Below are 69,335 nucleotides of genomic sequence, written 5' to 3'. Positions count from 1 at the left end.
GGGGCGGCGGCTTCAGTCCCAGCCAGTGAGAGAGAGCAGGTCTCCATCCCTTCCCCAGCTGCTCAGTTCTAGGTCAAGTTGCAGACAGATCCCTCCTTGTGGAAGCTAAGGGACCTGGCCGACCTCAGTGCGGTACAGTCCATGAGGAGAGGTTGCAAGGAGAGGTTCCTGTGGGAGAAGGGGTTCCTGTACCGAGAATGGATTCCCCCCGGGGAAGTGGAGTAGTGGGGGATCCGGAGGCAGCCAGTGGTCCCCCAGAAGTTTCGCCACAAGCTGCTGTACCTGGCCCATGACATCCCTCTCACAGGGCACCAGGGAATTCGGTGCACCAGGCAGAGGCTGCTACAGAACTTTTACTGGCCTGGGGTCTTTCGTACTGTCCAACAGTACTGCCGATTCTGTGACCCCTGTCAGAGGGTGGGGAAGGCCCGGGACAAGGGGAAAGCGGCTTTGAGACCCTTGCCTATTATAGAGGAGCTTTTCCAGAAGGTGGCTGTGGACATAGTGGGGGCTCTCAGCAAGACGATCCGGACGGGGAAGAAATACATTTTGGTGGTGGTAGATTTCGCTGCCCGCTACCCTAAGGCAATGGCCTTAGCTTCCACTGAAGCAGACACCGTGGCGGATGTGCTGCTGACCATTTTCAGCCGAGTGGGGTTCCCCAAGGAAGTCTTGACAGACCAAGGATCCAACTTCATGTCAGCCCTGCTCTGGTGCTTGTGGGAGAAATGTGGGGTCTGGCACACCTGGGCCTCAGCGTATCACCCCCAGTCCAACAGGCTGGTGGAGACGTTCAATGGGACGCTAAAGATGATGCTAAAAACCTTTATGAACCAGCTTCGGCAGGACTGGACCAAGTACTTACCTCACCTGCATACAGGGAAGTGCCCCAGGCGTCTATCGGGTTTTCACCTTTTGAACAGTTATATGGAAGGAGGGTAAGGGGGCCCCTGGACCTGATGAGAGACGTATGGGAGGGGAAGGCCACTCCCGATGGAGAATCAGTGGTGGAGTATGTCCTGAACTCCTGACCTTCCGAGAAAGACTTGCTGAGCTCATGTGCTTGGCCAAGGAGAATCTAGCCAGAGCCCAGAGGAAGCAGAAGGTCTGGTATGACCACACGGCACGCGCCCTTGCCTATGCCATCAGGTGATGGTTCTCATCTCCGTGAGAAGAAACAAACTACAGGCTGCCTGGAAAGGTCCCTTCAAGGCTGTCAGGCAACTAAATGAGGTAAACTATGTGGTGGAACTAACGGAGCGCACCGCCACTGGGCGTACCATGTTAATATGATGAAGTCATATTATGAAACGGGGAATGCGGTGTTGGCCGTGTGTGGACATTGGGAGGAGCAGGGAGATGACCCTTTAGTAGATCTATTCCCTGAGACAGGAGATGGCTCCTCCCTGGAATCCTCCCCTCTCTGATTGGCTGACCCCTGCCCAGCAAGCTGAGATCAGAGGGGTGCTGCATTTGTACTGACAGCTGTTTGCCAACCAGCCTGGACTCACTAATCTGACTGTCCACCGGGTGGAGACAGGATTGCACCCACTTATAAGATGCTCCCCTTCTGAGGGTATGTCTACATCTACAATTTTGTAGCGCTGGTTGTTACAGCTGTATTAGTACAGCTGTATAGGGCCAGCGCTGCAGAGTGGCCACACTTAAAGCAACCAGCGCTGCAAGTGGTGTTAGATGTGGCCACACTGCAGCGCTGTTGGGCGGCTTCAAGGGGGGTTCGGGGAACGCAAGAGCAAACCGCGGGAAAGCAGGTCTCCTTCCCCGGTTTTGCTCCAGTGTTCCCCGAACCCCCGAGCAAGCAGGTCTCCTTCCCAGCGGTTTGCTCTCGCGTTCCCCGAACCCCCGAGCAAGCAGATCTCCTTCCCCGCGGTTTGCTCTCGCTTTCCCCGAACCCCCCTGCAAACGGCGGGGAAGGAGACCTGCTTGCTCGGGGGTGCGGGGAAGGAAACCTACTTGCACGGGGGTTCAGGGAACGCGAGAGCAAACCGGGGAAGGAGACCTGCTTCCTCGCGGTTTGCTCTCGCGTTCCCCGAACCCCCCTGCAAACCGCTGGGAAGGAGACCCGCTTGGGGGGGGATTCGGAGAACACCGGAGCAAACCGCGGGGAAGGATACCTGCTTGATTACCAGAGAGGCTTCCTCAGGTATGCTGGGATACCTGCTTATTCCACGGAGGTCAAGAAAAGCACTGGTAAGTGTCTACACTTGATTACCAGCGCTGGATCACCAGCGCTGGATCCTCTACACCCGAGACAAAACGGGAGTACGGCCAGCGCTGCAAACAGGGAGTTGCAGTGCTGGTGATGCCCTGCAGATGTGTACACCTCCTAAGTTGCAGCGCTGTAACCCCCTCACCAGCGCTGCAACTTTGTGATGTAGACAAGCCCTCAGTCACAGAGAAAACTGCTCAGGACCTGAAAAGAGAGGTCAGGGACATGCTGGCTTTGGGGGTGATCCAGCCATCTTCCAGCCCTGTGGCCTCACCAGTGATGCTGGTCCCCAAAAAGGACGAGTTGATCCAGTTCTGTGTGGAGTATCAGAAGCTCAATGCCATCACCATGTCTGATGCCTAACCCATGCCCAGACCTGACGAGCTCCTAGACAAGCTGGGGGGAGCTCGCTACCTTACCACCATGGATCTTACAAAGGGCTACGGGCAAGTGCCACTGGATGCAGATGCCAGGCTGGAATCGGCCTTTATCACCTCTCTGGGGCTGTATGAGTTCTTGGCCCTGCCTTTTGGCCTCAAGGGGGTGCTGGCCACCTTCCGGCACCTGGTGGATCAGCTACTGTGGGGGAAGGAGAATTTTGCTGTGACATATATTGATGACATCTGCGTCTTCAGCCAGACCTGTGAGGACCATGTGTCCCAGGTTAGACAAGTGCTGGACAGACTCTGGGAGGCTGGGCTGACTATAAAGGCTGAGAAGTGCAAGGTGGGGATGGCTGAAGTATCTTATCTGGGCCATTGGGTGGGGAGCGGCTGCCTAAAGCCAGAACCAACCAAGGTGGAGGTGATCAGAGACTGGCCCGCTCCCCAAACCAAAACGCAGGTCCAGGCCTTTATTGGGATGGCGGGGTACTATCAAAGATTTGTGCCCCACTTTAGCGCCATAGCTGGCCGTATCACTGAGCTATGCAGGAAGGGGAAGCCAGACAAGGTGATCTGGACCAAGCAGTGCCAGCAGGCTCTCCAGGTTCTGAGGAGGCTCTGGTCAGTGGCCCAGTTCTGGTAACCTCAGATTTTGACAAGCCCTTTATGGTGTTCACCGACACCTCAGACACGGGACTGGGGGCGGTGTTAATGCAGGTGGATGAAAAGGGGAAGAGATGTCCCATTGTGTACATGAGCAAGAAGTTGCTACCCCGGGAGCAGAACTATGCGGCCATCTAGAAGGAATGTCTGGCCATGGTGTGGGCCCTTAAGAAACTGGAGCCATATCTCTTTGGGCGACACTTCACTGTGTGCACCGACCACTCTCCCCTGACCTGGCTGCACCAGATGAAAGGAGCCAACGGCAAGCTCCTGAGGTGGAGCCTGCTCCTGCAGGATTATCGCATGGAGGTGGTCCATGTGAAGGGGAGTGCCAATGGGCTAGCTGATGCGTTGTCCCAGAGAGGGGGCCCTGAATTTCCCCAGGTCACTGGTTAGAGTGACCCTGCTGAGTTCAATCTCGAAGGGGGGAGAGATGTGACGGAGTAGGGAGTGGGGAGTATTGACCTGGGAATGTTGCATAGTTTACTTTCTGCACTGGTGCTGGATGGTGGTGGGAACCTGGATCTGGACTCCCCACCACCTGACTGAGGGGTCCTGTTCTCTGTACCTACAAGCTCTGTTTTGGACTGTGTTCCTGTCGTCTAATAAACCTTCTGTTTTACTGGCTGGCTGAGAGTCATGGTGAATCGCAGGAAGTGAGGGGTGCAGGGCCCTGACTCTCCCACACTCTGTGACGCCTGGAAAGAAATAACTTTCATAGTTAAGCTGGTTGCTTCTCTCTCTCTCCCTCCCCCATTTGTGGGTGTTTTTTGGTTTCCTCATTTGCTCTGCAGCAGCGCACCTCGTACCTAAGCTAAAAGTTCCCTGCAGCGCCCAAACATCCTGTGGGGTTTGCTCATCAGGTGGGTTACTATGTGAAAGTGGGGCTAGAGATGTGGTGACCCTGGGACATATGAGGGTGGCAGCGTGGAAGTGCTGCTCAACCCAGCCTGCTCAGGCGAGCTCTGCTCCGGTGCGGGGCCCATGGCGTATGAGGGGGATGGCTTGGAAGTGCTGCTCGACCCAGCCTGCTGAGTCCAGGGACATATGAGGGGTTAGCGTGGGAGTGCTGATTAACTCGGTCCTCTCAGACGCGCTCTGTTAATGTGTGTGTTCATCTGATTCTGGGGCTGGAGGAACCCAGCCTTAGGGAACTGAGATCCTGCAGGATGGCTCCATTGGGAGGGAACCGAGGTCCTGCAGGGTAGCTCCATTGGGAGGGAACTTGCAGCAAGGAGTAGAGTACAGAAGTACAGAACCCCCCACCCCCCAGAAGAGTAACCCTAATAAATGAGCAAACCCCAAAGTAACAGGCAAATCTGGTTACAAGTGGAGGGGGCAGTGAAGGGGGTTGGGGGGGGCAGAGAGGGGCAGTGGAGGGTGGAGATGGGGCTAACCCTAGCACTGTCACTCCTCTAAGCAATCACCAAACAGTTGGACTCCAGAGTCCCTAAGCCAGCACATCCCAGCCTCTGAGTGGGGTGGGGGGCTGGATGGAGCACTCTGGCCACTGGGTGGGGGGGCTGGGTGTGTGGGGGACACTCTGGCCACGGGGTGGGGGAGGTGGGCAAGGGGGCATTCCAGCCATGGGATGGGAGGTTAGGAGGGGGGACATTACAGCCATGGGGTGGGGGCTGGGTGGGGGAACACTCTGTCCATGGGATGGGGGATGGGGGACACTCTGGCCACGGGGTGGGGGAGGTGGGCGAGGGGGCATTCTAGCCATGGGATGGGGGTTAGGAGGGGGGACATTACAGTCATGGGGTGGGGGCTGGGTGGGGGAACACTCTGGCCATGGGATGGGGGATGGGGGGCACTCTGGCCACGAGGTGGGGACTGGGCAGAGAGAACTCTGGCCGTGGGGGGGGGGACACTCCAGCCATAGGGTGTGGGTAGGAGGTGGGCAGGGGAATCTACTCACAGCAGATGAGGAAGAGGATGAACGCCTGGTCCATGGCTTCGGGGCCCATGGCAGCAACTGGGCACTGACGCTGCAGCCAGCACTGGGCAGGAAATGTCAGTAGAACAGGAAACCAGAGACTCGTTCAGCATGGCCCATGTGTCCCCTTGTGCTGGGCGCTGCCATGACACAGAGTCACTGAGATTGGGGCCCTGCTGCGCCAGGCGCTGCCCAGACATAGAGTCACCGAGATCGGGGCCCCGTCAGGCTGGGCGATGCCCAGACACAGAGTCACTGAGATCGGGGCCCCGTTGGGCTGGGCACTGCCCAGACACGCTCACTAAGATGGGGGGCCACATTGCATTAAGCGCTGTGTTACCACAGTCCATTCACTTCATTCAGCTTCACCTCACAGTCAATGAGCCTCTGCTCTAAGTACCCCCACAGATTTGTGCTCACAAGGACAGAAAAGCAAATCTCTAGATGGGGAACCCACAAATTAGCCCAACTTCCTCTTCTCTCCTCCGCAAATCTCTATCCTCTCCCTCATTTCCAGCCCTCCTATCCCCTGCTCTACTCATTTCATTACCCAACCAAACGACATTGCTTGTACTCTCGGGGTGACCTCTCAGCCAGGTGGCTTCATGCCCCAGCCCCCTGCCCCATCTTGAGTCCAGCGAGGATAATAATCTATTGTCACATTTACACACTGAAGCCTGAGAACTTGCCAGGTAGCACAGCCAAACTCAACAGGTGGGACTATGGGTAAACAGCATGTAAATCAGGCTAGATAGAGTAGGCGTTGCCTCTTCTCCCATTTAGAGGGAACAGAGAGCCCCAGCCCCTAGCCCAGGGGTCAGCAACCTTTCAGAAGTGCTGTGCTGAGTCTTTGTTTATTCACTCTGATTTAAGGTTTTGTTTGCCAGTAACACATGTTAACGTTTTTAGCAGGTCTCTTTCTATAAGTCTATTATATATAACTAAACGATTGTTGTCTGTAAAGTAAATACGTTTTTTAAAATGTTTAAGAAGCTTCATTTAAAATTAAATTTTAATGCAGAGCGCCCCGGAGTGGTGGCCAGGACCCAGGCAGTGTGAGTGCCACTGAAAATCAGTTCGCATGCCAGCTTCGGCACCCGTGCCTTAGGTTGCCTATCCCTGCCCTAGATGATAATTGGTCATTGGTTTATGGACCACAATCTTGGTGATTTTGAGTCTGGGCCGCGCCTGACGTGATGGTGCCCTGATCACAAAGATGCAAAAGCCACTGGAAGTCAGAAGGAAGCAAAAGGAGATAGCTGGGAGGAAATTCTCCGCTCTCATTTTGGATCTTCCCAAATGTTTTTCTGATGGAGCTTGCATGGACGTTGACGCCTTGCAGGAGAAATGTTTCTCGGGAGCCTGGTGCCTGGGACTGGCCCCTTTCGTCCCCTGCTCCTGCTCTTGCTGGGTCACTTGCTCAGGTCACAGAGCCCCTGAGGGGGGCAGAGAAACTCAAAGCCGCACCCTCACCAGTCCCAAGCTTGGCCTGTCCCTCACGGTGCCCCTTTCTTGGGGCTGCATTCTGCTGTGAAAGAGCTAGAGAGGGAATGGGGAGAGAGGGCAGAGGGGCTTGAGTGCCTCAGTGAGGTTCTAGCAAAGGGATGAGGCAGGGGATGGGTCCTTGTCTCTAGGGCTAGGACCCCCCCCCCCGGTTTCTCTAGGAGGGATGGGGCTCGAGGGGATGGTCTCACTCTCCAGCCAGGGTCACAGGGCTCCTAATGGCTCTAGCACTGGACTGGGATGAAGGACACCTGGGATCTATCCCTGGCTATGCCACTCAGTGACCATGGGCAAGTCACTACCCTGCTCCATGCCTCAGTTTCCCATTTATGAGGGGAAGGGGTAGAGAGGGGGCAGGGCTTGGGATGGATTGTGGGGGGTCAAGAACCCCTCAGGAAATCATAAAGTTGGTGCCTCTGTGCATGGCTGGCACGATTCATGGTTGCCCAACATCTGCCCCCCTATGTCAAGGATCCAGGCCCAGGTCCTCTGGAAGATCTAGCAGGTCCCTGTGTTTCCTGGCCTGCTGCTTTTCCCAGGTGCCTGGTGTGATGAAGTGGGAATTTTCTGTTGCAATTGTCTGAAGGGGAGGGATAGCTCAGTGGTTTGAGTATTAACCTGCTAAACCCAGGGTTGCGACTTCAATCCTTAAAGGGGGCCATTTAGAAATCTGGGGCAAAAAATCTGTCGGGGATGGTACGTGGTCCTCAGTCCTGCTGTGAAAACAAGGGGACTGGACTCCATGACCTTTTAAGGTCCCTTCCAGCCCTATGAGATAGGTATACCTCCATATATTAAAATCCGAGAACCTGAAATGAACAGCTGGGAAATTGGGCCAACTCCCCACTCACTCCCTGCTGCAGAGTGGCCACTAGAGGGAGATGAAGTCGCACGTTTCACTAGTGAGCTTTCTATTCACAAGGCCAATTCTCCCCACACAGACAGGCTGGCACCAGCACCCATCTCAGCTCCAGTGACACCCAACTTGGAGGTGGTGGGGATGCCTGGGGCTGGCTCCTACCCCTCTGCCCTGGAGCAGATGTCACATGGACCCTGGATTCTCAGATCCTGGCAAGTTTCAGTTAGATCTGGGTGAAATCATGCAGCCTAAACTTGTTTTGGATTAAATGTTCAGATGTGACAACTTGGAGACGGTTAGTAAATCTGGGTCAATGTGGCCAAATTATTTCAGTTGTGGGGAAAAAAAAATTCAGGCAACATCCAAACGTTGGTTTGCACATTTTTGAACAGCAACGGTTTGGTTTTATGATGGAAAACAATTGGAAAGTTCCTTTTGCTTTATTCTCACATCACAGAGAGCTCAGCAGTGAACGGACACAGATGTTTTTATTTTGGTTTGTTTTATGGTGACCTGATAGCCAGGGTGAAAAATTGGGACAACAGGCAACAGGGTCCTTGAGAAGACAGAGCCCCTAATATTGGGACAGTCCCAGGACATCTCATCACTCTATTTCAGTGGTCCTCAAACTGTGGGGTGTGCCCCCCCCCGGGGTGTGTGAAGGATCACCTGGGGGCCCTGGAGACCCTCCCCATGGGGGTGAGGACGGAGCACCACCCAGCCCCCAGCTCTGCTCTGGCCCTGCCACTCACCCCAGCCCCCCTCCAGCTCTGCCCTGGCTGCAACCCCAGCCTCTGGTTCTGGTCACAGCTCTACTCCCAGCCCCTGGCCCTGGCTGCAGCTTCGCTCCCAGTCGGGGTGTGGGGTGGGGACGCGGACACGTTCCATTCCTGTTAATGGGGAGAAAAGTTTGGGCACCACCGCCCTATTTTATTTTTACTTTTCCATTCATTGACAAGTTCAAAAAAATCCCCTTTCTGGATGGACCCACCATGAATCCGCCCTCTCCTCCCTGCTGATTTTTTGGAATTGCCAGAGAACCAAAAATCTTGGTGTCCCTGAGGCTAGTTCTCTGCAAACTCAATCTGCAGCAGCGATCAAACAGGCCAGCTGTATGCTAGGGACTGACCGGACAGGAATAGGATAAATAAGACAGAAAATATTGCAATGCTGCTATCTGAACCTATGGTGCACCCACACCTTGAATACCACGTCCGGTTCTGGCTGCCCCAACTCAGAAAGGACATCGCTAGCTGGAAAAGGTTCAGAGAAGGGCAACAAAGATGATGACCAAAGTTATGGAACAGCTTCCATATGAGGAGAGACCAAAACTATTAGAGGTGTTCATCGGTGAAAACAGATGACTAAGAGGGGATAGGACAGAGGTTGATAACATCATGCTGGTGTGGAGAAAGCAAATAAGGAATTACTTACCACTTCACATAACACAAAAGCCAGGGGCCAGCCAATGAAATCCATAACACAAACAAGAGGAAGTCCTTTCTCACAAAGTGCAATGTTAACCTGTGGACCTCACTGCAGGTGGATGTTGTGGAGGCCAAAAGCACAACTGGGACCAAAAAAGCACCAGAGAAGATACTGGAGGCTAGGTCCATCGACGGCTATTAGCCAAGAGAGTCAGGGACACAACCCCATGCTCAGGGTGACGCTAAACCTCTGGCTACCAGTAGCAGGGTACATCACTGCATAATCACCCTGTTCTGTAGGTTCCCCTGAAGCTCTGGTATGGGCCACTGTCATAGACAGGATACTGGACAAGATGGACCATGGTCTCACCCAGTGGGGTCATTCTTAATCTGTGATTTTCCCGGCTCTAATTCTGGTTCCCACCGTAGGCTCAGAGAGGCTGAAAATCCTGCAGGTTCCATGGGATGAGCACCCACAGGAGACTGTCTATGAGCCAGACAAGGCTCGTTAATTGCCACCAGGAATGGAGTGGTCCCAGTGGAGCTGGTCCTCCGCCCCAGGCAATCAGAGAGATCTGTGCTGGGGGGAACACGCCACGGGCCTTCCAGTGCCCCTCTGGGTTGTAGCCCATGTCCTTTGTGCTGCAGAGGTTTTATGGGTCTGATTTAGTGTCTCTTCTGGTGCTGACGGCTTCGCTAACAACCACAGCCAGGTGACGGCTTTGAGTGTGGAAGCGAGGATATCTCGTGTATTGATTCAGGAGACGGATGAAAAACGCACTCTCTGGAGGGTGAGGTGGGGATCTTCCCACACCCAGGACGTCAGTTATGTACCAATCTTCGATAAGAGGGTGAGCAAAACAATTTGGCAAGTCCCTGTCTAGCAGCCCTCTCTGCTCTGTGTCTCCATGGCTGGTTGACCTGAAAGTCAACTTCTGCATGAGCAGTTGACACAGCCTATTCTGGGTGGTGGAGCCTGACCCCAGAGCTCCGTCTGTGTCTGAGCCTCTCGTCTTTGCCACAGAGCTGCTTTCTATGTGAAGCCCCTGCTGCACCATGGGGCTGGGAGCTCCTCAGCCTTTCCAGGCGTTTGCAAACTCGGTAGAGAAGAATGAAGGTGAGACATTTCTCAATTTGTATTCACTTCCCTCTTGCAGAGGGTGCAATGGTTATTACAGCGGGTGAAACGGTTTCCAACAGGCATTTCCCTTCTCCCCTTGGAAAATGCTGTTCTGTCTCAGTCAAAACTTTCCGCGGGAACCTATTGCTTTCAATGGTATTTCATGACCGGGGGGTGGAGGGAAGTGGGGGAAGGAATCGGCCACTTTTTCAGTTTGTCATTTTGAGACAGCTTTTTCTTTCAATTTGTGTTTGGTTTCCTAGATGACAAAACAGAACGGAAGGGGATTTTTGTTTTCAACACCGAAAGGGGAAGACCTTTGTGGTTTTACCACAACAAAACTTGGCGAAAATTTTGTTGCGCAGGAAATTTAGAGATTCGCCTTTTCGCAATGAAAACCAATTTCAAAGGGTTGGACTCTCCCAAGAAATAGATGTTCTAGTCTCCGTTCCCAGGTCCGTGCTAGAGGGGATATCAGATTAGATGGTCACGACGGGTCTGGTCTGAGGCTTTGGTGACCTTGAGGTAGAACAGAGATAATATTGTGTTGGAAGCAGCAAAGAATCCTGTGGCACCTTATAGACTAACAGAAGTTTTGGAGCATGAGCTTTCGTAGGTGAATACCTACTTTGTCAGATGCATGTTGTGTTGGAAGAGGATAATGTAAGGGCCAGATCAGATGATAAACATTCACATAAAAAAGAATCTGACACATCAGAAAAGGGCAGACAGATAAACAGGGACAAGTTTTTAAAGTGCCTGTACACAAATGCTAGAAGTCTAAATAATAAGATGGGTGAACTAGAGTGCCATGTGATAAAAGAGGATATTGATATAATAGGCATCACAGAAACCTGGTGGACTGACAGCAATCAACGGGACGCAATCATTCCGTGTACAAAATATATCGGAAGGAGAAAACAGGTCATGCAGGGAGGGGAGTGGCACTATATGTGAAAGAAAATGTAGAATCAAATGAAGTACAAATCTTAAGTGAATCCACATGTTCCATAGAATCTCTATGGATAGTAATTTCATGCTCTAATAAGAATATAACATTAGGGATCTATTATCAGCCACCTGACTAGGACAGTGATAGTGATGATGAAATGCTAAGGGAAATTAGAGAGGCTATCAAAATTAAGAACCCAATAATAGTGGAGGATTTCAATTATCTCCATACTGACTGGGAACATTTCACTTCAGGACAAAATGCAGAGATAAAATTTCTCGATACTTTAAATGACTGCTTCATGGAGCAGCTGGTACGGGAACCCACCAGGGGAGAGGCAACTCTAGATTTAATCCTAAGTGGAGTGCAGGAGCTGGTCCAGGAGGTAACTATAGCAGGACTGCTTGGAAATAGTCACCATAATACAATACCATTCAACATCCCTGTGGGGGGAAGAACACCTCAACAGCCCAACACTGTGGTATTTAATTTCAAAAGGGGGAACTAAGCAAAAATGAGGGAGTTAGTTAAACAGAAGTTAAAAGATACAGTGACTAAAGTGAAATCCCTGCAAACTGCATGGGCGCTTTTTAAAGACAGCATAATAGAGGCCCAACTTCAATGTATACCCCAAATTAAGAAATACAGTAAAAGGACTAAAAAAGAACCACCGTGGCTTAACAACCATGTAAAAGAAGCAGTGAGAGATAAAAAGACTTCCTTTAAAAAGTGGAAGTCAAATCCTAGTGAGGCAAATAGAAAGGAGCATAAACACTGCCAAATTAAGTGCAAGAGTGTAATAAGAAAAGCCAAAGAGGAGTTTGAAGAATGGCTAGCCAAAAACTCCAAAGGTAATAACAAAATGTTTTTTAAGTACATCAGAAGCAGGAAGTCTGCTAAATAACCAGTGGGGCCCCTTGATGATCGAGATACAAAAGGAGCGCTTAAAGATGATAAAGTCATTGCGGAGAAACTAAATGGATTCTTTGTTTCAGTCTTCACGGCTGAGGATGTTAGGAAGATTCCCAACCCTGATCCGGCTTTTGTAGGTGACAAATCTGAGGAGCTGTCACAGATTGAAGTGTCACTAGAGGAGGTTTTGGAATGAATTGATAAACTCAACATTAACATGTCACCAGGACCAGATGGCATTCACCCAAGAGTTCTGAAAGAACTCAAATGTGAAGTTGCGGAACTATTAACTAAGGTAAGAATTAATGGTAAATTCTCAGAATGGAGAGGGGTAACTAGTGGTGTTCACCAAGGGTCAGTACTAGGACCAATCCTATTCAACTCATTCATAAATGATCTGGAGAAAGGGGTAAACAGGTGGCAAAGTTTGCAGATGATACTAAACTGCTCAAGATAGTTAAGACCAAAGCAGACTGTGAAGAACTTCAAAAAGATCTCACAAAACTAAGTGATTGGGCAACAAAATAGCAAATGAAATTTAATGTGGATAAATGTAAAGTAACGCACATTGGAAAAAATAACCCCAACTATATATACAATATGATGGGGCTAATTTAGCTACAACGAGTCAGGAAAACAATCTTGGAGTCTTCGTGGATAGTTCTCTGAAGACGTCCACGCAGTGTGCAGAGGCAGTCAACAAAGCAAACAGGATGTTAGGAATCATTAAAAAGGGGATAGAGAATAAGACTGAGAATATATTATTGCCCTTATATAAATCCATGGTACGCCCACATCTCGAATACTGCGTGCAGATGTGGTCTCCTCATCTCAAAAAAGAGATTCTAGCACTAGAAAAGGTTCAGAAAAGAGCAACAAAAATGATTAGGGGTTTGGAGAGGGTCCCATGTGAGGAAGGATTTAAAGACGCTAGGACTCTTCAGCTTGGAAAAGAGGAGACTAAGGGGGGATATGATAGAGGTATATAAAATCATGAGTGGTCAGGGCTGATGCTTCCATTTAGGTGACCTAGGCAGTTGCCTAGGGTGCCAGGATTTGGAGGGGCGGCATTTTGCCACTCTCGGAGGCAATTCGGCGGCGGGGGGTCCTTCCATGCTCCGGGTCTTTGGCGGGAATTCTGCGGCAGGTCCTTCACTCGCTCCGGGACCCGCCGCTTAAGTGCCCTGAAGACTTGGAGCGCGGAAGGACCCCCCCGCTGCAGATTTGCCGCCGACCGGGAGCGCGGAAGGACCCCTGCCTAGGGTGCCAAAAACCCTGGAGCCGCTCCTGTGAGGGGTTTGGAGAAAGTGAATAAGGAAAAGTTATTTACTTATTCCCATAATATAAGAGCTAGGGGTCACCAAATAAAATTAATGGGCAGCAGGTTTAAAATAAATAAAAGGAAGTTCTTCTTCACGCAGCGCACAGTCAACTTGTGTAACTCGCCTGAGGAGGTTGTGAAGGCTAGGACTATAACAGCATTTAAAAGGGAACTGGACAAATTCATAGTGATTAAGTCTATAAATGGCTATTAGCCAGGATGGGTAAGGAATGGTATCCCTAGCCTCTGTTTGTCAGAGGATGGAGATGGATGGCAGGAGAGAGATCACTTGATCATTGTCTGTTAGGTTCACTCCCTCTGGGGCACCTGGCATTGGCCACTGCCGGTAGACAGGATACTGGGCTAGATGGACCTTTGGTCTGACCCAGTATAGTCGTTCTTATGTTCTTCTTATGTTCTCATCCCATGGCATTCTGAGAGGATTCATAGACCCCATGGCCAGAAGGGACTGTTGTGATCCTCTAGTCTGATCCCCTGGATGGCACAGGCTGGAGAACAACCCTGAATTAATTCCTGTCTGAACCAGAGGTGAGCTTTTAGAAAAACAGCCCATCCACTACACCTTCTTACAATATACTGGAGTGTGGTCAGAGAAAAGCCATGTGAATGGTGAAAGGATTTGAGAACGTGAGACTCCAGGAGCTCAGCGTAGTTAGCTGAACAAAGAGACGCTTTGGGGTGACTTGATCCGAGTCTGTAAGTATCTCCATGGGGAACAAATATTCAGGAATGGGCTCGTCAACCTAGCAGAGGAAGGGCTAACACTGTCCAATGGCTGGAAGTGGAAGATAGACAGAAGGTGCAAATTTTTAACCGCGAGGGGAACTCACCATCGCAACCAGTTCCCAAGGTTTGGTAGTGGATTCTCCATCACTGACAATTTTTTAATCGAGACGGGCTCTTCTTCTAAATGATCAGGCCTGGGAATTATTTTGCGGGCTGTTTTCCAATCCATGCTAGAAGGGAGATCAGATTCGATGGTCACAACGGGTCTGATCTAGCCTTGGAGTCTATGGACGGAGACCGAAAGAGCTTGGTAAAATGCAGGCTGGGAGGGGACATGGGAGTGAACGGCAGGAAGGGAGAAGAGCTATTGGCCCACAGACAAATGGGGATGAGCTGGCCAGGAATAAACAGAGGCTGGAAATGAGAAGGCTGGAGAACCTCCATCAGAGGGAGGTTCTGGGATAGGAGAAGTTGGGGGCAAACAACCAAACTGGTTTGAAGGTGGAGCGTGATAAATTCACCAAACAGGACACTAGGACTGTCGGCTATTGCAGGGGCTTGACTCGCCTCAGGAGCTCCTGTCCTACATAAGCCATGCTGCTGAGCCTCCTGCTGTCTGGTGTTTCTCTCAAAGGCCCAGCCACTGGGGTCAGGCAGTCACGGGAAACGCTTGGCTTATGTTTAAATAAAAGAGTTGGCTTCGGACCCTCCTAGTTGAGGAGTGAAGCTGGGAATCGTGGCCTGAGCACAAACCTTGCAGGCAAAGAAACGACTGGCCGGTGGTTCCTTTGATAAAACCAATCTCCTGGGTTGAAAGTTGACCAGGGGATCGTTCTGAGGTCTGGCTCGTGAGTTTTGCCTGCCTGGCGTGCGTGAAACTAAGGAGACACAATAAAAGGTGTGTTCATAACCTGAGTTACATAGAAATGCAGCCAGGACACCGGGCTAAACAGGGTGCTTGGTCCTGCTATGAGTGCAGAGGACTGGACTTGATGACCTCTCGAGGTCCCTTCCAGTCCAATGATTCTATATGGGTGTATGAGGGAGGGATAGCTCAGTGGTTTGAGCATTGGTCTACTAAACCCAAGGTTGTGAGTTCAGCCCTTGAGGGGGGTCATTTAGGGATCTGGGACAAAAATCTGTCTGGGGATTAGCCCTGCTTTGAGCAGAGGGTTAAACTAGAACCTCCTAAGGTCCCTTCCAACCCTGAGATTCTATGATTATTGTCACTATCAAAAAAAGCTCATGCTCCTAGTATTTTACCCTCAGGGACCATAGGCATGAACTCCTGTCATGCCTGCCCTGTCTTCACTAGCATTTCAGGCTAGCCCACTCTAGGAACACCCCTGCAGTGTAGCTGTATCTTAGGGTGGCTGGAGTTTGATCAGAGCTACTAACCTCCATTAAAAGCCAAGCTCCTGCATCTTCATCATTATTTTAACCTGAGTAAAGTTTGTGGGGCAGAAAATCATCAAGCTCTGGTTTGTTGTCTTGCCTTCACCTCTTCCTCTTGCGAGGCTGCTCCAGAACCTGCCCTGCGTCTGGTTTCCAGCCTCACATGGCTCCCGGTCAGCATATCCCCTTTTGCCCTTGGGCCACATCGTCCTTCACAGATTCATAGACTTTAAGGTCAAAAGGGACCGTTATAATCATCTAGTCTGACCTCCTGCACAATGCAGGCCACAGAATCTCACCCATCCACTCCTGTAACAAACCCCTCACCTATGTCTGAGTTACTGAAGACCTCAAATTGTGGTTTGAAGACCTCAAGGTGCAGAGAATCCTCCAGCAAGTGACCTGTGCCCCACGCTGCAGAGGAAGGCGAAAAACCTCCAGGACCTCTGCCAATCTGCCCTGGAGGAAAATTCCTTCCCCACCCCAAATATGGCTAAACCCTGAGCATGTGGGCAAGACTCACCAGCCAGCACCCAGGAAAGAATTCTCTGCAGTAACTCAGATCCCATCCCATCTAACATCCCATCACAGACCACTGGGCATATTTACCTGCTGATAATCAAAGATCAGTTGCCAAATTAATTGCCAAAATTAGGCTATACCATCATACCATCCCCTCCATAAACTTATCAAGCTTAGTCTTGAAGCCAGATAGGTCTTTTTCTCCCACTATTCCCCTTGGAAGGCTGTTCCAGAACTTCTCTCCTCTAATGGTTAGAAACCTTCCTCTAATTTCAAGTCTAAACTTCCTAGATTCATAGATCCCAAGGCCAGAAGGGACCAATGTGATCATCTAGTCTGACCCCCTGTATAACTCAGGCCAGAGAACAGCCCCCAAAGAATTTCAGGGAAACATCCAGTTTGAAAATTGCTAGTGATGGAGAATCCACCACACCCATGGCGAGTTGTTCCGATGGTTAATTACTCTCCCTATTCCAAATGGACGTCTTGTTTCAAGTCTGAATTTGTCTAGCTTCAACTTAAAGCCATTGGACGGGGTTAGACCATTGTCTGCTAGATTGAAGAGCCCGTTATGAAATATTTGTTCTCTGTAGACACTTATAGACTGGGATCAAGACCCCCCTGGATCTTCTCTTTGAGTTCCTGGAGTTTATCACTCTCAGGCAGGTTTTCTAATCCTTGAATCATTCTCCTGGCTCTTCTCTGACCCCCTCTCTGATTTATCAGCCTCCTTCTTGAATGGTGGGCACCAGAACTGGACACCGGATCCCAGTGGTGATGGCCCCAGGTCCAGATCCAGGGGTAAAATAACCTCTCTGTGCCTACTTGAGATTGCTCTTTGCACACCCCAGGATTGCACTGGCTCCTCTGGCCATACTGGGAGCTCGTGTTCAGCTGATTAGGTGCCATGACCCCCTGAATCTTTGTCAGCGTCCCTGCTCCCCAGGAGAGAGCCCCCCACCTGGTCCGTACAACACAGCCTCGTTTCTTTGTTCCTGGACATCTGCGTTCACGTTTAGCAGTATGAAAAATTCTGCTTCAGTCGCTTGTCCCCCCATTTGTTCACCTTGCAAATGGATTGATAGACCTATCGGTGCCCCTCTCAGCCTGCATTCCAGCCTAAACGGGCCCAGTTCTGTCAGTTCGTTCTTGGGAGATCAGGGCATCGTCTCCTGCTCATCCCAGCTCCTGTCCGGTCGGAATCCTCCTTCTCGAACACGGGGGAGTTGGACACAGTATTACAGGTGAGGCCTTACCGGTGTCTTGTCCAATTGTTGGAGGCTTCTGAACATCCCATCCGCAGCTTCTGTGCAGAGCTCCATGCCCAGCAAATCACTCTGGGCAGGCAGGGGACGTGGGATCTGAGGTGGGGCACAGGGGCTGGTTATACAGGGACCCCTCAACTGGTGCTGAGCTGCAGCCACCTCTGGGGTGGAGCACAGTGGCTCTTTAACAGCATAAAGCAACACTATGGCAAGAGTTTGGGATAGGAAGTGATGGAGAAACCAGCTGAGAGTGGCTAGGAATCTGGGCTGTATGTGGGAGTAGGGGTTGGGGACGGGATGTTCCAGGGGATCTTTAATGACTAGGAAGTTTAAAAAGATTTGACAAACATCTTTTGCAAGTGCAGGATAAGGAAGGAGGGTGGGGAGAGAGAGAGACTTGCTAATAGCTCAGTGAGTAGGGCATTCTCCTGGGAGGTGGGGGTGGGGGCAGATACAGATCCCTGCTCGGAGTCACCCCGACAGCAATGGGTGCAGGGCTGGATTCTGATCTCAGTCCCCCTGTGGTCAATCTTGAGTTGCCCCTGAAATTCAGATTGACCTCAGGGGGCTGAGATCAGAATCCAGCCCTGCCCTCTGTGCAGTCAGATGTGACTCTGGATTGACTCCGGCGTAGCCCAGCCCGTTGGGTCTGCCTCACAACCCAGCCTACGTTATCCCCCCACTCTCTCTCCCTGCAGGCGGATGGAGGCGATGGAGGATGAGAACCGCACCTCAGTCTCCGAGTTCATCCTGGTGGGTCTGTCTGGCCGGCTGCGGATGCAGCGCCTCCTATTTGCGGCCATCCTGGCCACTTACCTGGCCACCCTGGCAGGCAACCTGCTGATCGTGGGCCTGGTGTGGGCCGACTCGTGCCTCCACACCCCCATGTACTTTTTCCTCAGCCACCTCTCCTTCCTGGAGATCTGCTACACCAGCTGCACCATCCCCCAGGCTCTGGCCCACCTCCTGACTCGGAGCAAATCCATCCCCTTCGCTCGCTGCGCCGCCCAGATGTACCTTGCCCTCTCGCTCGGGAGCACGGAGGCCATCCTGCTGGCCGCCATGGCCTACGACCGCTTCATCGCTGTGTGCTGGCCGCTGCGTTACGCCGCCCTTATGGGGTGGGGCCGTTGCTGGGCGCTGGCCTTGTCCTCCTGGGCTGCTGGGTTCCTCCTCTCGGTGGTCAATGTGGCCTGCACCCTGCAGCTGCCCTTCTGTGGGCCCAACCGGGTCAACCACTTCTTCTGCGAGCTGCCGGTGGTGCTGGAGCTGGCCTGCACCGATACGCACCTCACCGAGGCCGTGGTCTTCGGGGCAGCCGTGCTCATCCTGCTGCTCCCGCTGGCCATCATCCTGGCCTCCTATGGCCTCATCCTGGCCTCCGTGCTGCAAGGACAGGTGGCTGCTGGGTGATGCAAAATGTTCTCCACCTGCGCCTCCCACCTGGCCGTGGTTGCTATCTTCTATGGCACCGTCATCTCCATGTACATGAGGCCCCGCTCTGGCGCTGCCCCCGACCGGGACAAGCACATCGCTGTTTTCTATATTGTGGTCACGCCGGCCCTCAACCCACTCATCTACACTCTGAGGAACAAGGAGGTCAAGGGGGCTGTGGCCAAGCTGATGCACAGGGCCGGATTGACCAAGAAGTCCTAAGTGTGGCCAATAGGCCATGCTACCCAAATGTGGACCTAAAATGAGGAGGCACTTGGGACATGTCGTGGGGTGAGAGCTGGTTGGGAAACAAGGGGGTTTCCTCAGAACATTTCTGTTTTAATTTTCTGCAGCAGGGGAAAAAAAAGGATTAGAATTTTTTTTTGCCTAAATTTTCCACAGAAAATGTCAACAGAACTGAATTTTTCAAATTTTTTGTCTGAAGTTTCCAAAGAACATGTTGGCAAGAGAGAAAATTTGTCTTTTTTCCCCTAATTTTTCCACAGAACACATAGATGGAACCATAAATATTCCTTTTCATCTACACTTTCCACAGAAAATTTCAGTGAAAGAGAAAATTTTTGTTCCTGTCTAAACTTTCCACGGAAAACATCAATTGAACAGAAATTTTTCATTTTACCTTTAATTTTCCAGAGACAATAGCGTTGGATGTGAAAAATTTTCAATTTTGGTTACATTTCCCACGGAAAATATTGATGAAACAAAAGTGTTTTGTTTTCAGCTAAATTTGTCCTCAGAAAGTTACCTTGAAAGTGGATTTTTTTTTGTTTTCTCTGACTTTTCAACAGAAAATTTCAATTTTGCTTGGTGAAAATTTTAATATTGGAAACTTTCAGCCACATGGTGAAAAAAATTTCACCAACTGATGAAAAATTTTGGCTAAAACCCCTAAATATTTCAATTCTGAAATGCCATCATGTTGCCTCATGTGTCCATTCTCCTCTATAGGTTGGTCTCTCGTCAGACTACATCTCCCATGAAGCACTATGGTCTCTCCTCTTGGGGACAGAGGTGGTGCATAATGGGAATGCTATACTGTACTTCATCATGGGACATGTAGTCCAAATGGAGAGACCAGTCTATAGAGGAGAATGGGGACATGAGACAACCAAACTACAATCCCCATAAGCCATCCCTGCAGCATTTCTGAATTGAAATATTCCATTTTCCAAGCAGTCATGTTTTTGCTGAAAAAAATTACATTTCACCAACAGGCTCTTTTGGTGAAAAAAAAAATGTTTCAGAAAAGGAAAAAAACGCAACAATTTTCTGTCTAAAAAAAAGCACTTGATGGAAAACTCCCTCTCAGCCCTAGTGTGACGCTGAAACACCATAAACCATTGGCGAAAGGTCCCCTTCTTTGCAAACAGCTCTCACCTGAGACCTGACAAACTCACTGTACCAAGGATATTAATCCAGAAAGTGTCATGAGAAAAGTACCTACAGAACACTCGTAATTTGTCAAGATTCAAAATCACTGCGAGATGCATGTACAGGTGACATTTAAGGGATAATGTTTTGATCTTGACCGTATGCTTTATGGACTTGGAGAAGAAATTAGACCCCAGGGGGATAATATCTCGGCGATGGCCCACTTGGCCAGGGGAGTTGCCCCCCTCCCGCTCCCCCTCCTTAGCTGGTGATGCAATGCAAGGCTTAGTTGTTTAGTCTGGCACAATACCAAGATTTTGTACAGGAAATCACCGGTCAGTGCGAACTATCGAATGAAACCACCGGAATGTTAAAAAAAGGAACATTGCCACAAGGCAGAGGTTTGCCCTGCTGGCGAATAGGATAAAAAGACTGTTTTCAGCATACCACAGAGGGAAATGCACTCTGGATGCATTCGCAGAGGAAATCCCCAGGCAGCCCTGCAACAGACTGAACTTTTACTTGCACGGAGGGTGTGGGGGGGAAACTTACTTTATTAGCAAGGAAAGGAAACTAGCTATCAGACCCTCCGCACCCTGTGATTTTGCTGTGTGGCGTAACTGTTTCCACCACTTCCTCGCACTCCTAGCTAAATCTTTACTTCTTCCTAAATAAACCCCTCTGTTGCATTGTCAGTGCAGTGTGGTTTACAGGAGCGGTGGCTGAAGGCAAAACTGGGGTAGGCCTGGAGGCAGAGGATCTGGAATTTCTATGAGTAGCCTGTGCCAGGGGCTGGATATAAGAGGGCAAAGGGACTCAGGGTGCTCCTGTTATCATGCAAAGTGAAGTTGGGGCAGGCACTGCCCAGAAGAGAGTCCTTGGGTGGTGGAAGGGCTGGTGGAGTCAAGATGAAACCTGGCTACCACGAACTATCCCCTTTTGCTAGAGATGGGTCACAGTGCTGGGCACCCCGAGATCTATCACAGATGTGTCCCCTTCAGTGTAGATAACCCCCAAGGCCAGGACCCCTCCATTCGGGATCAAAAGAGTTCCCAACCATCAGTGACATGGTGTCACGTGGATGCAACTTTAGGACCTTGAAATGAGGGACAATTGTCTGACTGAGCCTTCACGGGAGGAGCCGGGGGCCCCGAGCTCACTGTCCCCGATTCCCAGCTCGGCTCTGAGAGAATTCTTGGATGCTGGGAAACGTGAGCTGGGTCTCTCAGCTGGCAGAAGGTGGTGCTGAGAGCTGGGTTCGAGTGCCAGCCCAGCCCCTCAATCTCTCTGTGCCTTGCTTTCTCCTCTGTAGAATGAAAATGCTGATGCTCCCGTCCCACACCTCTGCCTGGTGCATGTCAACTGGGGCAGAGACCATCCCTCACATGGTGTCTGTGCAGCTCCGTGTAATGCTCCTGCTCATCCAGTGAAGGCTAAGCCAGGACAAGGTCCTGGGGTGGCTCTGGGTTGTCGATTGCTCTACTGACATCGCTCTGGGTCCGACTGCCCCTGCCCTGTCCAGCTCATCAGCCTGGGCTGCTGAGTGATGGTGACCTAAAAGGAACTGTGGCCAACTGACCCTCTGCTGGGGGTCTGCTCCATTGACTCCTGCTGGGGCCAATGGGGCTGGATCCCCAGGTGAAAACGCCACCTTGCTCTGAGACATTGAGGGACATTTTGGGAAGAACTAGGAGGCTGCTTGGATCTCTTCCCCACCCCCAGAGAAACCAGGACCTCTCCCACACATCCATGGCCTGGGAAGAAGGGGTGTCCGGACTCTCCCTGATTATGCCTGACCCACACCCCAAACAGGAAAGGGAGGTTCAGCCCTAGGAAAGATGCCCCCCATGGTACCTACTAGGGAACTTAATTACCTAGGCCAGTCCCAGGCCTGGACCGCTGTCCAGGTACGTTCCTCCTGATCGTCTACCTCCTCCATCTCTCATGCTGGGGTACTCCGGGTGATGCTGTCCATTTGGGGCAGTTACAGCGCACAAGGGAGCCAGTGGTTCAGGTGGGGAATCCAGCAGGGCCCCCCCACCCCCGAGCTTCCCTGCACAGGCCACCCCTGGGCCACAGAGAAGGCCGCCGCAGCCGTGGCACTATTTGCTGCGCTTGCTGGGCCTCACAGGTGGTGAGCAACGGGGGGCATGTTTTATAGACAGAGAACACGTCGGTGCTTGTGACAGTTTAGTCCTGAACTCATCATTTCGTAATTACATGTAAAAAAAAAACCCCACGGTTGGTGTCAACCGGCCCCGATTCAGTGGGGCCAGATCCGCAGCTGGTGTAACCCAACACTGTTCTGTTTGCTAGGGGTATTCACACCAGCTGGTTATCAAGTCCCCGTGTACTCCATCTTCGCTGCCATGTGGCCCGTTTCATGCCCCTCATTTTATCGCTCAGCTGGGAGCTCAGCGCATTCGCAGTTCTGGTGCTTGGCCTGTCAGAGGGCAGGGGACGATCACACAGGTGGCATCAACCCCCTCCCCAGCCCCCACCGTGCCAACAGCAGGCCCCTGGCAGCCAGCATGGGGAGTGTGGGGGGATCAAGTAGCAGAGCCTGGGCAAGCTGGGATTCTGGTCCGGTGAGACTAAGGGAACCCCAAAGTCAAGGGGGAATGGATGCAGGGGGAAAATCGTAGGCATGGAGCTGAGGTGCTCATGGCCATAGGGCACACGTACAGTGGCAGTGCCTGCCCTGAAACCGACCCCGCAGCTCCCCCAGGGGCAACATGCACACGCACACCAGAGGCAGTGCTTGCCCTGGAACCGACCCCGCAGCTCCCCCAGGGGCAACAGGCACATGCACACCAGGGGCAGTGCCTGCCCTAGCACTTACCCCACAGCTCCCCTGGGGCAATGGGCGCACACACACCAGAGGCACTGCCCGCCCTGGGACTGACCCAGCAGCTCCCCTGGGTCAATGACCACACGCACAGCAGGGGAAGTCCCTGCCCTGGGACTGAACCCACAACTGCCCTGGGGGCAATGGGCACATGCACACTGGGGGCACTGCCCGCCCTGGGACTGATCCCGCAGCTGCCCCGCAGCCACACTCACACCAGGCTGTGCACACTCTGGGATCATCACCCCCACATAAAACAAGATCTTTATTTACAAACCCCATCGATCCGCCTCCCTGGCACAGAGGTGGAGGTCAGGGCGGGAGTGGGGGGCAGAGAAGTGCTGTCACAAGGTTTGTGTCTGCAGCCCTTGCCTGCCACATTTTGTGGGCAGGGAGTGAGCTCAGCCCATGGCCGAGCCACAGAGCCCAGGGCTTTGTGCCTGGGCGGAGGCCCGAGTCCCATGCAGTCCCTCTGGGGTGGAGTGAAGCCCCCCTGCCCTACGCACAGATGGCCCCTTAGCACAGTCCCAGGCTCACTCCAGGTCGCGCAGCAGCTGCAGCTCGAAGACCTGGAGGTGCTCCTTGAGCTGGCGCCGCATGTCCGGGGCCGCCCGCCGCTCCCGCTGCAACTCGCAGATGCGCAGCCGCAGCCGCTGTTCTCGCCGCTTGCAGGCCTGCAGCTGCCGCTGGACCCGGTCCAGGGCCTCCAGGGCTGCCTCTGCGCGCCGCTTCCACAGCAGGGCGCTGCCCACCTGGTAGCTGTGCTCGCTTTGGATGTAGGCGCCGGCCGGGGGCGGCAGGCGCAGCATGTAGAAAGACGGGGAGACGGGGCGGGGCGGCTCCGGGGTGGGCGACGTGGGGGCCTCTGAGGGGGCGTCTGTCTCTGTCTCTGGGAGCGTGGGGGCCTCTGTCTCTGGGAGTGCTGGTGTGGCTGTGGCCGCTTCCTGCCCCGTGGCCACGGCCGGGTACTCCAGGAGGATGTCCGACAGGCTGGCCAGGATGACGTCATGCTGATCCTCTAGCTCCGCCTCCTGGGGGAGCGGCCCGGGCAGGCTGCGGTGCTCAGTGGTGGGGGCGGCCGCGGGCGTGGCCAGCTCAGACTCCTCCTCCTCCGGGAAGCACGAGATCTCCGCATTGGCTGGGGAGTCCTGCTCCCCTTGGCCTGGATCGCGTCTGAGGGGAAAGAGCCCAACGCACTGCAGGGGGAAGGCAGAGCAGAGCCCCAGAGCAAGACCATCCCAACCCCCCTCAACCCCTGACCCCCAATCCAAACCTTAGGCAGCCCCAGCCCCGCCCACCTACACCCTGACCCCGCCCCCAGGATAGCCCCACCCCAACCAAGCCTGCGGTCAACATACAGGGACAGCCCTAGTTCTCCCCACCACCCGATCCTGACCCCGCCCCCTCAAATCTAGCCCAGGAGATAACATGCAGGGCTGCCCCACCCACTCCAGACCTTGACCCCGCTCCCTGCCCTACAGATCTGGTCTCCAATGCACACAGTCCAGCAGAGCCAGTTTCAGCTCCTCATTCGGACCCATTGCCCCCTAACACGGCTGGGCCCCCATCAGTCTCATGGGGGCAGACTGGGCCCTTCTGATCCACAACCCAGCCTGCACACCCCTTGCTCCATGTGCTTTGCCTTGGCACATCCCAGCCCCTCACCCCACGACACAGCCCAGCAGACCATCTACAGGGCGGGCACTCACCTCCACTTCCTCCAGGCCCTGGCAGCTTTGGGGTCATCACCCTTCTGTCGAGAAGCCCTCACCTTCGCTGCCCGGCGCGCTTTGGAGAAGGACTCGAAGACGGTAGGGACGGCCCCCTCCTTGAGCCGGTGGTAGCCGCTGTGGAGAAACATCAGCAGGCACGAGCTGCCCCCGGCCCAGCTGGCTTGGGGAGAACCCCATCACCTTGGGAGGAAGCTCTCCTGGCACGGGGACTCTTGGATGGGAACGCTGTTCCACTAGCTTAGCTGGGTGTCTCTTTGCTGGCCTGGGAATATTTTTAAATGGCTCTTTGCCCTCTAGGAACCACTACGCCAAGATGAGGCTCTGACTTTGGGGCATACGGTTTTCAGTTTACCAGTCGGTCTGTCTTAGGCCGGGGCTACACTATGGGCAGCGCAGCAGCAGTGTAGACGCTTCCTGTGTTGATGGAGAGGCGGGTAATCCACCTCCCCAAGAAAATTCTTCTGTCGACCTAGCCATGTCCGCACCGGGGCGTAGAGCAGCTTAACTACGGCACCCGATGGTGTGAATTTTTCACACCCCTGAGCCATGTAGCTAGTAAGTGTATACCAGGGCTTAATTTGTGGTCACCTGCATGTGGGTTTCGAAATAAGCAGCAGTCTGACATTTTTACCCTCTCTCTTGCAAATCCCTTAGTCTCTGAACCACACCATGTTTTATTCAGGCGCTTAAGGCCCTGATTGGATCCCACGATTGGATCCACACAGCCAGCCCTGGGGGTCCCACATTCATAGATTTTTTAGGCCAGAAGATCATCTACTCTGACCTCCCATCTAGCACCGGGCAGAGCATTTCATCCATTCTCCCCTGCCCTGAGCCCCGTGACTTGCCGGTAGTTATTGTACAATAGTTACAGGACGTTACATTCACACCTCACCCGGTTAACTTTCTGGCGCTGATGAGCTCTTTGTCCTATCACGCATCTGTGGGATGACTTTACTCACGTGGATAAGTGGTTGCGGGTACGTTTAACCCACCTTACAATAAACCCCCACTACTTTTATGTTCTCAAAAACATTAACGTCAACCCCCCACCCTGTGCATTCTTTCACTCGCTAGCAAGCCCCTGCATTAAGAGAGCTGCTGTAACAAACCGGAACTGCGTTTCAACATAATTCATTGCAAAATGGGGCCAAGGAACTGTGACAAACAGGCCTTAATTCAACTCTAGATCTCAGGGGAGACACACTGTCCTTCAGTCCTCACAGGGAGAGGGAGATGGGATGCGGATGCACGGGGGCGGGGGGAGAGAATAGACCAGCTCACTTTTGTGGGACAAGGGGAGTGTTGTCTAGACTAGGGGAAACCATTGAGATCAGTCCCTCCTCACAGGAAGTGTAAGGGCATCTGGACCAGTGGGACCATACAGACCAGTTCACCTTCCTGGATAGAGGGGCTGTGTCTGGACTGGAAGGTGGGGGAACCGTATGGCCCAGTCCATCCTCACAGGGAGGGAAGGGTGAGGGCATCTGACCTATGGGGACCCGTATAGACCAGTCTATCTTCACTAGGGGGGGCATCTGGACTAGAGGGAACCACATGGACCAGTCCATCTTTGGGGGTACATGCCAGGACTAGGGGGAACTGTACAGACCAGTCCATCTTCCCACGGGTAGGAGGAGGTATGTCAGGATTAGGGGAACCGTATGGACCAGTCCATACTTCCAGAGGGCAGATGAAGAGGGTTCAGCACAGGGCTCCACAAGGTCCAACCCACCCTCCCAGAGGGGAGAGGACCTGAACCAGGCATTTATGTGACTGGTGGCGCTGTTCTTCTCCACCCCCCCCACCCAAGCTGGGATGCCAGGGGCAGCTGCTGGCACAGTTATGGAGACCTGGTGAAAAAGCTCATCTCCCAAGCTAGCACCACCCAGCTTCGAGGCACAGAGCTGGGCATCCCTGGTTGTCGGCTCAGCCTCCTGCACCCACCTGATCCCCACCATCTCGAAGCAGCTCTTTTCGAAGTGCTTGGAGCAGAAGTAGATGTAGTCGGAGGCTGGATTCCAGGGGCCCTGGCCGCTCGGGTCCTTGCGCTGACAGTTCTCCAGCCACATGCTGCGCCGTGGGTTGTCCTTCTTGGGCAGCCTGCGAGGACAGAGATGGCACCGTTCAGCTCCCGGGAGAGGCATGGGCCAGGGCAGGGGTTCAACCGCCACAAGGAGGGGCAAAGGCAGATCCAGGAACAACCTCCCCCCAGGAGTTTTCAACCCAGAGATGCTAATGTCCTCTAGGTACGGAGAAGAAAAAGGAACACCACCTCCAAATGATCCACTGGAGATGGGACGTAGGACCAGCCGGACTTGGTCAGACCAAAGGTCTCTCTAGCCCAGCATCCTGTCTCCGACAGACCCCAGCTGCTTTAGAAGAAGAGGCAAGACACTCCCTAGTGGACAGCTCTGGAATAACCTGCCTACAAGGGAAAACTGGTCCTAACTCCTCAGCGATTCCTTGATCACACCAGGTCTCAGCTGTGGTTTTGGAGCAACAAGCTTTGATGATAATGACTGAGTCCTTGTGGCAAGAAGTTACGCAGGCTGGCTGTGCTGGGAAAGTATTTCCTTTCTGCTGGCATTACACTTACTGCCGTTCAGGGTACCTGGCTGTCCCCTTGCACCTTCCCCTCAGGGAGAGGAGGACGGAAGGGCTGGTTGTAAGGGGAGATTGTGGGGAGGAAGCAGGGCCAGGGTAGTTCTTACCGATGGAAGGAGATGCCTCGATTGCGGGTCTCGCGGGTGTCCCGCGTGCAGCAGCCGGTAGCAGAGCAGTGACGGGGCATCTGTGGGGAGAGAGACAGAGATGGGGAGGCCCTGAGAATCACTCCCCCCCACACACACCAGAGCTACACTCCAGCCAGTGGCTCTCAGTCTTACCTACCTGACCACTAAAGCCAGGACACTCTCCTGCCCGCATCAATACCTACCCCATCACCCCCACCATAGCCAGGACACCCTCCCCTCCCCAATCCACGCCCTCAGCCCCCATAGCCAGGACACCCTCCCCTCCCCAATCCACGCTCTCAGCCCCCATAGCCAGAACATCCTCTCCTCCTCAATCCATGCCCTCAGCCCCCATAGCCAGGACACCCTCCCCTCCCCAATCCACGCCCTCAGCCCCCATAGCCAGGTGAAGAGGAAAGTGCTTTTGTTCCAGGATTGGGAACGGAGAGGGGGACTCACTCTGCGTAGTTTCACAGAGCTTGTGTCTGTGTATCTCTCCAGGAGCACCTGGAGGGGGGAAGGGAATCAGGATTATTTCCCTTTGTTGTGAGACTCAAGGGATTTGGGTCTTGTGGTCCCCAGGGAAGGTTTTTCAGGGGGACCAGAGTGCCCCAAAACACTCTAATTTTTTGGGTGGTGGCAGCAGTACCAGGTCCAAGCTGGTAACTAAGCTTGGAGGTTTTCATGCTAACCCCCAAATTTTGGACGCTAAGGTCCAGAATCTGGGAATAAGGTTATGTCATGAGTGGCAGCGGCGGGATATAGACAGAATCCAGAAGCCAGTAGGAATATTATATTTTTCTTTTCTCTGCTAAGGGCTTTTTAGCAGAGAGAAACAGGTTGGTTTTAAAAGGGAACCAGAGAGAATTTTTTTTTTTGCTCTCTCTAGCAGTTTGTGGTTTGCATGTTAAGCGAGAAGACTGTTAAGGGTCTTTTGTCATGCAATAGCCCTCCCATTAGGAGGCAAAGTACCAGCACTTATATGCATGCAAATAAAGTGGTTTTTCTGGTTTCCCTTAATTGAACATTAGCTAGAGAGAGAAAAGGAAAAAAGCACTGTTGCTAGGCAGACTTCAGGAGGCAACAGAGAGCCTGCAGTTCAGAAGATAAACACCGGAGGGCACCCCAACACAAGAAAACAGGAACCATGACTTCTAAGGCAAGGATTGACGCCGAAGAACAAATCAAAGACGCTGAACACAGGCGACAACTGGAAATGAAACAAAAAGAGATGGAGATAAAAGAAAAGGAAGAAAGCATCAAACTGGCAGCCTTCCAAAGAGAACAGGCAGCCCAAGAGGCAGCCCACAAAAGAAAACTAGAAGAAGAAGAGGTGGCCCACCGCCGAGAAATGGAAAAACAACAAAAAGAGAATGAAGAGAAGGAAAAACAGAGAAAACATGAACTGGAGATGGCAAAAGCTGGGCTCCATGTGCCAGCCAACCCTAACAACCCGGCGCCAATTATTGCTCCACAGCACAGGAAATTTCCCACCTACAAGGCAGGTGATGACACCGAGGCCTTCTTGGAAAATTTTGAAAGAGCCTGTCTTGGGTACAGCATCCCCGAAGACCAGTACATGGTAGAATTAAGGCCACACCTCAGTGGACCTTTAGCAGAGGTGGCAGCTGAAATGCCCAAGCCGCAAATGAATGACTATAAACTTTTTCAAACCAAGGCCAGATACAGGATGGGGATAACCCCAGATCATGCCCGTCGGCGCTTCAGAACCCAAAAGTGGAAACCAGAGGTGTCATTTCCCAAACACGCCTACTACATTGCAAAAAACTATGAGGCCTGGTTAACAGGAAACAACATTCAAACCTTGGAAGAAGTGAACCTCCTCATACAAATGGAGCAGTTCTTGGATGGTGTTCCTGAAGACATCACACGGTACATACAAGATAGAAATCCCAAAACTATCGCTGAGGCGGGGGAGATTGGAGCCAAATGGATGGAACTGGCAGAAAGCAAAAAAGCTACTGTCAAGGGGAACGATTACCCCAGGGGGCACACAGACCATAAACCCTACAACCGAGGACAGCCAAAGACCCTCCATACCACCCAAGTAAAGCCACAGATACCCTACTCTTCAACCTCACCAGTCTCCAGTAACTCACCTCGGCCCAGTGACCCATCAGATGGAAGATGCTTTAAGTGTAATGAACCGGGACATATCAAGGCCAACTGTCCCAAGAACACCATGCGAGTGCAATTCATTACACCACCATCACACCAAAGATCCCCAGGCCCGGATGCCTCTCAAATACCCTTGGAGCGAAGGGAAAATTTGAGAGTGGGCGGAAAGAAGGTTACTGCGTGGAGAGACACGGGGGCACAAGTGTCAGCTATCCACCAATCCTTCGTTGACCCCAAATTCATCAACCCAAAGGCCAAAGTTACAATTTACCCCTTCATGTCACAAGCTGTAGACTTGCCTACAGCTCAACTGCCTGTCCAGTACAAAGGCTGGTCAGGAATGTGGACTTTTGCAGTCTATGACAATTATCCTATCCCCATGCTACTGGGGGAAGACTTGGCCAACCAGGTGAGGCGGGCCAAGAGAGTGGGAATGGTTACCCGTAGCCAAACCAGGCAAGCTTCCAGACCCATTCCTGTTCCTGAGCCGTCCACAGACGCCCCGTCTGTGTTACCAGAGACCCAGACAGAGGTAGTGGACCCGGATTCCATGCCTACCACTGAAACAGCCACAGCATCTCCAGTCCCAGGCCCGGAACTGGAACAGCAACCAGCACCAGCAAGTGCAACCACATCTTCAAACTCAACGCCAGAGGGCGCCAGCGAGCCAGAACTGGCAGAAGCACACGACAGCCATACCCAAAGGCTCAGCCAGAGCCTGAAATACCCTCAGGTGCACCAGCGGAGAGCGGTTCACCAGCAACGGAAACAACCCCATCACCTACATCGCTTCCAGAGGGACCAAGCCCAAGTCCACAGTCTGAGGAAGAACTGGTGACCCCAGCCTCAAGGGAACAGTTCCAGGCTGAGCAGGAAGCAGATGACAGCCTTCAGAAAGCGTGGGCGGCGGCACAGAGCACCCCACCGCCTCTCAGCTCTTCAAATCGATCCCGGTTTGTTATAGACCAAGGACTTTTATACAAGGAAATTCTTTCTGGTGGACACCGGGAAGAATGGCAGCCGCAAAAACAGTTGGTGGTTCCAACTAAGTACCGGGAGAAGCTCTTAAGCTTAGCCCATGATCATCCCAGTGGCCATGCTGGGGTGAACAGAACCAAGGACCGGTTGGGGAAGTCCTTCCACTGGGAGGGGATGGGCAAGGATGTTGCCAAGTATGTCCGGTCTTGTGAGGTATGCCAAAGAGTGGGTAAGCCTCAAGATCAGGTCAAGGCCCCTCTCCAGCCACTCCCCATAATTGAGGTCCCATTTCAGCGAGTAGCTGTGGATATTCTGGGCCCTTTTCCAAAAAAGACGCCCAGAGGAAAGCAGTACGTACTGACTTTAGTGGACTTTGCTACCCGATGGCCAGAAGCAGTAGCTCTAGGCAACACCAGGGCTAACACTGTGTGCCTGGCCCTAACAGACATCTTTGCCAGGGTAGGTTGGCCCTCTGACATCCTTACAGATTCAGGGTCTAATTTCCTGGCAGGGACCATGGAAAAACTGTGGGAAACTCATGGGGTGAATCACTTGGTTGCCACCCCGTACCACCATCAAACCAATGGCCTGGTGGAAAGGGGACACCCTCCTCTCCTCAATCCACGCCCTCAGCCCCCATAGCCAGGACACCCTCCCCTCCTCAATTCACGCCCTCAGCCCCCATAGCCAGGACACCCTCCCCTCCCCAATCCACGCCCGCAGCCCCAATAGCCAGGACACCCTCCCCTCCTCAATCCACGCCCTCAGCCAGAACATCCTCCCCTCCTCAATCCACGCCCTCAGCCCCCATAGCCAGGACACCCTCCCCTCCCCAATCCACGCCCTTAGCCCCCATAGCCAGGACAACTGGCCCTCCCCAATCCACGCCCTCAGCCCCCATAGCCAGGATAACTGGCCCTCCCCAATCCATGCCCTCAGCCCCCATAGCCAGGACAACTGGCCCTCCCCAATCCACGCCCTCAGCCCCCATAGCCAGGACACCCGCCCCTCCCCAATCCACGCCCTCAGCCCCCATAGCCAGGACACCCTCCCCTCCTCAATCCACGCCCTCAGCCCCCATAGCCAGGACAACTGGCCCTCCCCAATCCACGCCCTCAGCCCTCATAGCCAGGACACCCTCCTCTCCTCAATCCACGCCCTCAGCCCCCATAGCCAGGACACCCTCCTCTCCTCAATCCACGCCCTCAGCCCCCATAGCCAGGACACCCTCCCCTCCTCAATCCACGCCCTCAGCCCCCATAGCCAGGACACCCTCCCCTCCCCAATCCACGCCCTCAGCCCCCACAGCCAGGACACCCTCCCCTCCTCAATCCACGCCCTCAGCCCCCATAGCCAGGACACCCTCCCCTCCCCAATCCACGCCCTCAGCCCCCATAGCCAGGACACCCTCCCCTCCCCTGTGAACATTTCCACCACACGTTGGATCTCTCAGCATCTGCATGTGACCCCCCCCCATAACCAGGACCCAGCAATAGGGGAAGGGGGGTTCCACCCCCAGCCCCTGTTTGTGCCTCCCCAGCTTTGAATCCCTGGACTCTGCGCACCTGCTGCGGAGCGGGGAGGCCGGGGGGGCACGCGGGGGGGGGCAGGGAACCCCCGTGCGGGGAGGGGGAGTTGGGAGGGGCGGTGACGGGGGGGTATCCCCGGGGGGGGTCGGTGACGCGGCGATGGAGTCCCCGGGGCTATCGTGACGTAGCTGTGACGCGGAGGGTACCGGGGGGAAGCGGGAGCCGGTGACGCGGCGCGGGGGGGGGGTGTCCCCGGGGCCGTTTCCGGTCTCACCTCCCCGCTCCCATCACTCCACAGAGGCTGCTGTCCAGAGTCTGGCGCAGGCGCAGCGGGGCCTCTCGCCGTGTTCTCGCGAGAGCTGGAAAGAGCCCGAACCCCGCCTGCCCGCGACAACCTCGCGAGAGCGCGGTCGGGTGTGCCGGCGGCCAATCGGATTCTGGGCCATGCCCTGCCCCCACCCCTGCTCGAGACAAGCCCCGCCCACCAAAGCTCCGCCCCTTCCCCCTCCCGCCACAAGCTCCGCCCCACCTTCAACGTCTGCCACCGGCCCCGCTCTACAGAGCCCCGCCCCTTCCCCCAGAGCCCCGCCCTTCCCCAGATCACCTGACACAGGCCCTGCTCCACAGAGCCCCGCCCCTTCCCCATAGCACCTGACACAGGCCCCGCCCCTTCCCCATAGCACCTGACACAGGCCCTGCTCCACAGAGCCCCGCCCCTCCCCAGATCACCTGACACAGGCCCCGCTCCACAGAGCCCCGCCCCTCCCCATAGCCCCTGACACAGGCCCCGCCCCTTCCCCTCAGAGCCCCGCCCCTTCCCCATAGCACCTGACACAGGCCCCGCCCCTCAGAGCCCCCCCTGTCTCACCCCCACCCACACCTCCAGCAGGGTGGTGCCGACCTCCAAGGGCAGGACCCCCCCCCCGTGGCCTGGGCAGCCCTGAGGTGGCTCCTTCTCTGGTGATGGGGGGAGAGGTCCCTCGGGCTCTGCCTGGGGCCCTCCCAGCCCCATGGCCCTGGATCCGGTTTCAGGCTGCCCCGGCCGCCAGGTTTGCAACGTGGCACATCCAGGCCACGAGGATGGTGATCTGGCGCCTGGTGGAGACGGAGGCTCCCAGCTTGGCCCCCTGCTTGTGTTTGCCAAAATGTAAATCATTCGTTCCCTGCAACTTCCTGCCCTGGCCTCCCGAGGGCCCTGCTCACCGCCTGCATGCACCTGAGCCAATCCCATCTTCCCTTGCTTGGGCCAGATCTGTTGAATGGCTTCAGCCTAGGCAGGGCTGGCTGGCTTTGGAGGCATCACATCAGGGGTGCTGGAATGAGGGCAATCGGGGCCATGACTCCCCCTTTTTACTGGCCCTAAGGGCGAGTGAGGGGGTGAGGGGGCAGAGAAGAGCAATTGGGGGGGGGCGGTGTGAGGGCAGAGACTTGGGAGGAAAAGGTGGCACGGGAGCAGATCCTCAGAGGAAGGGGCAGGATGGAGGCTTGGGGGTGAAAGGGTGGCACAGGGGTGGGACCTCAGGGGAAGGGGTAGTGCAGGGGGGCGTGGCCACAGTTCAGATGCCGGTGCTCACTCCCTCACACTTTTAGGAAGCTTCCGCTGCTCCTGCATCACATCCTGCAGGGGAATTCACAACCTTACAATGTCGTGATGACATTTCACCATGAGATTATTGCCCAGCCTGTCTGATCCAAAATGAGCCACCTTCCCCATGGGCAGTGGACTGTGCTTAACCATGCTCAGACAACACAGGGAAGGTGTGGATATCCCCTCCACAAACGGGAATGCAAAGACTCACCAGACTGTGACAAGAACATACCAGAAGAATGATCACACTGGGTCAGACCATGGTCCATCTAGCCCAGTATCCTGTCTTCCAGCAGTAGCCATTGCCAGCTGCTTCAGAGGGATTAACAGAACAGGGAAACAAAACATTTCGCTTTTATAGAAATGAAGCTTTTTAATTTTCTAGAAACAAAACTTTTGGCTTAAGCCTCAATTGTTTTGTTGTTGAAAATTTCATTTTGTGGGAAATTTCAAAATTTGATGTTTTGTTCCAGAAACAAATTTCAAACTTGTTGAATTTCCCATGACTTGAAAATCCCAGTCCGTGCATAGCTTATCTGGGAGACTTGAGACCAGAATCTACAGCCCAACCTAAGCACCTCTCGATCCTTATAACACCTCCTTGTCCTGCCGGGCCATTACCCCTATATTACAGATAGGGAACGGGTGCATCTACACGCAAAAAAAAAAAAAATTGCAGAAAGTCTGAGCCCAGATCTACTGATTCAGGCTCATGGGTCTCAAAACAGCAGTGTAGATATTTCCGCTTGCTCTGGAGCTCTGGCTCTGAGACCCAGAGAGGTGAGTTGGTCTGGGAGCTCCGGTGGGAATGTCTTCACTGCCTCCACGTGTTTTCAACCCTGCAGGGCAAGCCTGATTCCATAGCCCAATGCTCTGAGATATGGTGTTGTGAAGTTACTTTTTTTTGCAATGTAGATGTACCCTGAGGCACAGAGAGGGTAGGTTGAGGCTGCAATTTGGAGGTGTGATTACAGCGCACGGAGATATACCTGAGCTAACTAACTAGATTGGGTAGATCCGCCCATCCTGCAATCATTCCTCGCCCCGGCAGAATAGACATAGCCTGGGTGATTGGCTCAAGGGCACACGGAAAGTCCGTAGCAAAGCAGAGGATTAAAACCTAGACTCCCACGTGCTAGATATCTAACCACTGGGCAATCTAGCCTGCCAGCCGAGCAGGCTGTGTCTACACCGCACACTCAACCCGGACTCTGACTCCGGTTTGAGACCAAGGCCCACTTCTGTCCACACACTAAGCAGTCTGACTCAGCACAGCATTTTGCAATGTGGACGCAGCCCAGGGCTGTGTGGCGCAGAGTGGGCATGCTAGCATGGCTGCGAGACCCGGGTACAGCAACTGTCACAGAGCTGGGCTGAATGCGCAGTGTGGACGTACCCGGTGCTTCATTTGTGATGAAAGAGGTGCCAGGACTCAAGCAATTTTTTTACTTTCATAACTGACATGGCAAAGCCCAGATGTGCCAGGGCTCTGACAAGGAAGTCCTCACCCCGACTGCAAAACTGTCTGGTAAAGTTTTGAATGTACTTACTGAAATGCCAGTTCAGGAAGCTTTGAAATATTCCGAATTTAAGAAAGCTGTTTTACAAAGGTTTCAAATTACTCCTGAAGTATACGGGTTGAGATTTAAAAATCCTAAAAGGGAGGAATACAGGGGTGCGGACCGTCACATCCACCTACGCTCTGTGTGCTGAGGAGGCTGTCTGGAGTAGGAACAGGCTCTTGTCTGAATGTGGCAGGCCCGATCCTAAACCCACTGCAGACTTCCTGGGCTTTGGATTAGGAGACCAGCATGCCACCGCCCTGGCCTGATACTGATTCACCCTAGCAGGGCTTTCGGCCATTGGGAAAGAGGTACAGTCTTTACCTTCAGCTCTGGATCTGTGCAGAGCGGAAGTCACACTGGGTCCAGGTGTGCACAGATCTGTGTCGGTGGCTGAAAAGACCATCTCATTCCTGGCGCAAACGTCGCTGGAGTGCCTCACCGAGGCTGGATGGAGCAGGTGCTCTGGAAACCTCTGCCTCTTACAACACCAGCCCCTTGCGAGAAGACACAGCTCTCAGCTGGAGAAGGATTTAATTGCTTTGTAGTGGCAGTTGCGTCTCCAAAGCTTTGAAATATCCTAGCACCTCTGGGATCCATTGGAAGGCACTGTCCCCACCCCAGGAAACAATTACCACCCCTTCCCTGCTCCCAGTTCACTCTGCTCGTCTGCCAGTCTGAAATGCTTACTGGTGCCTTGGGCAAAGCTCGGGGGAGCATCACCCAGGATCAATCCTGAGCCAGCCCCTAACTGGTGGGGTCAGGGCTGTCGTAGTTGGGAGTGGTAGCACACCAGGATTGTCCCATCTTGTCATCGACTGCTGTAAAGCTGTGGTAGGTCGTGTCCTTATAGATGAAAGGGAAGACGCAAGGGCCGCTCTCCGAATTCCCCCCCACCGCTGGTGGAGAAAGGCAAATGAGGAAAGCGTTAAAATGGGGCAGAAGGCAGGATGCAGGGTAGGCGATTTGCTGGGAGGACTGGGGGTGAATTTGCTCAACAAAACTATTTTTAAGTGAAAAAAATGCTGATTCACGGGAACTGAAAGCGTTTCAACATTTTGCTAGTTTTGATGCATTTCCCGACTTGAAAAGATGTCGAGGGAAAGCAGCATGGAAAAGTTTAGACACGTTTGAAATTAAAAATAAATTCTGGGTTCCTGATGGGAGCATCTTTTTTTTTTTAAATTTAAACTCATTAGAGAGAAAAAAAAGTTAAGAAAAAAGAAAAAAGGTGGAAATGGAAATGACGTTTCAAAATGATCGAAACAAAACGTTTCAACTGAGCCGAATTGAAAGAGAGTTTGGGTTTTCAGTTGATGAATATTTTCGAGGTTTCATTTTTGCCTCTCCAATCAAAGGTGGAAAAAATGTTGATATTCCCAAAAATATTTCTAGGGTAGGAAAAAGACTGAAAATTAGAGGAAGGTTTCTAACCATCAGAGGAGTGAAGTTCAGGAACAGCCTTCCAAGGGGGGTAGTGGGGGCAAAAAACATATCTGGCTTCAAGACTAAGCTTGTGTGACGAACTGGGACTGTTCTTACTGTGGTCTGTGAATGTTGAGTGGGGGGTGTTGGCCTGGGAGGCCCGTCTACATTGGGGGATGGGAGACTGGCTTGAGGGAAGATGCCTGAGCATGTAAAGTGAGAACCCAGGAAGGGGTTGGAGGCCAGGCGACACCTCTGCTGGGAAGCTGAACAAAGGCTGGAGCGTGAGAGGAGTTTCAGGAGCTGGCTGGGGAATGGAAGGAAGAACAGACAGGGCTCTGACGCTCCAAGGGGGCTGTGGTGCTCCTGGGACCCCAAGATGGACCTAATTGGGGAGGATCCTGTTGTCCGTGCCTGCAAGACTGTCTTGGACTGTGTTCCTGTCATTTAAATAAACCTTCTGCTTTACTGGCTGGTTGAGAGTCATGGTGAATCGCAGGAAGCCGGGGGTGCAGGCCTTGACTCCCCCACACTCTGTGACAGCTTGATAAGTTTATGGAGACGATGGTATGATGGGATAGCCTGATTTTGGCAATTAATACGTCTTTGACTACTGGCGGTAAATATGCCAATGATCTGTGATGGGCTGTTAGGTGGGATGGGATCTGAGTTACTATAGAGAATTCTTTCCTGGGTGCTGGCTGGTGAGTCTTGCCCACATGCTCAGGGTTTAACTAATTTGGGGTCAGGAAGGAATTTTCCTCCAGGGCAGATTGACAGAGGCCCTGGAGGTTTTTCACCTTCCTCTGCAGCCTTGGGTATGGGTCATTTGCTGGAGGATTCTCTGAAGCTTGAGGTCTTTAAACCACGATTTGAGGACTTCAATAGCTCAGACATAGGTTAGGGGTTTGCTACAGGAGTGGGTGGGTGAGATTCTGTAGCCTGCCTTGTGCAGGAGGTCAGACTAGATGATCATAATGGTCCCTTCTGACCTTAAAGTCTATGATTCTATAGCTCATTCCCAGATCCAATGTCTCAATCTGCTACCCAGACACAGAATCACTGAGATCGGGGCCTCATCGCGCCAGGCACTGCCCAGATACAATCACTGGGATTGGGCCCCGTCATGCCAGATGCTGCCCAGACACAGAGACGCCGAGATCGGGGCCCCATCGGGCCGGGTGTTGCCCAGACACAAAGTCATAGAGATCGGGGTCCTGTTGCGCTGGGCGCTGCCCATACCAGCTGCAAAGTGCACCCACCCCTTGTGTCTCTCTTGGCCCCATGTACCTGCCATGCCGCAGTACCTCCATTTATGGTCCGCATCATAGTTCCTCGTGGTGGCACACCAGGGCCGCTTGCTGTCATCCATGGTGCAAGTCGTGTACCTCCTGCCTTTGTACCAGAATGGGAATGTACAGGGCTTCTCCGATTTCCCGCCAAGCACTGGGAGAGATCAGGCAGGGGAGGGAGATGGGACGTGGGAGACATGGGAAACAGAGAGCATGCTGGGTAATGTGGGACACACTCAAACCAGAATCGCCCCCAAAATGAGGCTGTGTCCAGGTAAATAAAACCCTGAGCCCCCCAGCAGCCTGGCCACTGCCTCCCAATCACTCTGGGGTAGTGCAGGGAATGGGGGTCAGGATTATGGGGCTCCCACAGAGCTGTGGGAGGAGCTAGAGTTGCCAAATTTCTAATAGCAGAAAACTGAATACCCTTGCCCTGCCCCTTCTCTGAGGCTCTGCCCCCACTCACTCCATCCCCCTCCCTCTGTCACTCGCTCTCCCCAACCCTCGCTGACTTGCTCGTTTTCACTGGGCTGGGGCAGGCGACTGGGGTGTGGGAGGGATGTGGGCTCTGGGGTGGGCCAGGGATGAGGGGTTTGAGGTGCAGAGGGGGCTCCGGGCTGGGGCAGAAGGTCGGGGTGTGGGAGGGGTGCAGGCTCTGGGGTGGGGCCAGGGATGAGGGACTTGGGATGTGGAAGGAGTTCCAGTCTGGGGCAGAAGGTCAGCGTGCAGAAGGGATGTGGGCTCTGGGGTGGGGCTGGGAATGAGGGTTTGGGGGTGCAGGATCTGGGCAGCGCTGACTTCAGGTGACTCCTGGGAAGTGGCGACCTGTCCCTCTGGTTCCTAGGCTGAGGGGTGGCCAGGGAGCTCTGTGCACTGCCCCTGCCCACAGGCACTGTCTCCGCAACTCTGATTGGCCGCAGCTCCTGGCCAATTGGAGCTGTGGAGTCGGTACTTGGGGCTGCGCCTGCGGGTGGAGTCAGCGTGTGTAGCGCCCCTGGCCTCCCCCTTGCCTAAGAGCTGGTGGGACATGCTGGCACAGAGCCAGGCAGGGAGCCTGTCTTAGCCCTGCTGCGCTGCCAACTGGACCTTTAATGGCTTGGTCAGCAGTGTTGACCGGAGCCACAAGGGTCCCTTTTCGACTGGGTGTTCTGGTGACAAACTGGACACCTGGAAACCCTAGGGGGAGCCCAGGGCCGGGCTATCAGATGTTGCGGGTCGGGAGTGAGAGGCACCGGCAGAGCTGGGGGGAGCCCAGGGCTGGGCTAGCAGGGGTTGCGGGTCGGGAGTGAGAGGCACTGGCAAAGCTGTGGGGAGCCCAGGGCTGGGCTAGCAGGTGGCTGTGGGTCAGGAGTGAGAGGCACCGGCAGAGCTGGGGGTGGGGAGCCCAGGGCCAGGCTAGCAGGGGGCTGTGGGTCAGGAGTGAGGGGCACTAGTGGACCTGGTGGGGGAGCCCAGGGCTGGGCTGGCAGGGGGCTGCGGGTTGGGATGAGGGTCCCTTGCTGAGCTGGGTCCATGGGGAGACCCTGGGCCCGTCAGTGTTGTTGTGCCCATGTCCCCTGGCTGGGGAGCCCCCGGAGGCACCATACATGTGTCAGGGCAGGAGCTCCTGCGCCTGTCCGTGTCGTAGTTTGCCGTGGTGGAGCACCAGGGCTGGGCCCCGTGGCTCTGCTCCATGGCGCAGGTGTGGAAAGTGCGGCCCCTATACACGAAGGGGAAGAAGCAGGGCTGGCCACCCGCGTTCCCGCCGGAGGCTAGGGGGAGACACAGACAGGGGGCAGCGCAAATGGGTGCAGACCCCTCACCCCACCCTGGGCTGGTTCAGATGCTCAATAAACCCTCCTGTTTTACGCTGGCTGAGGGTCTCTCCGGGCTAGAGAACAGGGTGGCATTATTCCCTCTGGGAGCAGAGGCCTCGGGAGGGTCCAGAGCGAGTGCACTCCTCAGGGGGCCCAGGGCGAGAGACAGACGTGCTAAGGCTCAGATAGGTGCGGCTCCAGGAGGCAGAGGGGCTTAACCCCCCAGAGAGTGGACCCTCGAGAAGGTTCCCTCCAGGGACCGTATGGGGCCAAGAATGGGCACAACCTGTGAGTCTGTGACAAAGGGTCTGACCCATTGACAGACAGATAGAGAGATGGCAGGGGTGTACTGGGCTAGACAGATAAACAGAGAAGGGGCATGTGGGGTTAGAGAGAGAGACAGAGGGGATGCATGGGGTTAGACAGATGGGGGCATATGGGGCTAGACAGACAGGGGCATATGGGGCTAGACAGACAGATGGGGAGTGTATGAGGCTAGAGAGACAGACAGATGGGGGGCATATGGGGCTAGACAGATCGGAAGTATATGGGGTTAACCAGACAGACAGAGGGGGTATATGGGGCTAGACAGACAAATGGGGAGTGTATGGGGTTAGACAGACAGACGGGGAGGTATATGGGGATAGACAGACAAATGGGGAGTGTATGGGGTTAACCAGACAGACAGATGGGGTATATGGGGCTAGACAGACAGAGAGGGTTATATGGGGTTAGACAGACAAATGGGGAGTGTATGGGGTTAGACAGCGAGAAGGACTGTGTGGCTTTGCCCTGCCCAGGTCCTGGAGGTGTCGCTGGGGCGGGTGCCAGGAAGATGGTGGCCGAGTGCCAGGACATGGGCCAGACCTGCCAGCTCCGGGCGTGTAGGATCACAAGTGGGGAACACGACGGTTGTCTGTGCTACCCAGCGCTGCCCCCCGTCCCCATCCCATCCCCCGGCTTCTTCTCCACCACCATTCTGCCCCCTGGCTGCCCCCCATCCCATCCCCCGGCTACCCCCCATCCCAATCCTAACCCCTGGCTGCCCCCGTCCCATCCCCTTGCTGCTCCCTGACCCTTGGTTGCCCCCATCCCTGTCCCACCCCAGGCACTCACCCTCCTCAGAGCAGAACTTGTAGGCCCTGTCCCGGTCGTAGTTGGTGGTGGTGGTGCACCAGATGCTGGATCAGACGCTGGCCCAGATGCTGTCCTTGGTTGTGCATTCCGTGTAGACCTTGCCCTTGTAGGTGAAGGGGAAGATGCAGGGGGCAGGGTCCGCACCTGGCCATGAACAAGGGACAGAGATCAGAAATGGGGGGGAACACAGATCCCTGGGCTGGGGATCAGGATGCCTGGGTTCTCTCCCTGGTTCTGGGAAGGGAAAGGAAGGGAGAGGTGTCTAGTGGTTGGGGGAAGGTGCTGGGAACCAGGACTCCTGGGTTCTCTCCCTGGCTCGGGGAGGAGAGGGGCAGGGGCTCTAGTGGTCAGAGCAGAGCGGACTGAGAAATTCCTGCTGTCCATCTCTGACCCGCTGCCAGGTTGGTATGTCACGCATCATTTCACAAAACACACTGTGCTACTCTACACAATGACAGCGTGTCCCACTGCACTTCACCACAGCCCCCAGGCCACGACACTAATCCACAACACGCTGCTCCACAACACACAGTGTGTATTACGCTCCACAACACAACAAAACAGTCCCCTGAACAGTACCATACGGCTCCATCGCACAACACAGTCTGTTACACTTCACATCACACAACTCTACAATGACAGACTGCTCCTCGGCACACACTCTCCTACACTGTTCCACAACACAACAGCCTGCTCCAGCTCCACAACATGCACTCCACAACACAACACACAGCTACACAACATGCATTCTACTACACAACAGAACAGGTGCTCCACAACACAACACACTTCTACACAACATGCATTCTACTACACAAGACAACACAACAGCACATTGTTTCACAACACGCACTCTATTACACAATACAACAGGCGCTCCCCAACACAACACACCACTCCCCAACATGCATTCCACTACAATACACTGCTCCACAACACATACTTTACTACACAACACACTGCTCCACAACATGCATTCTACTATGCACAACAGCCTACTGCGCAACACAACACGAACTTTACTCCACTACACAACATACCACTCCCCAACATGCACTCCACTGCTCTACAACTCCCTGCTCCACAAAACATACATTACTACACAACAGCACACTGCTCCACAACACGCACTCTACTAAACACCAACACCCTGCTGCACAGCCACACACTCTACCACACTACACACCAACAAACACCAACCCAAGACAGCCCCTGCCTCCCTTACCCTGGGTCCCCACGCAGAGCAGTGCCAGGGCCCAGGCCAGGACGCACGTGGCTGCAGATGAAGCCATTGTCCCGTCCTCACTGCCCCAGCCCCGGAGCCCCAGCCCCATATATACAGCCTCCCTTGGGGGCTCCTCCCCTTGGCCGCCCCCAGGGGATTGTCAGATGGCTTGCCACCTCACCACCCTGCCACACCAATGGCAAATCATCAGCCCTCTGCTTCCTGAAACCTGAGCCCCCCTGCCCACACCTCACTCCTTGGCCAGACTGTCTCATTGTCCCCCACAATGAAACCCCCAAAGCCCAGGGGCCCAGATCCTGGCAAAGGGATTCAAAACCAGTGGAAATTAGGTGCTTAAATACCTGCGTGGCTTAGGAGAAGTGAGAGATTCAATCCCTCCTGGATATGGTGTGCCAGGAATTTTTGACACGAATTTCCAGCTGGAAAGATAGCTCTGATGCAGGTGAAACGGTGTGTGGGGAAAAGTGGCTTTTGCCCCATTGTTTGTCTTGAAAAAGGAATGTTTGAAATTCTTGAAAGGAGCCATCCGGAAATTCCAGGACAGTTTTGGGGAATTTTCACTTTTGCAACACAGAAACAATCACTCAAAATTAAAGATGCACCCAGCCCCTACTGCATTCTGTAATTTATGGTTAGCCCCACCTGTCTTGGTCTGGAGATTTTGGACACAGAAAAGTTCTGGCTTGGAATGGCTTTTTGTTTCAAAATTTGTTAACTGGTAAGGGACGAAAAAAGTAGATAAAAAAATAGGTCAAAACTGAAAAAAAATTAATTCAAATTTATTGCAATGATTGAGTCATATGGAGTTTGTTTTTTATTTTTGGTGCAGGACCATTTTTGAGGTTTGGACTTTTCGTGATGGCAAATTGTTGAGATTTCACTTTTCTGTGTCAGAAAAATGCCAAGATTTCCACTTGTGATGATCAGATTTAAGATTTCAGTCCTTCAGGACAGGAATAGTTTGAGATTTTCACTTTTTGTCAGAAGACCACAAGAGCAGCCCTACTGGGTCAGACCAAAGGTTCATCTAGCCCAGTTTCCTGTCTTCTGACAGTGGCCAATGCCAGGTGCCCCAAAGGGAATGAACAGAACAGGGAATTATCAAGTGATCCATCCCCTGTTGCTCATACCCAGCTTCTGGCAAACAGAGGCCAGGGACACCATCCCTGCGCATCCTGGCTAATAGCCATTGATGGATCTGTCCTCCATGAATTTATCTAGTTCTTTTTTGAACCCTGTTATAGTCTTGGCCTTCACAACATCCTCTGGCAAAGAGTTCCACAGGTTGACTGTGCGTTGGGTGAAGAAATACTTCCTTTTGTTTGTTTTTAAACCTGCTGCCTATTAATTTCATTTGGTGACCTCTAGTTCTTGTGTTATGAGACATAGTAAACAACACTTCCTTATCTACTTTCTGTACACCAGTCATGATTTTATAGACCTCAATCATATCTCCCCTTAGCCATCTCTTTTCCAAGCTGAAAAGTCCCAGTCTTATTAATCTCTCCTCATACCGAAGCTGTTCCATACCCCTCATCATTTTTGTTGCCCTTTTCTGAACCTTTTCTAATTCCAGTGTATCTTTTCTGAGATGGGACAACCATACTTGCATGCAATATTCAAGGTGTGGGTGTACCATGGCTTTATATAGGGACAACATGATGTTTTCTGTCCTATTTTCTATCCCTTTCTTAATTATTCCCAGCATTCTGTTTGCTTTTTTGACTGCCGCTGCACACTGAGTGGATGTTTTCAGAGAACTATCCACAATGACTCCGAGATCTCTTTCTTGAGTGGTAACAGCTAATTTAGACCCCATCATTTTATATGTATAGTTGGGATTATTCTTTCCAATGTGCATTACTTTGCATTTATCAACATTGCATTTCATCTGCCTTTTGGTTGCCCAGTCACCCAGTTTTGAGAGATCCTTTTGTAGCTCTTCTCAGTCTGCCTGGGACTTAACTATCTTTAGTCATTTTGTATCATCTGCAAATTTTGCCATCTCACTGTTTACTCCCTTTTCCAGATCATTTATGAATATGTTGAATAGGACTGGGCCCAGAACAGACCCCTGGGGGATACCACTATTTACCTCTCTCCATTCTGAAAAGTGACCATTTATACCTACCTTTTGTTTCCTATCTTTTAACCAGTTACCAATCCAGGAGGGCACCTTCCCTCTTCTCCAGTGGCAGCTTACTTTGCTTAAGAACCTTTGGTGAGTGACCTTGTTAAAGGCTTTCTGAAAATTGAAGTACAGTATATCCACTGGATCCCCTTGGTCCACTTGCTTGTTGGCCCCCTCAAAGAATTCTAGTAGATTGATGAGGCATGATTTCCCTTTACGAAAACCATGTTGACTCTTTCTCAACAAATTATATTAACCTCTATGTCTGACAATATTGTTCTTATAGTTTCAACCAGTTTGCCCGGCACTGAAGTCAGGCTTACCGGCCTGTAATTGCCGGGATCACCTCTGGAGCCCTTTTCAAAAATTGATGTCACATTAGCTACCCTTCAGTCATCTAGTACAGAAGCTGATTTAAATGATAGGTTACAGACTACAGTTAGTAGTTCTGCAATTTCACATCTGAGTCCCTTCAGAACTCTTGGGTGAATGCTATTTGGTCCCAGTGACTTATTGCTGTTTAATTTATCAATTTGTTCCAAAACGTCCTCTAATGATACCTCAGTCTGAGACAGTTCCTTAGATCTGTCATCTAAAAAGAGTGTCTTAGGTTTGGGAATCTCCCTCACATCCTTAGCCATGAAGACCGATGCAAAGAATTCATTTAGTTTCTCCGCAGTGGCTTTATCATCCTTGAGTGCTGCTGTAGCACCTCGATCGTCCAGTGGCCCCTGCTTCTGATGTACTTAAAATAATTCTGCTATTACTTTTTGAGTCTTTGGCTACCTGTTCCTCAGATTCTTTTTTGGCCTTCCTAATTGTATTTTTACACTTCATTTGTCAGAGTTTAACTAACCTCCTCATTTTTGTGTAGTTCCCCTTTCCGAAATTAAATGCTACATTGTTGGGCCGTGATGAGAAATAATTGAGATTTCGCCTTTCCGTGTCAGAAAAATGACTTTATGATGGGAAAATTGAGAAATTGACTTGTTGGGTCAGGAAAATCTTCGAGATACTGACTTTTTGTGATAGAAAATATTTGAGATTTCACCTTTCAAGGTGAGAACATTTTTGAGGTTTTGACTTTTTGGGACTGAAAAATTTTCAAGATTTCAGTTTTCTGACATGGCGACTTTGCAGGATGAAGTATTTTTGGGATTTTAACTTTTCAGGATGGGAAATTTTGTCAAAATATCGACAATTTTGCCAGCAGAGGAAATCTACTGCCTTCCCACCTCTACTCCTGCACTGTGTATATAACAACCACTGACCCCCTGTCATAAACAGATAGCTAAGGGTTAATGTCTCTTTCACCTGTAAAGGGTTAACAAACAGTGACCTGCAACACCTGACCAGAGGACCAATTAGGAGACAAGATACTTTCAAACCTCGGTGGAGGGAAACCTTTGTTTGTGTTTTTGAGTTTGGCTTTGTTCTCTCTGAGTCCTGGAAGGGACTAGACATGCAACCAGGTTTCTTGCCAATCTCCCTGCTACAGTCTCATATATGCAAAATAGCAAGTATTTAGTAAGGAAGGCGGTTATAGTCTTTTAATTGTTTTTTTCCTTTATTTGCAAATGTGTATCTGGCTGGTAGAGTTCTAATGTGTATTTGGCTGAAAGTATTTTACATTATATTTCTGTTAGAGGAGGCTTTTCCTCCAGTTTCTATAAACTGAAAGACCCTTTAATAGTCCATCTTGAATTTACAGTGATTTTCTTTATTTTCTTTTCTTTTTATTAAAAGTTTTGTTTTCAGGACCTGTTTGATTTTTCCCCCCTTGTTGAGGCTCAAGGGAATAGAGTTTGTACTTAACAGGGAAGAAAGAGAAGGGAGGGGAGAGGGGTGGAATCCCTTTGTTTTAGGTTCACGGAGCTTGAATCTGTATTGCCTCTGGGTGAGGGAGAAGGGGAAGGAACATCCCTCCCTGTTTTAAGATTCAAGGGGTTTGAATCACAGTATCTTCCAGGGTAACCCAGGGAGGGAAGCCTAGGAAAGGCACTGGTGAAGGAAAGAGTTTACTTTCCTTGTGTTAAGATCCAGGGGGTCTGGGTCTTGGGGGTCCCCAGGGAAGGTTTTGGGGGGACCAGAGTGTATCAGGCACTGGAATTCCTGATTGGTGGCAGCGCTACAGGTTCTAAGCTGGTAATTGAGCTTAGAGGAATTCATGCTGGTACCCATATTTTGGACGCTAAGGTTCAGAATTGGGAAAGATACCATCACATCCCCTCCCTCTGCCTGGTCCTCAACAATTTAATATCGAGCCATGCCCTTCTCCCCAGTGAACTATAGAAGCAAGCGTGGTCAGCTTTCAGCTGTAGTAGGTTGTTATCCTCTCTCCAGCTAGAGGGGAAAATGCCACCTGCTGTCCATGCCTCTACATGAAAGGGGCAGCTCCTGAAAATTAACCAATGCTGCTCTCAGCATCTCTGGCAATCAGTTTAACCCCAGGAGCCACTCCTTCCTGGATCATGTGCCTTTCACAGGGTCCCAGCCAAAATTTGGGTCCCTGGTGTGGTTGGCACCATTCCAAGGCAAACAGGATGTTTCTGAGGAACAGGAGCACTGCCTAGGTCTGTTTACATGTCCAGGTGACCGTGACTGGATAATCCCTGAGTATATTTACTTTCCACCAAGCAAACAGGCTCCATCAGCTGGTGCTTAGGAGGAAAGTGTCTGTGACAGTGCACTCATCACAGTGTTGGGTCCTGCCGCCAAGGGCTGAGAAAAGCAGTGGGAGAGGGCTGCTGGTCGGGACTGAGGGGCACCGATGGAGTTACGGGAGAGGGAGGAGACCAGGATCAGGTTGTGGCGGAGGCTACAAGATGGACTGAGAGGCATTGCAACAGCTGGCGGTGTGGGGAGCAGGGCTGGGATAGCAGGGGCTGTGGGTTAGGATTGAAGGGCACTAGTAGAGCTGTGGGGAAGGGAGCTGCTCAGACCCAGAGTCGCCGAGATCGGGGCCCCGTCGGGCCGGGCGCTGCTCAGACCCAGAGTCGCTGAGATCGGGGCCCCGTCGGGCCGGGCGCTGCCCTGACACAGAGTCACCGAGATCGGGGCCCCGTCGGGCCGGGCACTGCTCAGACACAGAGTCACCGAGATCGGGGCCGCGTCGGGCCGGGCGCTGCTCTGACACAGAGTCACTGAGATCGGGGCCCCGTCGGGCCGGGCGCTGCTCAGACCCAGAGTCGCCGAGATCGGGGCCCCGTCGGGCCAGGCGCTACTCAGACCCAGAGTCACTGAGATCGGGGTCCCGTCACGCCAGGCGCTGCCCAGACACGGAATCACCAAGATTGGGACCCCTTCGTGCCGGGCGCCTCCCAGACACAAAAAGTTCACAGTTTTAATGGGCACCACCTAGGGTGAAAGGAAAACTCTCCTCCCACTGCCACAGTTGAAGAACAGGGGCTATGGGGACGTGGAGGGACTTGTCCAGCTCTGGTGGTGCTGGGTGCATCGGAAACCAAGAAGCCAATTATTCCTGTGGGGGAAACTGAGGCACACTACAGCCTCGATCCTAAAAGGCGCTTACGTACCTAAATCCCATTGGTTTCCATGCAATCCAGATGCCTAATTCCCTTTGGGAATTTGCAGCCAGGTAAGCTGCTCACGGTCACCCAGTGACTTGCTAGAAGAGTAGAATCAGCTCTCTCAAAGCCCACCCACAGAGGGGGAGCACTGCAGGGGCTGATGGGATATACGTACTCCCCAACCTGAAGAATGTGACAGAGAACCCAGCTGGATCCATGTGAGAGGGACGGGGGTGATGAAGTGGGGATTTTCTGTAATATTTTGTATTAATATCCTGTCTGCTCAGTTTCCCTTGTATGGAGATGGTAGGAAAAGATTGGTTACTCTCTGCAGAGATCCTGAGACCCAGGTGTGCCGGATGCCTGGCTCGCTGGGGCCTGGGCCCCACGGCCATGGAGAGTCCTCGAAGACAATGGTCAGGCCGGCTGCCCAGACATTTGGTACCTAGCAACTAAGGACCATGGCTGGCCCATCCCGCTGCAGGAAGCCGGCTGGGTTTGCCCGGGAAGACCAAAGGACTGAGGAGGGGCCAGGTGGGGGCTGTTGCATGTTGGGCGGCTGGAAGATGAACTGGGACAAAAGGGGGTGAAGATGGACCAGGCTGTAACTCTCTGGCCCCCGTGTTAACCAGGGACGCTCTATGCTGTGCTCCAGCAGGCTGAGAAACCCTGCTGTCTTTGCCCTGCTGGCGGAAGGTCACTGCAGGGGCTGGATTTGGGGGTGCACATGGCTCCCTGTGGGGGTACACCTCTCCCTGAGGTGCTCATCTCAGGGGGACCCGCTGAAGTGACTCAGAGAGTGAAGCTCCAAGGTTCAGTCCAAGGAGGTGGAGAAGCCGCGTGGCTTCCCCTAGGGATGCAGTGAGGAAGGGGCTTCCCCGAGCTCTGGACATGTGGCTCCATGACCAGGGACTGTTAGCATTTGAGCCAGGGCCTTTTGCCCTTTTCCTGGTAGGTTTTTTCTTGGGTGTTAACGTGCAGGAACTTTCCCACCATGGGTGGCCAAATCTCACTGCCAAAACACCTCTCTTACCCTGCAAACGGCCCTGTTGGGTTGGTTCAGCTGCGTCTCCTTCTCCGCGGGGTTATTTGCTCATATCCAGGGCCAGATTTACCTTCTGTGGGCCCAGCTTCAAACATTTTTATGGGGCTCCATGGAGGCAATGGCGCATGGCACGGGGGAGTGGGGTCCCCAGAGCAAGGAGCCATCCAGGGGCAATGGGGCACGGCATAGCAGGAGTGGCCCTGCTCCGCCCAGCCCAGCGCGAGGGCACTATTTACAGCAGCTGCCAGATGCACACACAATCCATCCCCTGTGCTGCCAGCATGCCCCTTCCCTCGGGGGTGGGCCCATGCCCTGCCACACAGCCCCCATGGAGGGTGGACAATGGGCCCCTCATGCTGGCTGAGACAAGGAGAGGGACCAAGTGCTCTGGCAGGCACCAGGGTTTCCCATCTCTGAGTCATCTTTAGCTGCCATCCAGGGGGCAGTGTGTCCTAGCATCTAAAGCCTGGTGCTCAGGATTCCTGGGTTCTATTCCCCGCTGTGCCAGGTCCTTCTGCTATCTCTGCCTCAGTTTCCCTCTCTGCACAATGGGGTGAATGGCCCTGAGTTCCCCTTGATCTGGGGGCACTACAGATGGAGAGAACTGCGAGGGGTTGCTGTTCCAGATGTGGATGACACCCTGGGGAGGGGATGAGTTGTCCCAGCCTCCCTAGCAGGGCTGGTTCAGGGTAGGGGGCTGGGCAGGAGCTGGGGAAGGTGTCAGGTGGGGATGGGCCCTGTCTCCTCCTCTACTGCCTTGGATCAGGGGTGCAGGGGGTGCCAGCAGAATTGGGGATGGGGGAAGGACAGGGGGTCAGTATGGCAAGGGATGGGGGCAGGAGGAGATGAGGGATGAGGTGGGGGCACGTGGGGGCAGCAGGGATGCCAGGGGAGTAGGTGATATGGTGGGGAAATGGGGGGGGGTGGAGGAAACGGGCTGGTATGAGGGGGCTGGGACCCCTCCCAGGCAACAGACTCAAAGCAGAGGCCTGATCTACAGGGAAAAGCCAGGTTGCAATCGCCCTGTATCCCCCATTTCCCCCCATGTCCCCTGTGCTGCTCCCCTCCCTGCCCAGCTCCCCCGGTGAGTCTCCACACGCAGACGGGCTGGGTCTAGCCTCCCCTGCGCCGTGGGGATGCTCCGCAGCAGCCCTGGGTTAAGGGAGGGCTGGAGCCCAGGGGATGTGGGGGTGGGGTGGACTTTATCCTTCCTTCCTCCGCCTCGAGCACTTTCACTTTCGGGGCTGGTGAGTGGGGCTGGGCTGGGGCAATGCTCGGGGATGTGGGGGAGGGAGGTTCCCCTCAACCTGCATCCTCAGGCACCTTCCCCTCTCCTCCGCCCCCTCCCCCTGCTTTCTCCTGTCCCCCTTCCAGGGCTTAATTTGGGCCAGGGCTGAGCCCCAGCCTCTCTGGGCTTCCTAACCCCGGCCCCTCTGAGCCTGGCGCTTCCTAACCCCGCTGGGCCTGGCCCATCTGTTGTGAAAGCTAAAATATTGCTTGAGCTCCGGCAGCTCTTCACCACTCATGAAGTGCTGCCCCCGTCCCATCCTCACCCCCCTTCTCTTCCCATCTGCCCCCTGATCCTCTCCTGTCTCCTCCCTCTGACCTCCCCCCTTCATCTTCCTCTCCTGCCCCCTCTCCCTTCTCCCCCATCTCTTCTTCTTCTCCTGTCCCCTCCCCTCCCCTCGCCTGACCCCCTTCTCTTCCCATCTGTCTCCCTGTTCCTCTCCTGTTTCCTTCCCCCTCTGACTCCCCCCTCCATCTTCCTCTCCCTCCCCCCATCTCCTCTTCCTCTCCACCCCTCTTGACCCCATCTGACCCCCTCTTCTTCCCCTTCCCCAGAGACCCTCCACCTCTCCACCCCTCCCCTCCTGACCCCCCTCTGATAACCCTCCCTTCTTCTCTGACTCTTTCCCTCCCTCCTTCTGCTGCCCCCCCCCCACAGCCACCCCTGGGCTCTGGGGGAAGCAGGCGGGCAGGGACCTGAGAGGCCGCAGCAGCTGGGCCTGGGAGCTCTCAGCTGCCTTCTGACTTCCTCATGGGGGTGACGCCAATTCCCACCAGCCGAGTGGCTGGAGCCCGGGTGCCAACCCAAGAGGGCACTGGGGCCCGGCGGTTAAAGCTGGCTTCAAGCAGTTCAAGCTCCCTGCGCCCAAAGCAGGAGGTGGGGATGAAACTGAGGCAAGGGACTGGCTTGGGGAAGCTGCAGGGATGCACGAGGAGCCCAGATTTGGGATCCGGACCCAGTTCTGCTATGGGATGTGCATGGGGGGGCGATGTGGGATTGTGTCTGTGTCAGGTGCTTCATAACGCCCCATAGCCCCTGGGTCTTCCCTTCAGCAGCCCTTGAAGTGCTCTGCAAAAGAAATTGGGATCATTAACCCCATGGCCCAGGTGGGGAAACTGAGGCACGGTGGGGGAAGTGACTTGTCCAAAGTCCCCTACCAACAGAGACGAACAGAGGATCCAGGTGTCCTGCATCCCAGTTCGGGTCTCTAGCCACTGTCTGAGCGCCTCTGGGGATTTATTGATCCTCGCAACACCTGTGATGGAGGCAGGGCTCTCCTGCCTGAGTTGGAACAGTTACGCGGCCGTGTTCTAACCCCGCAGCCTGAGCTCCGTAAGCCCGAGGCTGCTGGCACTGCTCAGCTGCGGATGTTTTATTACAGCCAAGGGACTGATTTGTAAAGGGATGCAGGAGCCTAAAGGTGCGAATGGGCACTTAGTGGGATGGCTGTAGATGCTGGATGCCCAACTCCCACTGGTTTCCACAGGGGGTTAGGCACTGTGGGTCATTTGGCCAAAACGAGACCCGTTTGTCAAAATATTTTGATGTTGACAAAATTGGCATTTCCCTGGGTAAATTTCCAGCCACCGCTAGCTTGGTGCACAAACATCAGGCTGCATGGCCTAGTGGGCGGAGCTAGGTCGTGGCTAAGGACCATCAGGACTTCAGGGTTCTATCCCTGGCTCTGGGAGGGGAGTGGGGTCTAGTGCCTAGACTGGGCTGGGAGTCAGGACTCCTGGGTTCTATCCTGACCTTGTGCAAGTCACTTCCCCCTTTCTGTGCCTCAGTTTCCCAATTGATAAAATGGCACTAATAATACTGCCCTCCTTCTTAAAGGGCTTTGAGACGGACGGATGTGCAGCAATAGTGATTCATATTATCACAGCACAGGGCACTTTCCTGCTGAGCTCTGGGACGCCAGCCCAGGGCAGAGATGGCAGAGAGCGCGTGCTGCAAGCTCGTAGATTATTTGAATGATCTAGAAGCGCGGGAGTTCAAGATGTTCAAGTTTCACCTGGAGAACTATCCGCTGGAAGACGGCTACAAGCGCATCCCCCACTCCAAGACAGAGGTGGCCGACACGATGGACATAGCTCGAGCCATGGTCCAGGCTTACCAGGAGCCCAGGGCTCTGCAAATGGCTGTGAAGATATTGGATGGCATTAGCCGGAAGGATCTGTCGCTAAGGATCCAAAATGACATAGTAGATGGAGGAGATGGAGGAGATCCCCATAGTCTGACTCATTCCTTGCTGGAGCTTTTTGATAAATGGGTGGGTTGTCACCCCCTGGCATGTCTCAGTTTCCCCCAGTCTAGCAAGGGTGGCCTAGGGGCTAGCGCACAGAGCTGGCACTCAGCCGACCAGGGTTCTATGCCAGTGATCCCAGACAAATCACAGCCCCTCCCCTGCTCCCTGCCTCAGTTTTCTCATCTGAAAAATGGCTGGAAGGGACATTGGCCTACCCTCTAAAGTGCTTTGCCTCTACAGATGAAAAGCACTAAGGCACAGAGAGGCTGCAGCCACATCTCTGCTACTGAACCTCATGTAGACGCCACGGCCGCTCTTTCCCACTGCAAGGGCTGCCCCTCTCCCGCTGGGGTAGAAACGCCTCCTAGTTCAGTGGAAGGGGTTTTTCTGTCCTCTCTCCAAGAGGCAGTAGCGAGGTCGACGGAGGAATCTGTCGACCTAGCTGCAGTGACGCTGGGGATGAGGGTGACCCATCTCCGGCGCTCGGGAAATGACATTTTTCACTGCCCGATACCATAGCTGATACTATTAGGGTCCCTGGGCTAGAGGGTGAGCCTGGGCTCCACCCTCTTTGCCCCCCTGCTTAATCACTGAGACTGTGAGACAACAGAGACTGTGCAAGGGAGGATAGCTTCTCCGCACCTTCCTCGCTGGCTTATGAGGAAAATGGCTCAGTAGACGATGACCCGTGTCTCTAGAGAGAGAAGGGTTAAGTGGAGGGTCACAGTGAGCCTCTGAGGCTGGTGAAATCCGCCAGGAAACATGGGTCTTGGTGAAGTCAGGGGGTGGAAGAGGGAGGGATATTTCCCAGGGAGCTTTACTGCTAAACGATGAACTAGCACCCGGCTGAGCCCTCCAGGGTTAACACATCGTTAATGTAGCCTCATACCCTACAAGGCAGCACAAATGGAGGGAAGGGAGACAGCATGGCAGAGAGAGACAGAGACACACACCCTGTGTGTGTGGGGGAGAGATGCGTGCTGCCCCTTTAAATATACGTCCCCACTCTAAGTACGTTGCCTTTTTAAGTAGATCAGCACGTTGAGACAGCAGCTGCTGCCTGCAAACTCCCTCTGTCCTGAGCCCTGTCGTGTCCCCCACCTGCACTGTGGAGATGGGGTACAGGAGCGGGGGGAGGGGGACACCCTGACATCAGCACCCCTCTTTCCCCCCACCCCCTGCACAGCAAGCAGGAGGCTCCCGAGAGCAGCTCCAAGGCAGAGGACAGGAGCAGCACATGGCAGTGGGGGGAGGGACAGCTGAACTGCCAGCAGTTGATAGCCTGCTGGGCGGCTGCTGCAAAAGAACTTGGGGTCGGGGGGGGGGGGGCTGCCAGTCCACCCTGGTTCCAAGCCCCCACCAGCTAGCTGCAATGGGCTGCTCTTCCTGCAAGCAGTGCACAAAGCAGGTGGCTGCCAAAGAACGTTAGAAGGGAGCGTTGCGCAACTTTAAACGAGCATGTTCCCTAATTGATCAGCAAGGTAACAACGTTAACCGGGACAACTTTAAGTGAGGAGTTACTGTATTGTCTGACCCCCTTTACCCCCCAAAAAAGGATTTCCTGCAACTCTGAAAAATTTAAATCCATGAAAACAGAAAAGAGAGGCTTAAAACCCATCATGTGGCAGAACTGTGAAAATGTTGGTCGATCAAAATAGAACAAAATGCTTAAAACCCGAAATTTCCTGCACCTGTGAAAATTTCAGTCGACAAAAAAAGAAAAAAAACTTCAAAATAAACATCGATATTTATCCCTCAAAATTATAAACCCATAAAAACTGACTGCTTCCAGTGCTGGCTGTAGGTGTAATTTGTTGTTCATGTATAAAACAAGAGAGGGAGAAGACAATGCAACATTCAGGGTTTGAGTCCTTCCTCTATAGAGATTGTCTGCTGTCATTAGAGCACCCCCTACTGGGAAGTGAAGTACCTACAATGGGGCTGACCACGGGAGTTTGTAGCCTGAGCTCCCACCAGCCTGCCTCCGTTTGTCCCTTTTGGAGGCAGTTTCTCCCATGGGTAATTTATTTCTCTCATGTGTCTCGTAGTTTTCCGTCAGACGCCAGAGCAGGCTGGCGCGAGAGAGGACGGCGAGAAGGACCAGGAGGAGGAGCTGATCTCGGATATGTGCGATCGATTTTTCGGAACCAAGAAGAAAGGTCAGTGACTGTCCGATATCAGTCCAGGGCGCAGTGAGATTTCACAGCGGCCATTGTGCTGCATGCCAAGATCTCACTCTAACTCTCTGCTTCTCTCTCCCCAGTGGAGGTGAAGCTGGATCCCAACACCGCGTTCCCCACTCTGCTGATCTCCCAAGACCAGAAAAGCATGAGGCTCGGTGACCGCCCCCAGTACCTTCCCAGCAACTCCGAGCGTTTTGATTTCCGGCCCTGCGTGCTGGGTGCCCCAGGCATCACTAGGGGGCAGCTGGACTGGGTAGTGGATGTGGGTGCCGGGAAAGGCTGGATCGTCGGCGCCGCCCGGGAGTCGGTGGAGAGAAAGGGGAATCTCTACATAACGGCTGAGCGGGGGTTCTGGGGGCTGGAGTTTAACAATGGGGAGTACCAGGCGCTCAGCACCCCTAAGACGACGCTTTTCTTACGGGCGTCTCTGCGCAGGATCAAGGTGCATCTAGACTACCTCCTTGGACAACTCTCCTTCTACAACAACGACACCATGGAGCACATCTTCACTTTCAACTACCCCTTCTCCGAGAAGATGTTCCCCTTCTTCTTGACCTGGGACACGGACGTCCCACTCCAACTCTGCCTATGTGACTGAGAGAACCTCCCCACCTTGCGTTTTGCAAGAGCAGGGATGTTATACTCCAGTGCCTGGCCAAAATTCCAGCCCTGGGAATGAGCCGCTGCCACCAGCCTATGTATGTCCACTTTCACTTTCACGTCCTGTCCAGATTGGGTGCGTAGCCTCCTCGACTGTCTCGCGTGACTTTGTCAGGTGATATTTTGTGTTTCTTGACGTCTCCAGCTCTGTTAGCCAAGTTTTTTTTGTGAGAATCTGTGCTTTCATTTAAAAAAAAAAAAGAACTAGTTTTCTAACCCTTTGAGTTGCGGAGAAAACCTGTGAAAACCTGACCCAAGAAAGGTCAAAACCCAGAAGGCAAATGTGGAAAAAAACCCTCCAAGGTTTATTACTGTATTTGTAAAATCTTGTGATTTTTTTTCAAGTCATAGACTCATAGACTCATAGGTCAGAAGGGACCAATATGATCATCTAGTCTGACCTCCTGCACAAGGCAGGCCACAGAACCCTACCCATCCACTTTCATACAACCCCTAATCCAGGACTGAGTTATTGAAATCCTCAAAACTGGTTTGAAGACCTCAAGCTGCAGAGAATCCACCAGCAAGCGACCCATGCCCCACGCTGCAGGGGAAGGTGAAAAACCTCCAGGGCCCCTGCCAATCCGCCCTGGAGGAAAATTCCTTCCCGACCCCAAATATGGCGATCAGTTAAACCCTGAGCATGTGGGCAAGACTCACCAGCCAGCACCCAAGAAGGAATTCTCTGCAGTAACTCAGTTCCCATCCCATCCAACATCTCCCCGCAGACCATTGAGCAATCCAATTCAGAGGGACTTTCAAGTCAGCAAACTCATCAGTACAGCAAGACTCACTGGGATGGTGCCTCCTGCTGGTCATATTGGGAATTAGCTCTTGTCCAGCCCAGAGCGCCCTCTGCAGGCTGGTGTCTCACCTGCCGCTGGCCCCATGTCCGTCCCGGACTCCGGGGCCCTTTACCTCGGGGTTCTGTCCCAGCAGTATCCCCTCGTTCTGAGTCTCCTTTCCCAGAGGAACCCCCAACCTTCTAAACCCACTTGCCTCAGTGGCTGCTGCCAGTCACCATCTAGCCCCTGCTCACTGGGGCAGACTGCAGTCTGTAATGGCCACCCATCATTGGCAAGAGAATTAAGACCTGCTGCCTTTGCCTATTCCCAGGCTGTATCTCTGCAGCCCTAGTACCTCTGTCGGCCTTCAACAAGGCCCGCAGCCTGGGGTTTTACCAGGCTGGAGCTCCCCAGCTCCCTAGCCCTATTCCCCAGCACTGCTCCAGTTCAGGTACCTTCCTCTCAGGCAGCTAGCCCTTCCCCTCCAGGGCTGGAGAGAGACTCCTCCACCTCCTGGCCTCCAGACCTCTTATCAGGGCCAACTACCCACTCAGCTGTTTTCATGGCTTTTCCCAGCCACGATGGCTTGCAGTCTTAATGCAGCATCTTCTACTAAACACCCAGGAGATGACGATGGCTAGCAGCCTTAATGCAGCATCTTCTGCTAAGCACCCAGGAGATGACGATGGCTTGCAGCCTTAATGCAGCATCTTCTGCTAAGCACCCAGGGGATGACGATGGCTAGCAGTCATACTGCACCATCTGCTGCCAGCCTAAGATGTAAAGGATAGATGGAGTGGATCAAAACAAGAAATAGAGCAGATTTGGTTTGTATTCATTTGCTCTCTCTTTCCTCCGTGAAATAAACAGCCTGCTAAACCCATGGTTTTGAGTTCGATCCTTGAGGGGCCCATTCCGAGTGATGGTTGTTTGTGTTTCTCCTTGATGGAAGCCTCCGCCTTTGTGGATTTTAATTTCCCATAAGCCATGTCGTTAGTCGCCCCTCTCTCTGTCAGAGCAATGGCAGACAATCGTTTTGTGCCTTTTTTCAGTGCAGGCACCATACCACGGCAAGCATGGAGCCCGCTCTGCTCAACGCAGCAGTCATGAGCATTGTAAACACCTCGCACATTATCGTGCAGTTGATGCTGAACCAGAACCTGGAAAACCAGGCAAGGAGGAGGAGACGGCAGTGCGGCGATGAGAGCGATGAGGACATGGATACAGAATTCTCTCAAACTGCGGGCCCCGGCGCTTTGGAGATCATGCTGTTAATGGGGTGGGTTCACGCTGTGGAACACCAATTCTGGGCCCAGGAAACAAGCACAAACTGGTGGGACCACATAGTGTTGCAGGTGTGGGACGATTCCCAACTTTCGCACGTGTAAGGGGACTGTTGCACCCTTACTAACATTCAGCGGGGGTGTTTTGGTTGGCTAGCTCTCAGCACTAAAAGAGGAGGGCTGATAGATCGGAAATGAATGTGGCACCATGTCTCTCTGCTCTACGCCAATTAAAACAATTGCCACTTACAGAAACATTGGGAAAGTTGTCACATCCCCAAGGGTTTCATTAAAGGTCCGTTTCACAGTTGTGTGATACCTCGTTGCTGTAGCGATCAGACCAAATGCCTCGAGAAAACTCTCCGCACACTGCAATACACAGCGCAATGTGATCTTTTAATGATGCCCAGTGCGATTTAGCTGAGCCATTAAAAGTTGCATTGGGGCTGCTAACTTGGCCCCCCTCTGGAGACACACGCTCACACGGCAGCTCTCCTTTGGCAATGATTATGGCCAGACAGGATTGCTTCTGAAACCCTCTCCAAGTCATGAATGTGATTACTACAGAGTGATATTCATGGCGGATGGACCGCGAGTCAATTTGATAGTCAGTGGGCTCCACACACCAGCAGTCAAGCCGTTGCCAAGTCAGGCCTGGTCTACACATGGATTTGGTGCTGGTAGAAACTTCTTGGTTAGGGGTGTGATTTTCAAACCAGTGCGACAGCTAGAGTGGACACAGTTAGAACCAGTATAAAAGTGTCTTCTACTCGTATAATTGATTTCCCTTCTATGCAAGAATAGCTACACTGCTATGACACACCTTTTTAGCAATAGAACTAAGGCCTGGTCTATGGCTGAAAATTAGACTGACCTACATCTGCCACTCAGGGCTGTGAAGAGTTGTGCCCTGAGCACTGTAGTTACATCATCCTTGATGTTCCCTTGAGGCCCTGCTCCTGCACTGCCTCTTCCCCCCAAACCCCACTCCCGCTCACTCCTCTCTGCTCCCTCCCCTCCCATTGCTTATCCTTATGATCAGTAAAAAATAGGAGGGCCCCTCTGGCCCCCCCCTGTTCCGGCACCCTGATTAATGACATTTGACGGGGAAACCCAGTGCTATGGCACTAAAGTGGCCCAGCTACAGAGCCAGTGCAGCAGCTGTAGTGTAGACGTGGTCTCAAAAATCCACACGGGGCCCCTGCACTGCACTGCACTGTGTATACTGGAACAGTGAAAACAGTCCAGCTTTTGTGTGTAGATGAGGCCTGGGGCTTGAACGCCATCTTCTCGACCAACTGCTTTGTCTCTGAAGTAGGTGTCCAGGGATCATAGTAATGACCTTGATATAAAACCTAGATACATTCCCAAATGCTTCTTTACCTCATGTCTGATAGAAAAGGCCTGCTAAGAATCAAAAGGCCTGCTAAGAATCAAAAGGCCTGTGTCTTGCTCTTGCTCTTTCTGCTTATAGCTAAAGGATGGGCCTAGCTAGAGGATGAGCCTAGGGATTTGAATGATGGACGGGACCAGGGAATCAAGGACGGGGCATGTATTTAATCTTACATTTAACCATGTTAGCTATTTACTAATTGGCCCGCTTGGCACAAAAGTGTATGCAGCTGCTTTCTCATGTATCCTCAAAAGATATTTGATGCCAGGGGTCAAGACATGTACCTTATCTTCCCTTCAAAATGATAAATGTATCCGCAACAGATGTGTCCTGTATCCCCCTCCCCAAAATAATCCATGTATTCTGTGTAACCTGTTATCTATAGGTCAGTAAAGTGACGTAAACTAAGTTGTTTGTTGCTGATTATAAAAGGGGCTCAGGTCGCCCATGTAAGGTGTGTTCTTCTCTGGCATTAGTCGGGAAGAAACACCCGCTCAGCTGAACGAAAATAAAGGTGTGGTACCCGTCTTCTTGTTCTCCGTGCCTCCTTGGTGTAATTAGGTAAGCTCCAGGGGGAAACGGGCCCTATTTGGCCAACATGTCCACATATACCCCTCGTCAGACCTAGAATGCAAATTATTACACAGGCAAACAAACTTTCCTTGGGTTTTCATGGAAAGGAGGCAGGGTTGGGAGGTCAGGTTCTTTTGGGTGTATTCAGTGGTGGTCAAGGTACACGTGTACTACGGGTGTGTCTACATTGCACACTGAGGCCTGGTCGAGGCTACGTGATTGGGTCTACACAAGGCAGATTGCACCAATCTAGTGGTGTCTAGTGATGTCCCACTGCTGCAAGCATCCTGTTATGCCAACACAGTAACAGTCCACCTTCCCAAGTGGCCAGAGCCAGGACCTGGGGCCTAGGACTCTGCTAACAGGACACTTGGTGCCTATGGTCTTTAGAGCCCTTCAGAAACTCTTGTGTTCCACTTTTTGTTCTTATGATTTGTTTTAATCCTTCCTCTGGTAACTTTGCTCAGGGATTTTGCATTGAAATGATTTTCCCCTGGTAAAAGCCGCTTCTGTCAATTTGAAAATCTGCAGTGGGAAATTTTTGATTTTTTTCTGAAGTGAATTGTTTTAAATGTCATTTCACAGGGTATTTATTTATTTATTTATTTATTTATTTTCTTCCCATTTTGGAATGAAAACAATGATCAGAATGTTAGACTATCCCCCAAAATGGAAATTCCATATTTTGTCCCCCTGTAGTTCTCTATAACTAGACTGGGAAGGGTTAGGTTTTTTTTTTTATTGGTAAATATCCATGAACATCGATTGCACTGTACAGATGCAAACTAATGAAAAATGTCTATTGAAAATAATTTAAATTTCCCCATTGGCAAAGGAAGAGAAATGCTGCTTGAGAACATAGGAGAGTTTGATTTACAGACCTTTACTCCGTGAATTTTGATATGTGAGGTTGACAATTTGTGTTTTTAATGGGTATAATTTTTGAATCTCAAAGTCAATTGTCACTAAATAATTTGCACAACTGCGAAAATTTAAATAGATAAAAATTGAAAACAAATTATTTAAAATGAACATCAATATCATCTGCTGAAATGGTAAAAAAAAGTAAAACCTCTCATTCTGCCAAGCCTAATTATAGAGTGGTTTATGCCCTAAAGCATGAGGATTTACAGCACTTCAGGAGCTCCAGTAATCTATTTAGTGTCCCTATGATGGGGTCTAAATTAGCTATTACCACTCAAGAGAGAGATCCTGGAGTCACTGTAGATAGTTTTCTAAACAGCCACTCAATGTGCAGCGGCAGTCAAAAAAGTGATCAGAATGCTGGGAATAATTAAGAAAGGGATAGATAATAGGACAGAAAATATCATGTTGCCTCTATATATATCCATGGTACGTCCACATCTTGAATACTGTGTGAAGATGTGGTTGCCCCATCTCAAAAAAGATACATTGGAATTGGAAAAGGTTCAGAAAAAAGCAACAAAAATGATTAGCGGTATGGAACAGCTGCCGTATGAGACGAGATTAATAAAGCTGGGACTTTTCAGCTTGGAAAAGAGACGGCTAAGGGGAGATATGATTGAGGTCTATAAAATCATGACTAGTGTCGAGAAAGTAGATAAGGAGGTGTTGTTTACTCCTTCTCATAACACAAGAGCTAGGGTCACCAAATGAAATGAATAGGCAGCAGGTTTAAAACAAATGAAAGGAAGTATTTCTTCACACAACGCACAGTCAACCTGTGGAACTCCTTGCCAGAGGATGTTTTGAAGGCAAAGACCATAAAAGGGTTCAAAATAAGAACTAGATAAATTCATGGAGAATAGGTCCATCAATGGCTATTAGCCAGGATGGGCAGGGATGGTGTCCCGAGCCTTTGTTTGCCAGAAGCTGGGAATGGGCGACAGGGGATGGATCACTTGATGATTCCCTGTTCTGTTCATTCCCTCTCGGGCACCTGGTACTGGCCACTGTTGGAAGACAGGATATTGGGCTAGATGGGCCCTAGATCTGACCCAGTATAGTCATTCTTATGCTCTTATGTTCTTCCTTTCTGTTGTAACTCTGCTGAGGAAGTTTCCATGGAAATGATTTTTCCATGGATAATGCAGCTTCTGCACATTTGAAAATTTCCATTGGAAAAGTCAGAGTTTTTTTCTGAAACAAATGAATTGTATTTTCTTTTAATTTTGTTTCACAGGAAATGTTGACTTTTTTTGCTTGCTTTCTGGTATGGCACAAAAAACACTTTTTACAAAAAAAAATTGCAGGATTTCCCACAGCATGGAAATTCCAAATATCGATCTTCCATAGTTCCCAGTATCTCATGACCATGAAGACATTGGCACAGTGACAGTGGTTCTGAAGAGAACAAAGCTGGAGGTGCAACATAGCTTGGCTGTGTACAGTGGAATGGGATGTGGCAGCAGATTACACGTATCTGAAGAGTGAAAATATAAAGGCAGGCTAGGGAACAATTATGGTAGTTCCATCCAGGTGTTACCATTATGGGCATCCCTTTGTTTGACTGTTTGTTTAACTTGTTGCTCCTACAAAGAGAGATGTACAATAGGCTCCCAAGACAACTTTCCAAAACTCCATCAATTTGGGACATTTAAGAACCAGGGGTCACCCAATGAAATGAATAGGCAGCTGGTTTAAAATAAAGGAAAGTACTTCTTCACCCACCACATAGACCACCCGTGGAACTTGTTCCCAGGGGATGTGGTGAAGGCCAAAAGTGTAGCTGGATTCAAAACAGATTTACAGCAGTTCATGGAGAAATAGATCCATTAGTGGCTACTAGTCAAGATGGTCAGGGATGCAACCCCATGCTCTTGGTGTCCCTTGGCCTCTGGCTGCTAGATGCTGGGAGTGGATGAAAAGATGAACCACTTGATGATTGCCTGTTCTGTTCATTCCCTTTGGGGCACCTGGCACTGACCACTGTCAGAAGCCAGGATACTGGGCTGGAAGGATCATTGGTCTGTGAAGCGGGGTGATTACCCGCTGCAGCCCTGACAGGGTAGAACCCAGCCCTGGGAGAGGGCTTGGGGCTAGGAGAAAAAGCCCAAGATGACTGGGGAAGGAGCTACACCTGGGCCACGCCCCAATCAGGACAGCTGGGCCTTTTAAGAAGGCCAGAGCAGCCAGAAGTTGAGCAGAGTCTCTCCTCTAGTGGGGGAGGGAGACTGGCCTGGCTGCAGGGAAGTAAGAAGGTACTTGGGAGTGAAGCAGGGCTGGGGAAGAGCCAGAGGAACAGGGGAGCTCTAGGCTGGTGGCTCACCAGGCTGCAGGGCCTGGTTCGAGGCCCAGAGAGGTACTGGGTGGTAGAAGAAGGCAGAAGGTCAAACCCCCTTGCGTGTGATGAGTGCCTTTTATACTGCAGTCTGCCTCAGTGAGCCAGGGCTAGGTAAGGACTGGCAGTAGCCTGACTGAGGTGAGGTGGGGGTAGTGGGTGGGGGCTGCCTGGGGAAGGGAGACCCACAGAGATTGTTGGGGTATTGCCAGGGGGCAGCACCTCAGAGAGAACAGGGGTCCGGGAGGGACACAACGGTCAGTTGTGGTGGATCACGGACCTGCAGAGGGTGCTCTGGGCTGGAAATTGAGCTAATTCCCTGAGAGACCAGCAGGAGGCGCCACTGGGTGAGTCTGCGCCCGGTTATAGTCTGACTCAGTATGACCGTTCTTATGTTCCAACCTCAGTCTTGTCAAAGTAATTTAAAATTAGGAGTGGCAACAGTCATGTGCTGGGAGAGATGCACAAAGTTTGCTGGGTCTGATTCTTTGAATCAAGATCCACTAGTGATACACTGAGAGGGGAACTGGCTCCTGTCAATGGCAGAACGCTTGGCGAAAGCCTGCTTTTTCAGTGTCAAGGCAGAAAAGCCAAAATGCTTTATTTCAAGACCAATTTTATTAGTTCATTTATAGAGAGGGTTGGGAATTTTCTGTCAAAACTTTTTTTTTTGGATGGAAAATGGAATTTCTGCAACTTGTTTCCATTTCCCATAGGGAAAATAAAAATGAAAGATTTCCAAAGCTGGGCCAAATCCACAATGGTGCTGCCTCTGGTTGAACTGATGCAATATATCATAGGAAACATAGTGACCACCATGCATCATGGGAGATATAATCCATACCATAGAGAACGATGGAACAAGACACCTGAACTACAACTCCCAAGATGCACTGCTGCCTCCCCTCTGACTGAATGATTGCTGTATATCCTAGGAAACGTGTGATGTTGTACTCCATATGAATATGTTTATAAGTATGAATATAATTTAACTGGAATATGCTTTATGCAAAAGGTCTCTTGTAAGGTGTCATTACAAAGCTTAGGGTCCACTGCGTGTGTTCATACCATTTGTTTGCATGTGTTATTTCTATGTCTGGAGTTAGGAGAATAAAATATAACTTGTATTACTGAAGCCATTAAGGGTGCTTCAGAATCAATGACTTGTAAATGGCTCTGTTTACTTGCAAACCTTCCTGTATACATGGGTGCCAGCCAGTCGGTAATGAAGGCTTACATGTCGTATGATATTGGAATCCATCTTTAACCTGGTGCTTTTCCATTTAGAAGGAGGGGTGGGAACCCAGAGGGAGACAATGGATTCCCACCTTGTGCCAAAGATAAAAGGAGGTGGAACAGAACAAAAGGGGCTGCCAGTCATGAGAAGTCCCCTAGTTGCCACCTGAGCTGGAACTAACAAGGACTGTACCAGGGGTAAGGATTGGGCCCAGACTAAGGAGGAGTCTAGTCTGTAAAAGAAGCTTATTAGAATATCTCTGAGAGTGAGATATTACCTGTAATCAGTTTCTTAATGTATTAGGCTTAGACTTGTGTGTTTTGTTTTATTTTGTTTGGTAACTTACTTTGTTCTGTCTGTTTATTACTTGAAACCACTTGAATCCTACTTTTTATACTTAATAAACTCACTTTTATTTATTAATTAACCCAAAGTAAGTGATTAATACTTGGGGGAAGCAAACACCTGTGCATATCTCTCTATCAGTGTTATAGAGGGCGGACAGTTTATAAGTGTATCCTGTATAAGATTTGTACAGAGTAAAATGGATTTATTTGGAGTTTGGATCCCATTGGGAGCTGGGTGTCTGGGTGCTGGAGATAGGTGACCTGCTGAGCTGTTTTCAGTTAAAAGTCTGCAGCTTTGGGGGCATGGCTGGAAACCGTCGGTCTGTGTTACAGCAGGCTAGCATGTCTGGCTCAACAAGGCAGGGTTCTGGAGGCCCAAACTGGCAGAAAAAACGGGCTCAGAGGTAATCTCAGCACATCAGTTGACAGTCTCAAGGGTGTCTATAGTGGGGCAGCCGCCCCACTCCAGCAGAACAGGGATTAAAAGCAGCCCTGGAGAGGGCTGCAGCTGGGATAAGGAGTGAGAGCAGCTGAGGGATTAACTGACCACAGCTGTGGCCAGCTCGATTAGAGCCCAGCTGGCCCTGATAAGGAGCCTAGTGGGGCCAGGAGCTGGAGGAGTCTCACTCTAGCTTTGGAGTGAGAAGAGCCTGGCTGCCTGGGAGCACAGGGTACCTGGAGCAGAGCAGCTCTGGGAAAGGGCAAGAGGAGCTGGGGAGCTCCAGCCTGGCAACTCCCCTGCAGGCCTTGTTGGGGGCCTAAAGAGGTACTGGGGTGGCAGATGTGTCGCCTAGGGCTATGCAGCTGGTCCAAACCCCCTTGCAAGTGATAAGTGGCCCTTACAGGCTGCAGGCTGCCCTAGTGAATGAGGGCTAGATGACGACTGGCAGTAGCCACTGAGGCAAAGTGGGTGTAGAGGGTTGGGGGGTCCCCCTGGGAAAGAAGACCCAGAGTGTGGGGACTTCTGGGGCAGAACCCCAAAATAAAGGTCACCAGGGTCTGGGAGGGACACAGAGCCTGACGTAGGCAAGACACCGGCCAGCAGAGGGTGCTCTGAGACTGGAAAAGAGTTAATTCCCAGACGACCAGCAGGAGGCGCCACGCTGGTGAGTCTTCGGTCTTGCTACAGGGTCTCTGTGACTGAACCCATTACAACATGTGACTAGCATGCACCTTGAGGAAATATATTTCAGCCCACAGAGAAGTATTTCCCCATGATTAACAGTAGTGCTCAGGGGAAGACAGGTTAGTGTCAGACATAACATTTTGACACTTCTGCACCAAAAGATTCCCTGTTCTAAGGAAAAAAATTAATATTTTGACTTTTTATTTCCATCTTCCTTCATTCTACTCACTTAAAATTTACTACAGAAAGAGATGCAAGGTGAAACTTAAACAAATAAAATCTGCCTCAGTCTGGGAAATTGGAATCCTTCCTTCACCATCCAACGTCATTTAGGTCAGGAATCAGGTTTCTCTACAACTCTCTGTCCTGAGCGTCTCTACATTGTTAAGTCAGGAGGCACATGAAGAAGGCTCTGAAGCACACATGGGAGAAAGGAATCAAAGCTCTCGGAAGCTCTCAGCAATTCATTTTCTCTCCTGCCAACTTCCTCAGGGCCTCCTTCACATCCTTGTTTCTCAGGCTGTAGATCAGAGGGTTTAGAACCGGAGTGACTGCTCCGTACAAGAGGGAAATGTACTTGTCCTGATCCGCGGAAGATTTGGACTGAGGCCTCAGATACACAAAGGTGGCTGCCCCGTAAAACAAGGCCACCACGGTGATGTGGGAGGCACAAGTGGAGAAGGCCTTGGTCCTGCCCTGGGTGGAGTGGATCCTCAGCACAGCCACAATGATGTGGACATAGGCCACGAGGATGAAGGAAAAGGGCACCAGCAGGACCAGGACGCTGGTGCTGATCATCACGATTTGGTTGCTGCGGGTGTCCGAACAGGCCAACTTCAGCATGGACTGGAGCTCACAAGCAAAGTGGTTGATGATGTTGGACCCGCAAAAACGAGGTTGCTTGGCCAGGAAATCAGACAGGCACAGGAGGAAACTGCCCCTCCATGACATGGCTGCCAGTTGGAGGCAGACCCTGTTGCTCATGACAAGGGAATAGCGCAGTGGTTTGCAGATGGCCACCCAGCGGTCATAAGCCATCACAGCCAGCAGAAGGCACTCAGTTATCCCCAAGAAGCGTGAGATGTACATCTGAGCCAAGCACCTGCCCAGGGAGATGGAGGGTCTCTTGGAGAGGCAATGGACCATCAACTGAGGGGCATTGCTGGTGATATAGCAGATATCTAAGAAGGACAAGTTACTGAGGAAAAAGTACATGGGGGTGTGGAGTCGGAGGTCCACTCTGGTGAGCAGGATCAGGAGAGTGTTTCCGACCAGGGTCAGTAGGTAGATTGCAAAAAGGAAGCCAAAGAGGGTGAACTTCACATGAGGGCCACCAGAAATTCCTGCCAGGATGAATTCAGTCACCACAGAGTCATTGTCTCCTTCCATGGTACCACAGTCCAGAGCTCAACTGCCAAGAGACAGGAGGAATGGTTACTACATTGAGGGCTAACAACAGGAGAGACATCATGCCATGCAAAGTCAGCAAAGCCGGGCATTATGTGCAAATGGACGGTTTTCTACAATAGTCTACACAATGCTGTGCACAATACTGAAATGTATCGAGTACCGTTGTTTGTATTGCACTAGGACCTGACATAAAACTACTGAAGATAGTTAAGTCCCAAGCAGACAGCGAAGAGCTACAAAAGGATCTCTCAAAACTGCGTGATGGGGCAACAAAATGGCAGATGAAATTCAGTGTTGATAAATGCAAAGCAATGCACATTGGAAGACATAATCCCAACTATATATATAAAATGATGAGGTCTAAATTAGCTGTTACCACTCAAGAAAGAACGAAGAGTAATGGTCTCAAGTTGCAGTGGGGGAGATTTAGGTTGGATATTAGGAAAAACTTTTCCACTAGAAGGGTGGTGAAGCACTGGAATGGGTTACCTAGGGAGGTGGTGGAATCTCCTTCCTTAGAGGTCGTTAAGGTCAGGCTGGGATGATTTAGTTGGGGATTGGTCCTGCTTTGAGCAGAGGGTTGGACTAGATACCTCCTGAGGTCCCTTCCAACCCTGATATTCTATGATTCTATGTTTCTTTGATTTTAGAGTCACTGTGGATAGTTCTCTGAAAACATCCACTCAATGTGCAGCGGCAGTCACAAAAGTTAACAAAAGGTTGGGAATCATTAAGAAAGGGATAGATCGGGGTCAGCAACCTTTCGGAAGTGGTGTGCCGAATCTTCATTTATTCACTCTAATTTAAGGTTTTGAGTGCCAGTAATACATTTAAACGTTTTTAGAAGGTCTTTCTATAAGTCTATAATATATAACTAAACGACTGTTGTATGTAATGTAAATAAGGTTTTTAAAACATTTAAGAAGCTTCATGTAAAATTAAATTAAAATGCAGAGCCCCCGGACTGGTGGCCAGGACCCAGGCAGTGTGAGTGCCACTGAAAATCAGCTCACGTGCCGCCTTCAGCACACGTGCCATAGGTTGCCTTCCCATGGGATAGATAATAAGACAGAAAATTTCATATTGCCTCTGTATAAATTCATGGTACATCCACATCTTGAATACTGTATGCAGATGTGGTCACCCCATCTAAAAAAAGATATATTGGAATTGGAAAAGCTTCAGAAAGGGTATGGAACAGCTGCCATAGGAGGAGAGATTAATAAGACAGGGACTTTTCAGCTTGGAAAAGAGACGACTTAGGTGAGGATGCAATAGAAGTCTATAAAATCATGACTGGTGTGGAGAAAGTAAATAAGGAAGTGCAATTTACTCCTCATAACACAAGAACTAGGGGCCACCAAATGAAATGAATAGGCAGCAGGTTTAAAACAAACAAAAGGAAGTCTTTCTTCACCCAATGCACAGTCAGTCTGTGGAACTCTTTGCCAGAGGATGTTGTGAAGGCCAAGACTATAACAGGGTTCAAAAAAGACCTAGATAGCTCCATCAATGGCTATTAGCCAGGATGGACAGGGGTGCTGTCTCTAGCATCTGTTTGCCAGAAGCTGGGAATGAGCGACAGGGGATGGATCACTTGATGTTATCTGTTCATTCTGTCTGGGGCGCCTGGCATTGGCCACTGTTGGGAGACAGGATACTGGGCTGGATGGACCTTTGGTCTGACCCAGTCTGGCCACTGTTATGTTTTTATGAGGCCCAAACCAAAATCACTTCCCGGAGGGTGCTAAGTGCTCTGGCAATAGTCTCTTTCCCATGCAACTTACAGTGTAAATGGACAAGGGTTATTACAGCGGGAGGAAATCTTCCAGCTGGAACTTTTTTGGGTGAAATGAAACAACAGATTTCAGGAACTTGTGTTGGTGTCACCAAATTACTGATGTCAGGTGGAGGGGGAGAGAACGAAACCAAAACACCCTGAAAAAGTAAAAAAATTTTTTTTTTACAATTTCCCCAAAGTGAAACAAAATTTTCAATTTGGAATGACATTTTGGTTTGGAATTTCCTTTAATTTTATTAAAAATAACTAAAAATACATTCACGGATGCTTTGAATTGAAACTGAACATGTTGAGTTCCGCCTGAAATGCAGATTGATTTTATTTTTTGATCCACCAAAAACTTCATAACGTTTTTTTTTCAGGTTGACCCAAACCTGCATATTTTAATAAAATTGGGACTGCTAGTGACTCAAAAACAATCAGTGATTCACACAGCTGCTGCTGTTAATAGAATAGATTCTCAGTTTTACAAATATCAGTCTTACAAACAACCAACTTTACAAACTACTTTCCCTGATGGAATTAAAAAAAAGAAATCACCTGACAAAAGTAATATTGATGAAAAATAGAGCAACTTCTTTTCACATTCTGATGCCATCACTTTGTTGGAAATTGTTTTGCAACGACTTGAAAGACAAGAAGAAAGCACCATATGGCAGTTTATAAACCAGACCTGTGTAATTTTGAGAGGTTCAATTTTATGATTGTTTTAATGCTATGAACTCCTCAAACCCCGCTCAGTTAGTAAACCAAGGGGGTCTAATGTATTTTCATTTCACAGATGGACGAAAGAGGGACAGGGAGGCAAAGGGTCTTATCCAAGATCACAAAACGGGGCCTACTGCAGATCTGGAAACTGAATCCATATCTCCAGAGTATTCATTTAACAGTTTAGCCACATGCCCATTCATGCTGCCCAGCTCCTGTTTTAAAAACCATTTGAGTCTCGCTCCCCCACATA

At 51.9% G+C, this 69,335-nt stretch overlaps 4 protein-coding genes, 1 long non-coding RNA gene and 1 pseudogene across 6 annotated transcripts; 3 read left to right on the top strand and 3 right to left on the bottom strand.

The window, feature by feature from the left end:
* The first annotated feature begins 17,949 nt into the window (after positions 1–17,949).
* LOC115641528 lies at positions 17,950–18,894 on the top strand (annotated as a pseudogene).
* A 4,254-nt stretch (positions 18,895–23,148) lies between these two features.
* Positions 23,149–32,452, bottom strand: LOC115641600 (THAP domain-containing protein 7-like). 2 transcript variants are annotated; one of them, XM_030544898.1, is made up of 5 exons: positions 32,301–32,452; positions 27,360–27,439; positions 26,593–26,748; positions 24,622–24,759; positions 23,149–24,085 (listed from the first exon to the last, which is right to left on the bottom strand). In XM_030544898.1, exons 2-5 carry the CDS (start codon positions 27,437–27,439, stop codon positions 23,446–23,448), a joined length of 1,014 nt encoding a protein of 337 aa, XP_030400758.1. In that variant the 5' UTR covers positions 32,301–32,452; the 3' UTR covers positions 23,149–23,445. The 2 variants fall into 2 exon arrangements, with proteins under 2 accessions (XP_030400758.1, XP_030400759.1); XM_030544899.1 differs by lacking the exon at positions 32,301–32,452 and adding an exon at positions 32,063–32,275.
* A 3,471-nt stretch (positions 32,453–35,923) lies between these two features.
* On the bottom strand, positions 35,924–42,118 carry LOC115641527 (matrix metalloproteinase-9-like). Its single transcript, XM_030544733.1, has 4 exons — positions 42,052–42,118; positions 39,480–39,644; positions 37,892–38,047; positions 35,924–36,075 (listed from the first exon to the last, which is right to left on the bottom strand). Exons 1-4 carry the CDS (start codon positions 42,116–42,118, stop codon positions 35,924–35,926), a joined length of 540 nt encoding a protein of 179 aa, XP_030400593.1.
* Positions 42,119–50,001: 7,883 nt separating this feature from the next.
* LOC115641648 (E3 ubiquitin-protein ligase TRIM7-like) lies at positions 50,002–55,501 on the top strand. The gene is made up of 3 exons (XM_030544985.1): positions 50,002–50,025; positions 54,363–54,473; positions 54,578–55,501. The coding sequence occupies exons 2-3, from the start codon at positions 54,440–54,442 to the stop codon at positions 55,093–55,095; spliced, it is 552 nt and encodes a 183-aa protein (XP_030400845.1). The 5' UTR covers positions 50,002–50,025; positions 54,363–54,439; the 3' UTR covers positions 55,096–55,501.
* Positions 55,502–57,108: 1,607 nt separating this feature from the next.
* LOC115641668 lies at positions 57,109–64,937 on the top strand. The gene is made up of 3 exons (XR_003998102.1): positions 57,109–57,225; positions 61,967–61,969; positions 64,928–64,937. It is a non-coding gene; the product is annotated as an uncharacterized LOC115641668 (long non-coding RNA).
* Positions 64,938–65,619: 682 nt separating this feature from the next.
* On the bottom strand, positions 65,620–66,552 carry LOC115641526 (olfactory receptor 13H1-like). Its single transcript, XM_030544732.1, has one exon. The coding sequence runs from the start codon at positions 66,550–66,552 to the stop codon at positions 65,620–65,622; it is 933 nt and encodes a 310-aa protein (XP_030400592.1).
* Between the last annotated feature and the right edge of the window lie 2,783 nt (positions 66,553–69,335).

Source organism: Gopherus evgoodei, unplaced genomic scaffold, assembly GCF_007399415.2.
Source record: "Gopherus evgoodei ecotype Sinaloan lineage unplaced genomic scaffold, rGopEvg1_v1.p scaffold_35_arrow_ctg1, whole genome shotgun sequence".
NCBI lineage: Eukaryota > Metazoa > Chordata > Testudines > Testudinidae > Gopherus > Gopherus evgoodei.
Note: the sequence above shows the minus strand (reverse complement) of the source record. Positions and strands in the feature narration are given on the sequence as shown.

Bases quoted from the DNA above. Each gene is read 5' to 3' on its own strand.
- LOC115641648 (XM_030544985.1), top strand. From the start codon at position 54,440: ATGTGCGATCGATTTTTCGGAACCAAGAAGAAAG. The intron at 54,474-54,577 runs GTCAGTGACTGT...CTCTCTCCCCAG, and splicing joins TTTCGGAACCAAGAAGAAAG to TGGAGGTGAAGCTGGATCCC.
- LOC115641526 (XM_030544732.1), bottom strand. From the start codon at position 66,552: ATGGAAGGAGACAATGACTCTGTGGTGACTGAATTCATCCTGGCAGGA.
- LOC115641600 (XM_030544898.1), bottom strand. From the start codon at position 27,439: ATGCCCCGTCACTGCTCTGCTACCGGCTGCTGCACGCGGGACACCCGC. The intron at 24,760-26,592 runs GTGGGTGCAGGA...GTTTCTCCACAG, and splicing joins TTCGAGATGGTGGGGATCAG to CGGCTACCACCGGCTCAAGG. The intron at 24,086-24,621 runs GTGAGTGCCCGC...CTTTCCCCTCAG, and splicing joins AGGGCCTGGAGGAAGTGGAG to ACGCGATCCAGGCCAAGGGG.
- LOC115641527 (XM_030544733.1), bottom strand. From the start codon at position 42,118: ATGGCTTCATCTGCAGCCACGTGCGTCCTGGCCTGGGCCCTGGCACTG. The intron at 39,645-42,051 runs GTAAGGGAGGCA...GTCTCCCCCTAG, and splicing joins GCTCTGCGTGGGGACCCAGG to CCTCCGGCGGGAACGCGGGT. The intron at 38,048-39,479 runs GTATGGTGCCTC...GATCTCTCCCAG, and splicing joins GAGCTCCTGCCCTGACACAT to TGCTTGGCGGGAAATCGGAG.